Source organism: Cyprinodon tularosa, unplaced genomic scaffold, assembly GCF_016077235.1.
Source record: "Cyprinodon tularosa strain WSP-4 unplaced genomic scaffold, ASM1607723v1 ctg132, whole genome shotgun sequence".
Taxonomy (NCBI): Eukaryota; Metazoa; Chordata; class Actinopteri; order Cyprinodontiformes; family Cyprinodontidae; genus Cyprinodon; species Cyprinodon tularosa.
The window spans coordinates 282,746-340,594 of record NW_024038137.1 but is presented as its reverse complement, the minus strand read 5'-3'; the positions used below and the strand labels follow the sequence as shown (position 1 = coordinate 340,594).

The 57,849-nt window shown below is 39.0% G+C and overlaps 1 protein-coding gene across 1 annotated transcript; it reads right to left on the bottom strand.

Moving 5' to 3' along the window:
• Positions 1-25,519: 25,519 nt before the first annotated feature.
• nudt14 (nudix (nucleoside diphosphate linked moiety X)-type motif 14) lies at positions 25,520-57,631 on the bottom strand. The gene is made up of 5 exons (XM_038277528.1): positions 57,459-57,631; positions 43,469-43,512; positions 32,859-32,923; positions 32,314-32,596; positions 25,520-27,121 (listed from the first exon to the last, which is right to left on the bottom strand). The coding sequence occupies exons 1-5, from the start codon at positions 57,537-57,539 to the stop codon at positions 26,872-26,874; spliced, it is 723 nt and encodes a 240-aa protein (XP_038133456.1). The 5' UTR covers positions 57,540-57,631; the 3' UTR covers positions 25,520-26,871.
• Positions 57,632-57,849: the final 218 nt, after the last annotated feature.

The window sequence follows — 57,849 nt, the reverse complement described above, 5'->3', positions numbered from 1 at the left end:
GTGGATTTCTTCTCTCATCCATTTTTCATGGCTCTTCTCCTTTCAGATCTGCAGCCTCTGTACATACGGCTGACGGGTCGATTCTCTTTTATCTTTAAGCATCTTTTGGGGACTTCTCTGCATGTGTCTGCTGCTGTGATAGTGGGGCTGGTGAAGGCGGGGATGGGTCAAGGTTGAAGCACGCTGTTTTTAATCAAGCTCTAATGGCGATCTCACAGCGCTGCCCACAAAGACCTCACTCCTTTGCTGATGTTTTCACAATTTTAATTGGAATCGGGAAGCTTCATCAGCTTGCTCTGATGGTCACAGGATACCAAGTTCTAAATATTTTAGTGAAATCTATGTTTTCCACACGGCAGATGGTTGAAACTCAAAGGGATATTATGGCGGGCATGTATAAACAGTACTGTTTAACAGCAGTTTCTGTCCCCAGTGAGTTAATTCACACACAAAGACCCTTTAAAAGGGACTGAATTATTAACAATCTCTGGTTGTGACCTCTAGAGTTCATTCACCAAAGTTGGTTCCTGTCAAATATTCTTCCCTTGAAGCTACAGACACCTTAAAAGGGACAGCCACAACTGAGAAACAGATATATCAAAGTTATAGGTTAAGGTGGTAACATGGATGTGTTGCATAAAGTAGAATAAATATTACAGATAGGTATAACAGCAGTTACTGTCACGGTTTGGTTGTGGTAGAGGACCCAAATGCAGAGGCAGAGAGGCTGAGGAGATTTCTTAGGAGTTTAAGTGGGCAAAAACAGTAACAAAGGCAGGAATGCAAAAATCCAACTAATAATCAAAGCAAACCAGAACTATGGAGACATCTGGGGGAAACCAAACACGAGGAGCCAGGGAGAGACGAGGAACGTGGACAACAGCACAGGAGGACAGCAAAGACAAGGAACCAACAAAGAGTGAGAGCAGAGGGAGAGCATATATAGGAGAGAGAGACAAAGGGAGGGCTAACGAGCAGACAAGGAACAGGTGTGAGAGGAGACAACGAGGGAGCCAAGGGGAAAGGAACATACACACACACAAGAGGGCAAAAGAGGACAAAAGAAAAACTTGAGAATATAAATCTAGAAATACAACAAAACTGGAATTAGGCTAATAAATCTAGAAAACAAGGAGCAAAGAAAACAGCAGAACCAAGACCATGACAGTGCCCCCCACTTAAGGGCGGATACCAGACGCCCAAAACGTCCAGAAACAAAAATAACCCACCCTGGGCGGGCGGAGGGGGAACCAGGAAGGAGGGCACTAATACAAAACCAAACGCAGAGTCCAAACAAAACCAAAACAACCCACCCAAGGTGGGCGAGGGCAAACAAAGTCTCTGGAGGGCGGCCGCGTGACCGGAGGCCAGGAAGAGTCTCTGGAGGGCGGCCGCGAGGCCCGAGGCAAGGAAGAGTCTCTGGAGGGCGGCCGCGAGGCCTGAGGCCAGGAAGAGTCTCTGGAGGGCGGCCGCGAGGCCCGAGGCCAGGAAGAGTCTCTGGAGGGCGGCCGCGAGGCCCGAGGCCAGGAAGAGTCTCTGGAGGGCGGCCGCGAGGCCCGAGGCCAGGAAGAGTCTCTGGAGGGCGGCCGCGAGGCCCGAGGCCAGGAAGAGTCTCTGGAGGGCGGCCGCGAGGCCCGAGGCCAGGAAGAGTCTCTGGAGGGCGGCCGCGAGGCCCGAGGCCAGGAAGAGTCTCTGGAGGGCGGCCGCGAGGCCCGAGGCCAGGAAGAGTCTCTGGAGGGCGGCCGCGAGGCCCGAGGCCAGGAAGAGTCTCTGGAGGACGGCGACGGTGGCGCCGTCTTTGACGAAGGAGAACCTTGGGGGACGACGTCTCCGTTTCGACGGCTCAGGAACTGGCTCTGAGGTGGCCGCCGACTGCGGCTCAGGAACTGGCTCTGAGGTGGCCGCCGACTGCGGCTCAGGAACTGGCCCTGAGGTGGCCGCCGACTGCGGCTCAGGAACTGGCTCTGAGGTGGCCGCCGACTGCGGCTCAGGAACTGGCTCTGAGGTGGCCGCCGACTGCGGCTCAGGAACTGGCTCTGAGGTGGCCGCCGACTGCGGCTCAGGAACTGGCTCTGAGGTGGCCGCCGACTGCGGCTCAGGAACACCCCCAGAGGCTACCGCCGACTGCGGCTCAGGAACACCCCCAGAGGCTACCGCCGACTGCGGCTCAGGAACACCCCCAGAGGCTACCGCCGACTGCGGCTCAGGAACACCCCCAGAGGCTACCGCCGACTGCGGCTCAGGAACACCCCCAGAGGCTACCGACGATTGCTGCCCCTGGACAGGAACAGAGGGGCCCGCCGATTGCGGCCCCTGGACAGGAACAGAGGGGCCCGCCGATTGCGGCCCCTGGACAGGAACAGAGGGGCCCGCCGATTGCGGCCCCTGGACAGGAACAGAGGGGCCCGCCGATTGCGGCCCCTGGACAGGAACAGAGGGGCCCGCCGATTGCGGCCCCTGGACAGGAACAGAGGGGCCCGCCGATTGCGGCCCCTGGACAGGAACAGAGGAGCCCACCGACTGCGGCTCCACCTCAGGAACAGGGGAGCCCGCCGACTGCGGCTCCACCTCAGGAACTGAGGAGACTGCCGACTGTGGCTCCACACCAGGAACGGAGGAGACTGCCGACTGTGGCTCCACATCCAGCATGGAGGAAACTGCCCATGGCGGCACAGGTTCAGTCTCTGAGGTGGCTTGAAGTGCCCGCAGAGGGCTCTTGGCGGTTTGGGGCACCCGGTGATGCGTATCTTCACTAACCCCGATCTCTGAAGCCTTTCGAAAAGTATGCAGAGCAGGCTCAGGGGTCTCTGGACGGCACAGAGCTGGCTCAGGGGTCTCTGGACGGCACAGAGCTGGCTCAGGGGTCTCTGGACGGCACAGAGCTGGCTCAGGGGTCTCTGGACGGCACAGAGCTGGCTCAGGGGTCTCTGGACGGCACAGAGCTGGCTCAGGGGTCTCTGGACGGCACAGAGCTGGCTCAGGGGTCTCTGGACGGCACAGAGCAGGCTCAGGGGTCTCTGGACGGCACAGAGCAGGCTCAGGGGTCTCTGGACGGCTCAAAGCTAACTCAGGGGTCTCTGGACGGCACAAGGCTAACCCAGGGGTCTCTGGACGGCACAAGGCTAACCCAGGGGTCTCTGGACGGCACAAGGCTAACCTAGGGGTCTCTGGACGGCACAAAGCTAACCCAGGGGTCTCTGGACGGCACAAAGCTAACCCAGGGGTCTCTGGACGGCACCAAACTAACTCAGGGGTCTCTAAACGGTACAGAGCTGACTCAGGGGTTTCTAAAAGGCACAGAGCTGACTCAAGACGGCTCAGGGCTGGCTCAGGGGTCTCAGGCGCTAGGCTAAACGGCCCGCTAATGGGCTCAGGTACTGGGGAAACCGCCCCGCTACTGGGCACTGGAGCTAGGGGATCTGGCCCTCTACTGGGCACTGGAGCTAGGGGATCTGGCCCTCTACTGGGCACTGGAGCTAGGGGATCTGGCCCTCTACTGGGCACTGGAGCTAGGGGATCTGGCCCTCTACTGGGCACTGGAGCTGGGGAAACTGGCCTGTTAATGGGTTCTGAAGCTGATGGAGGTGGCAGGAAAAGGAAAAGATCTTCCCTCTCCCCATAAAAGAAGGTCCATAATTGAGACTCCTCAATATGGGGAGCACTGACTGTAGGGGGTGTAATAATGAGTTTCTTTAAGGATGGGGCTAGCTGTTGGTCATGGAGGTGATGACTGAGATTTAGGGAGAAACTGACCTGGTTATGAGGGGAGCTAAGGCTGGCAGCTGGCTGACCCATGGGAGTGGAGGCGTCAGGCTGACCCGCCGTAGAGGGAGTGGAGGCGTGAGGCTGACCCGCCGGAGAGGGAGTGGAGGCGTCAGGCTGACCCGCCGGAGAGGGAGTGGATTTCTTCCCCCGGCGGCGCATATGCCTGGAGGAGGCAGACGGCATGGGGGGACCAACAGCTGGTGAAGGTGACGGAACTGGACCGGAGGCGATTGACAGCAGGGTAGGGAGGAGATGAAGAGATGGTTTGGGTGGTGGAGGTCTGTTGAAGAGTTGGGCGCTGGCTGCTTGGTGGTTCCACTCCAACTCTTCAAACAGTTCAGACAGCACTGGGGGAGAAATGAGTTTGGAGTTTGTGAGGAGAATTTGTCTTAGTTGGCCAGCTGCACTCACCCTCTCCTCAGGCGGGCTGAGACTGGCAATAGTGTCCAGAGCCTTTCCCAGCTTCAGGAAAAAATCCCTCAGGGTGTCCAGACTGGGCTCTGCTGGGTCCATTGTGGTTGGTTCCTAATGTCACGGTTTGGTTGTGGTAGAGGACCCAAATGCAGAGGCAGAGAGGCTGAGGAGATTTCTTGGGAGTTTAATTGGGCAAAAACAGTAACAAAGGCAGGAATGCAAAAATCCAACTAATAATCAAAGCAAACCAGAACTATGGAGACATCTGGGGGAAACCAAACACGAGGAGCCAGGGAGAGACGAGGAACGTGGACAACAGCACAGGAGGACAGCAAAGACAAGGAACCAACAAAGAGTGAGAGCAGAGGGAGAGCATATATAGGAGAGAGAGACAAAGGGAGGGCTAACGAGCAGACAAGGAACAGGTGTGAGAGGAGACAACGAGGGAGCCAAGGGGAAAGGAACATACACACACACAAGAGGGCAAAAGAGGACAACAGAAAAACTTGAGAATATAAATCTAGAAATACAACAAAACTGGAATTAGGCTAATAAATCTAGAAAACAAGGAGCAAAGAAAACAGCAGAACCAAGACCATGACAGTTACACTGTAAAACAATAGTATATATTGCAAATGTATTTGATTTTGCTTTAAAATGACGCCACCCTTCAAATAAAGAAGTCAATAGGATGGTAACCGAGATTATAAACAGTGAGTTTGATGTCAAACAATGACTCATATCCATGCTAAGTTTGATAGAGGGTCTATGATGCTGTGGGCTGGTTTAACTTTTAAGTTTAATGCCGAGGAATATTTGGCACAATGTCTGGCAGCATGAACATTTGGAAACTTAAAATCTGAAGGCCTCTACAGGAAAATTATTTATATAGAGATCTAAAACATATGACCAGATCAATATATAAAATAGTTTTTTTTAAACAAATTAGGAAAGAACCCAGACCATTCAGAGAGACTGTGCAAAGAAGATATATTTATATGCTTAAAGGTTTGAAAATGCAACAAGAGAAGAGACTTACCGGTAAGTTCCAGTGGCAAAAGGATGGTTGATAAGTGTTATTCACTGGTAAGCAAGTTATCGGCCATTTTCTAGATTTCTTCCACACAAACTAAACATATTTACATTGAAGGTTGGATATTTCTATTCTACTGCAAAAAAGATTAATTTATTTCACACATATATTTACCAAGGATGCAGACGACGGTGGGGGGCGTTGTGCTAACACACCCTGCCTTATGCAGGATGATTTCTCACTTACAAATATTTATCATGTTGCTTAACTTAAACTGCTAAAAATAGTATCAGATAAAGGTTCTTGGTTGAATGCCAAAGCCAGTCAGATTTGTCCAGACTTTGCCTCTGTAAAAGTCATTCTGTATTAAAACAATGTTCTATTCAGTACTGTTGCATCGTTACGTTTCATTTGCATTGCTATACTTTGATCTATTCTATTCCCCTTCATATTTTTCTTAACTTGCTATTTATAACCGTTCTTGACCGTTTTAAAAGAGAAACAAGAGAAGATGTTTCATTCGAAATATCTATCGATACTGCTAAAAACATAACTATTTTTATCTGTCAGTGCAGATAACCCTTACCTTTAACAATTGCTTGTTTACACTGCAAAAAATGGAAATCTAAGTAAGTATTTTTTTCTTAAAATAAGTGCATTTTTTCTCCAATTGAGGATGAAAGTGAGACACTTTGCCAATGGAACAAGACAATTTACTTCTTATTTTAAGTTCATATTATCTAATTATCTTATTTTAAGTGTAAAGATACTAATTTCATTGGCAAGTCATCATATTTACCTACTCAAATTAAGGGTAAATACACTTAATTTAAGAAATTTATACTTTTTTCTAGATCGTTTTTGCAGTGTAAGTTCGAAGAAACTTCCACCTTGGTTTAAGCATTGGATAAAAGCTAAGGTGCGCACAGTACCTGACAGCTAAGGGATGTAGCTCTTCCAGCACAGTAATGGATAAACTGTCAGCGCCAAGTTTCTTGGTCGGTTTCAGCGCAGCAGCTACGATTTAGTCTGCTATGGAAACAGAACAGCACAACGTTTTCTGGTGTAGCATCAGAACAGTATAGCAGCAAAAGAATAAATAAATAGATGACATATTTTTATTTATTTATCTATTAGGGACAGTGCATATTAATGGATGTCTACAACGTAAAAATGCCAGATTGAAGCACTAATGCTAATTCATATCTGCAGTACCTGGGCCAAGAAAAATGAAGTGAAATCTTGCAATGAAAAGGATTTTATTGAATATTGCGATGAGTTTCAGTTAACCCATATTTCATGAGGGTTTACATCTTAGCCATTATATCTGTATTATATGTGGGCTACAGAAGCAGAATAAATCAATCCAACTGATCAAAATGTTATTGACATATTTTGCATTTAAATAGTTGATATCTGAATGAAAAATATATAAATGTTACACACTAATATTACACACTAATTGGATATACTGTTGATCAGCAGTAAAAGAACTAAAACCAGATAATAAGAGGAGAAAAGGAGATATATAAACTGATAATATGTGGCTATGTATACAGGTAATGAATAAGGGGAGAAATAGAAACCAAATAACACCAGAGTAAGTTGACTTAAGGTTGTCAGCCAATTAGCATTGCTCAGTCCCTGCACCAGGCTGTGACAATATTTTGCAGTATGTGATCAAAGAAAGGGTTAAGAATGGGGTTAGGGTTAGGGGTAAAATTAGCAAATAGGAAATGATTTGTTCACTTAAACTCATGATTTCAGGCAACAAGAGAAAAAAAAATCCATTGCTGAGAACCCAGTGGTGCGCCACCCTTTATGAGTATTAAAAGCTGTTTGTGGTTCAAATTGGTGCCAAAGAAACAACATGTTGATTGTAAAGCTGAACAAAGTCAGCTGTCATTAAATGGTTCAGGTTAAATACCTCAGGATCTAGATTAAAGTGCATTTCCGCCGTATGTGTGAAACGTGCAGTCAACACAAACTTCGAGGCGCATCCCTGTTATACCCTTATGTTCTGCTCTGCTGAAATCACCCCATGTTTTCATCTCCTCTCATGCAGACACCTAAGACTTCACCAAGTACATGCTGGTCTGTGCTGCATGCTGCTGCTGAGACAAGAGGGAAAAACTGACGGACATTTCTAAACCAACTGGAAATGCATAGTTGGGCTTTAGAAAGCATGAGCAAACAGGAAAAGTGTGGACCTGATCCTAACCACGCACACAACTATTTCTAAGCAGGGAAGGACAGGAGTAAAAGCACAGTTCAAGTACCGGTATTAACCGGTAGGACAAGTTATTGACATTTCAAACTGATTGCCAGGGCCGTCACTAGGTTTGAGAGACATGGGTGGCTTAGCCCCTAGGTAAGATATTGCGCGCGCGTAGCGCGCGCCGAAATTTTTTCAGTGCACTTTCTAAGGCGCTGTCTATAAATTCATTATTTTAAGAGCAACATACCTGGGAAACACTTCCCTCACTAATGCTACTTCACCAACTAAACTACACCAGTTAAAATGTGCTAAATTACAAAGAGTAAATGGTAGGTGCCATGCATTACTGCATAAATGGAAGAAGGCAAGTGGTTCGCCACTCATCATAATGTAAACCTTCTACAGAAGACAGTTGTCTAACCAACAGACTCCCAACATCTTCATAAACCCTTAACCTGGCCATTCATCTTTCCCCATCTCCCCTGCACCCACAACCTGTCAGGAACCCCTGTCGGCTTTGCAATAACCCTGTTTCTGTGTGTGTGCTTGGTGTGTGTGTGTGACCTGGACTTTGGCATGTCTTTCTCTACACCTGGCACAGAGAGAAACACATATATGTGAGGAACTTAACAATAAATGCAGCATTATCTTTGATAGATTTCTGCTTAATCTAAAGTTTAACCACAAAATACAAGTTGCATAAATGGACAGTAGGCAATAGGCAATAGCATCATTGCAAAGAAGGATATCCTTGAGACTTTTTCACATCAGTCTGACAAAGTTTTAATGCAAATAAAGGAAGTATTTTTAAGTACAATGTATTAATGAAAACACAAAATCAACAGTATATGAAACGTACAACTTAGAACTATAGTCAACCCAAGGAAGCACTACCATATCACACAGTGTCGCCCTATCAGACTGGTGGCACATAGATATGGGAGAATTATCCTGCCATAATGCAAGAGCACATAACTTCAATTAGAGAAAAGAATTTCATCTTCTTGCACTCAAAACTTATAATGCTCACACTCAAAACATGCGCTCTCTCTCAAATATTTTCTCTTCTCTCAAAAATCTTTGTTTCTTCTCTCAGATTTAAACAGATATTTTCTATATTATCACGGATATTTTTTCCTCTCGCTTGCCTCCATCTCCGCTCTGCACGGGTCTCAGTTACGCTCTGCTTGCGGATTTGTTTTGCTCTCTCAGACTGCAGTTGGATCGTTGCCTAGCAACCTTTCCAGCCAATAGAACGACAGCCTCGGAAAAGGTGCGCTTGTTTAACCCTACGGAGTGTGCCTGTGCTACTACGCCACTTATAAAGCGTCAGCTGAAACTGCTATTTACAGTAGTTTTGTGGCTGATTGTTGTTTAGAAATAGAAAACCTGGTTTCATTTCTTAGTTTTGCCCTGGATTTTGTAGCGTTTGTGGACGCTACGTCGCTACTTGATCAAAACAATAACGTCGCTACAGGAAAGTTACTTGATAAATAAAGCAGCGACACTACGGTCAAGCTACTTGAAAATGTAGTTAAACTAATAGCTTCGCTACATGTAGCGGCGCTACTGCCCATCACTGCTCCTGTGACAAAACTATTATAATGATGCTAGTAGGCTACAACAACATCGTGTTTTCCCACACCACTGACTTTGTTCACCATGGTAACGTAATTCCTACTGAATCAGACAAGCTATTAGGCCTATATTGTCTCTTTCCTCACTCCAGGTAAAGTGAAGAAAATGTAAACCGCTGACATCAAATGGCAAACTCACCGTATGTATCTGCACGCAACCATAACTTTCCTAATCAAGCTCGATGACTGTGTGGAGATTCAAAGGGCGCGCTGTTGCTGCACTGCACAGCTGCTATGGTCCAGTTGATGGCCGTGTACCACGTGACGTGACGCTGGACGCGGAGCCAATGAAGGAAATGAATATCCTAACGATATTAATAATTGTATAAATAATTGTGTTTGTAAATAAACTAACAGGAACTTATCTTCAGATTAACTTGCCTTCTTGGTGGCTCGTTTTCAGTGCTTTACTGCAATTGTTTGGGGTTATATGGAAAAAAATCAATAAATAAAAAAATAACAATAAAAATCGCAAAATAATTATGGGGTGGCTAATACCAACGAAGGGATGACTTCAGCCACCCTAAAATAGGTCTAGCCACGTCCCTGCTGATTGCCTCGCTTTTCCTGTTCAGGATAAACAGGGCTGCTCTTTGAAAAGTGAAAATAACTTGAACATTTGCCTATCCATGTAACATACATAATATACATTTAGCTGACATTATGGTCTCATCCTTTCATTTGCTCTCACAAGGCTCATTAGCAGAATAAATTGATTTCCTTACTGCTTGTGGGTGAACTGAGGTCGAAAGTGATGCGTTTTACCCTGAGGCTTTAATTTAGCACATTCTGTTAGATTTAGAAAAGAGCTCTAAGATAGAACGTCAATGAAAAAAAATCCAATATAAATGTCCAATATTTTCTTTTTTTTTTAATGAAATCTTGCCAAAAATAAGTTTGTTCATAGACAACAGGAATAACAGGCATCTATAAATTCATCTAAATGGCCATTAAATGGTTAACAAATATTGATCAATTGCAGAAATATCATATGCATTTTGGGTTTTTAATTTAACATATTAATTACTCTATTTCCAGGCTGATAGAAAACCTATCTTCAAGAAAGTTTAATAAAATCCTTATAAAACAGTAGCCAGATGCAGAGTTTGACTTTATTTTAAAATCTCTCTTATCCACATGTAATCAAAATGAATCAAATATGTAGAGATATTCACTTAAACAAGCTTAAAATTATGACTAGGTTATTTTCTCACAGAACACCCATAATCTGCTGTAGGATTTGTATATTCCATGTGGGCAGGGAATGCCTTAGGACATCCTAGAAGGAGCTGGAGGATATCATCAGGGAAAGAGGTATGTAGAGTTCCCTTCTCTACCCGTTGCCAACCCAATCCCACATAATCAGAAGACACTGTATGGATAGAGGGTTGCTTTTTAAATTTTACTTAGAGTTACAGTGTACTTAAGGGGAAGGATGTCATGATCTTGGAGCTGATGACTGGCATAATTGCTCATTTAATTCACCTGTCCAATTCTGACCGATTTTCTCATCACTGCTCATCTGATTCACCTGCTCCTGCCTCTATTTAAGGTGCTTTCTCCCAGTGGTCAGTGCCAGATTATTCACGAGCCCTTGTTGAGAGTTTTTCTAGCATTACTTATAGTGTTCTGATTGCCTGATCCTGATGTGTTTCTGTCTTCGGATTCTGTTGGATTCTACTGTGCACTGAACCTGGGTCTGACTCTTGACTCCACCCTCTGGATTATCCTACCTTGCTCGGATCTGATCTCCTGTCAGCTCTGTGTCCTTCAAGGCTTCGGCGTCTGGAAATCTCTGTGTGGCAACCGTTGGATTTAGTCAGCTGACCGGCTGGTATCACCTCTTTCTCTGGGCTGAACTCTACACCAGGTTAGTGACTTATGTGATCATATCATTCTCTGTTAAGTTTTTGTGGTCACTAACCTGTTTTTCCTCTCTCCAAAGTTACCTGCCTCAGAAGCCCTAGCTGCTGCAACTCTGATTCATTGTTGCTCTAATAAACACTTCTGAAGTTTTCCCAGTGTCTGTATTGCCTGAATACTGGTTCCCTCTGTTCTTAGTCAATATACAGGGCTGGTAACTATTTTGGATCATGGTCTTCTTTCATTGTCGTTTTTTTCAATGGCAATGTGAAACTGGCTCCTCTGTGGATAGATCCACCGTTGTTTCAGACATTCAAATTAATAGTTGCCTTCATTTTATTCCTTGCCAGGTTTCCTTTATTAGTGTGACTGTTTGGATTTAATAGAAAAAACATTAAAACGCGGATTCACAGCTTTTTTTGAAAATGTTTTGAATTATGGATTATAGACAGAAAATCCACCAGTTTAACAGAACTGGATTAAATACACAACCACAGTTATGCTCTCCTTACAACTATTTATGGTAGCCTTACACAAAACTGCTTGCATTGTAAAGGACGATAACTTCTGACTGGCATCATAGTATGAGTGGTGAATATTACAAATGTGTTACAGAGGATAGCCTGATTTAGTGGGGATAAAAATCAGAGTCCCGTTTCGTGTGAAGAATATTTCCTTGTGAAGAAATTCTGGGTTTAAAAAGCAAACCTTCCCATTTCTTCAGGATTCCTCTGATTTGCATACAGATGGAGTGTGCCTGTTGTAATCATTCTGGCTTTGTGCTTCTCAGAGTGTCCTCTAACTGCAAAGGTAGTTATTGGATCTTGACTTTAGCTTCAAAGGGGCAGGTTTTAGGCCCCACCTGTGAATAGGCTGCATTCAGAAAGAGAGGGGTGGGTAATCCATCTGCTGCAGAGACACACTCACACACATCCAGATGGTCTCTGGAGAACACAGGCATCCCATGTGTCCAGTTACAACATGAAAGCAGTGGAGAGGCAATTTAAGGAAAGACCTATCCGCCCATGTCCACCACCCATACAAGAAGGACTCACACTGTTGATCACTTCAAGGATGAGCCTCATTAGGGATGTAACAGAGTAAATGAGCCTTCAAGCTGACTGCATCCCCTCGCAGATTCACAAGTTTTCTAATTTTGTTGTTTATTTTTTCTCTCTAATGTTCAAGTTAAATCTTCCTGTTGCACTGAATGTGTTTTATGAAAGCCACCGCATTTCGCACTTTCATTCAGCTCCAAGGAGCATATTAGTTTCAGCTCATTGATCACCAGCTGCCTGCAGCAACAAGAAGCAGAATGGTAGAGTTAGTAACTAGCCTGAGAGCAGAGTGCAGTGTCTCCCATTCATCAGACAGATAGAGCCTTACAGTGAAGGACCCACACTTTCATACATATTTCATACATTCAGAAATGATTTAACTTATATGAAAATATTAAGCCAGCTTTAAGAACAGAAGAAACTGGAATCTTATTAAAGCTTGTGGAATGAGATCAATGGCACCTTCCTAGGAGCATAACAGAAGTCATAAAAGCAAAGTCTCTTTTTGCCTAATAAAAAAAAAACAATAATAAAATACTTGCAATTAAAGATACATTGAGATTTCACCTTTTTACACCAATTGGATATCACACATCATCTTAATTTCAAAGCCTTTCTTTTAAAACATTGACTGAGTGAGTTTATCTTTCGGTAATTTAAACTCTCGATATCTGTATCAGATGAAAAATGAATAACTCTCCTGCTTTTGCACAACCTGTTGTTCTTGTTGATCTTCTTGTATCTCATTTGAGCTGTTAAGAAGCTCAAAAGCTTCACATGAACATTGGGGGGAAAAAAACGCTCATCTTGTCGGTTTGTCAAACGCTGCATTATCAGCAAAACAAGTTTGGAAGTAGGAGAAAGTTTACCCATGACTTTTTATTTTCACTGTCACTCTATTGGGACTACATTTAGCAATAAAAGCAGGAAATAGGATTACAATAAATTTGAAGATGTGGATAAAAGCTCAGAAAACCTTTTGGCTGGGAGAATAAAATAAGTTAGTATCTATAGACCACATGCATTACTCCAGATGTGAGAGTCCATAAATCATCTTTTTTTTAATAAGGAACAAAGGAGGTTTGCAACAAAAGAGCTTAGCAATGAAAAAAGGACCATAAAAAAGATATGAATCTACAGAGTGGAGCTGTGCAATGCAATCATCATTGCAGTATTAATGTGAGCAGCATCAAAGACGTTCATGCTAGGTATATATTTCTGTTAATTTTTCAGTTTTGAGTACTTCAACATAAGAGGTGCAACTGCAGAAAATAAAAAATCAAGATAACTTGTACAGCCAGCACCATTATGGTGTCGATGTGAGAGTGAATAATTGTGTTCCCACAAATGTAGAGCATGCTTAGGAAGTGGGTGGACGTGGATTTGCACGCACAAGGAGGCAAGAACATTTTGACAATAGCCTTTAAATAAGTATGGCTGCTAAGAAAGCACCTTTAGTCAAGATAACTCCACAAAATATACACAAACCGGAAAAGGACAAAGTAAGAAATAGTGAAGTTTAGCACCCATGGTAGGAGCCTCCGAATGTAAGAACTTGGAACCAGTTCTCTAAACCCATGTGAATGAGCAGAACCGGACACATTTTGGTTGACTATATGCACCAGTAAGGTAACAACGTGCCACAATGGGTTTGGCCTTGACGTGTGCCTGTAGCTCATCAGACACTGTCAAGTTTTGTGAGGAGGTTTTAGAGGACCCAAATGCAAAAATGAGGAGACAAGTTTTGCTGATTTAATTAAAATCCCAACAGGTAAACAGAAGCCGAGTCAAAAAAAAAGAAGAAAAATACAGAAAATCAGAAAAACCAGGAAATGCCAGGGAGAAACACACGCAGGGAGCCAAGTAACAACAAAGCGACTGAACAAAACGAAACCAGCATTGAGGAGCTGCAGAGGTGGTGTATATATAGGGAGCAGAACAAAGAATGGACTAATGAGTTGATATGGAGCAGGTGTGAATAGAACTGACTAGAAGGGAGCCAAGGGGAAAGGAAACAGGCACAACGGGGCAACAGAGAGTAACTAAAAAACAAAACACAGCCAGAAAACAACTACAAAGACACAAAATTACAAAGAAACTAAAAATAAAACTAAGCAGAGGGCAGAACCCTGGCAGACATCATGTCATTGTTAGTCTGAAGAAGCTGTAGAAAGACACAGCTGAGGAGAAAGAATCTGTTTACCGAACAAATATTAGGCATCGACTTTACAAAGCTTCAGTTAGAATAAGGATGTTAAGAAGAAAGTGAAAGAAGCTATCAAAAGTCCAAATTGCAGTTGAGAAGCCATTTAAGGGGAGAAAAAATGATGAAAGAACGAGCCTTTCATCCTTTTTTGAGCAGAAATGAGGCAACTCTCTAGGGCAGGGGTCTTCAACGTTTTCAAAGCCAAGGACCCCCAAACTGATTGCGAGATGAAGCGGGGACCCCTAATTATATATATTGTATGAAATTGTGTAATATATACCTGGTCCTATAGTCACTCTATTACAGATGGAGTAATGTAACTAAAGTAATTTCTCCCTGGGATTATTAAAGTATTTCTGAATCTGATTCCTGGTTGATGGGACAGGTGTTGTGAATGAAACGGTGCCCAGCTTCAAAGAGCTCCTGTGTGTTGCTGAATGTGTGCATTGATGACTGAAAGACATCTTAAGCCTACATTTATCTGTTTACTTCAGTGTTTTGAATTCATGTTAATGTGTATTTAAAGACATTTTAATTAGTGCAAAAAATTGCAGGAGGGAATATAAAAAAAAAGTAATCAACCAAGACTTTCGCGACCCCCATGCAGTACCTCCGCAGACCCCCTAGGGGTCGCGGACCCCCTGTTGAAGACCTCTGCTCTAGGGTTTCCATGTTTCTGCTGTAGAGCAAAGAGGCACTACAAACTAAGGAGCTCTGGTCAGACCTTCTAGCAAAATGCTACACATCAACCTGAATGTATCGTCCCTATAGTAAAACATAGTGTTGTACCTCACAGTCCTCAGAACGTGGATGGAAAATGTAACATTTTTAGACAAGGATGCTGGACTAGGAAAACAACGTTTTCATACTGGTAACTTTAGGGCACTGCTCTCAGAAGAGCCTCCCCAGCAGATCCTCCATATATAACCATTGTTATTTCACACAAAAGCTAAATTTTCACTACAAATCCGACTGGTTTGCTTGGTCGTTCATATTTCCAAATATATGAGACTTGTGTATGATCTCCTGTGTAAACTCCATTCAAACAACTTAAATGTTCCTCATGTGCAGTAAAGATGTAATGATGTCAAAGCAGCAAGCATGTTCGGAAACATGGATGTAGTGAGAAAGACCTTTGTTGAGTATTAATAACGTTCAGGTTATATATGCATCAAATTTAGGACCACATAGCCAATTGGCCTGGATGGCATTTGAAAAAGTTGGTCATGAAAAGTTCCAGGTTGCATATGGTCAAAAAATCCACTCTAAAATCTCTCTTTGATCCATGGATCTTTCCACATAAAGAAGATTCTCTGAGTATCGGATCTGGTGGAAAGGGACAGTATTCTTAATTCTTGACTTAAAGGTTGATTGTTGCCTGCTTCCAATCGACCAGATAGCTCAGATTAGGCTATCTGTCCCTTGTTCTCTCTCTAGGTTACGCAGGAGCAACTTACCCTACAGACTAGGCCTAAAGACTGGTCAGCATTAATCGTAGTGATTTCTATGTCCTAGTCCAATATGAGTTGATAATTCTCTCCATGTAGGGTTCTAGAGCATTACCGTTATTCAGCTAATTATTCAGCCATTCTTAACTTGCAGATGTTTTTGCTATTTGGAGCATTTTCTCTTAGCATGTCTTGTTTGTTTGCATCATTTATGTGATTGCACAATTTCCCCTTGCAAGTGTTTTTTTTAATCTTGTGTCTTAGTCCAATTTTTGTGTTTGCTATTCTAATTTCTGTGCTTGCAGGACCTGTTGAATTCATTGTAAAATCATGTACTTACCCTCCTCTGCCACCGCAGTGCAGAGTTAAATGTTTGGCCTTGATTTGAGCTTGAATCATACTTTCATCTGTTGTCCTAATAACATAAAACCATTTAGGCATGCGTTCCAAGGAAAACAAATTACAATCCTTAATTTATCAAATTGAATATTAAATTAAATAAATGCACACAAAGGCACAACAATGGTGATGGCAGCATTATGTGGAGGTGTGTATCTGTTCTGCAGGGACAGAGATGCTGGTCAGAGTTGGAGATAAATACAAGGCAAGTGTAAAGAAAACCTATGAGAAGCAACAAAAGACTGGGACAGAGGTTCATTCTTCAAAAGCACGATTACCCAAAGCATTCAGCCAGAGATCAGAGCATTGTCATTGTGGAATATGACTACCTTCGGTTTAGACACCTCCAATCCAAACTGTCTGACATGCTTAGCAAACAGCTATGGGCAAAATTTCAAGTCTCCAGATGTTCGCAGGGGGAGACAAAGATCAAAGGGCCTGGCAGCTGTGATTATGGCAAAAGATGGTGCTACAAATAATTGACTTGGAATGTCTGAATACAAACACAACATTTCATTCATAAAAACTTGAAACCCCATTATAAGGTTTGAAAGTAGCAGGATGTTTCATACTAACTTAGCAGCTAAGATTCAAATTTGCTTTCCTTCCATTTCAAACTGGAACTCATGTTTTACACTTAATAGAAGCCAGAGCAGAAGCTGAACAAAACAAAAACTGTCACTTTTATGCGATAAACTCTCAAATCTCAATGTAATTCTCTGTTTGCTACAATGACAGGACAGATAAAGGTCTTTCCATGTTTCCACACTCTTCTTTTGAGTCATCTCAGATTAAATCTTTCCTGCTCAACAGAGGCTTTGATTTATCCCTCCAGTCATATGTGAAAATCCCACTTTCCTCACTGACAAAGCTATCAAGATGCCCATCAAGATCACGTTCTGCAGAACTCTTCACTCTACACTTGCACTAGCTTATCTTTGCGGTGTAATTCTTTGCACGAATGTGTCATCCCATTTCCTGAAACAAGTCTTGCTTTTATCTGATCATATTGTTTTTTTAAGACACATTCTCTGTATCATAGAGACGGCTGATCGGTGCACGTCAAAAGCAGTAAGAGCTGTTGATGCAAGTTAACCACATTAAACTCTCATTTTCTTGTTATGTAAGATGTTCATCTTTTTTATTCTCATATATGTCTATACATGGTTACCATTACTCAAAATGTACAGTCATTCATTGCAAAGCATCTTTAAACTGCATGTGCTTCAAATTTTTATTTCTAATTGTGTTTTAAAATGAAAGTTTTTTAAAAATGGAAGAGTAATTAAAGTTACATTTTTGGTAATTACCATTAGATAATGCATATAAGTCCTAATGCATAATCTAAAGTTAGAGGTTTCTTTAAGCAAGAAGAATTTAAATAAATTAAAGGAATAGTACACCCAAAACATGATTAGCCTTCATATTCTACTCACCCCCATGCTGAACAACACTCTGGAGTACTTTTTTGATATCTCAAATGCATCTGGAGATCTGGGAGGCTTCTTGCTGTCTGCTGACATTCAAATAATGGAGGTCTATGGTGACCGAGACAGAAAGGTCCATAAAAGTCCACAAAAAACGTGTCAATATTCCTCCATACTGCTCGTCCAATGTATTCCAAGTGTCCTGAGTGGGTAGCATCCAGATTTTATGGACCTTTCTGTCTCGGTCACCATAGACCTCCATTATTTGAATGTCAGCAGACAGCAAGAAGCCTCCCAGATCTCAAGATGCATTTGAGATATCAAAAAAGTACTCCAGAGTGTTGTTCAGCATGGGGGTGAGTAGAAAATGAAGGCTAATCATGTTTTGGGTGTACTATTCCTTTAAGTGAATATCGGTTCTTTTGCATTTACTTAAAAAAGCCACATTCAGTATTGAGAGATGTCTTAAGCTGTTGGAGACTGATTTTCTTTTTGAAATGGTTAAATATATCTAGAAATCTTGAAAACAAAAGTAAAATGCTGTTCAGATTTTTGCCAATAGGTTCCTATGGGACATGTAAAGTGACTTTAATGTACTCAACTTTAATTACTCAACAGCACCAATTCATGACCAAGTTAATCTTAAAATGAACAGCTCACTTTCTGATTCACCTATAATATAGAAACCATTTAATCCCCTCCAGTCCAATCATGTGTGATTCATAGCTAAGTACTATCATAATGTAATGCTGTGATTTCAGCTGATCAACTAACGGTAAAAGGTCAACTGCCCATTAGGAAGTCCAGACCATTGCTCTAAATCATTGAATTTGCACCAATTTCTCTCCCTAAGCAAACAGTGGAAAGGACCAAAATCAATTCCTATTCGGAGGAAACCTCCAGGAGAAGGAGCTGATCACCTGATTCAGGACTGAAGGTTTTTACGCTGGGCTCCACATGAAAATAAGTGAAAGCCCTTTGGGAAACTCCTCCAACTCCCATTGTCATTGTGACACAGCACACACAAGTGAACACTGCACACCATGAAATTGCATTTATGCCTCACCCGTGCAAGGGGGCAGCCCTCAATGGCGCCCCAAGGGAGCAGTGTGGCGGGACGGTACCATGCTCAGGGTACCTCAGTCATGGAGGAGGATGGGGGAGAGCGCTGGTTAATTACTCCCCCCACCAACCTGGCGGGTCAGGAGTCGAACCGGTAACCTTTGGGATCCAAGTCTGACACCCTAACCGCTCACCCACGACTCCCCAAATAAGACTCGCAAACAACCGTCTGCAGCTTCAACATGTAGGAGGAACGGAAACACTGGGCCAGAGGCACGCTTCATAGGAAGGAAGGAAAAAGTACCCAAAGCTAATGGCAAGGACAGCTTTTATGAAGGCATGTTTATTTGTATAGTACAATTGAGTACACGGACAATTCAAAGTGCTTCACATGAATTAGATAACAAAATAGAAGAAAAATAAAAGTAGAATAAAAGCAAGCAAAGATAAAAATGTGTAAAACAAATAAAAAGATTGGAGATCAACCTTATAATAATACCTCAACAGTCAAAGACAGTTCTAAACAAATGGGTTTTTAACTTTGACTAAAAACTAAGGCTTTAAGCACTGTTACAGCCTTCTGAGAGTTTGCTTCAGAACAGTAGAACATAGGAACTAAAAGTTATTTCTCCATGTTTTAAATCTGTCTCTACAGAGTAGACTCTAACTAGAAGACCTAAGTGGACTGGGAGGTTGATACACCAACAATAAATCTGTTATGTATTGCGGTGCTGATCTATTTAGTGATTTATAGACTGATAGGAGGATTTTAAAGTCTATTCTCTGAGCTACAGAGAGCCTGTGGAAGGACGTCAGGACTTCATGAGCAGCAGCGTTTTGGATCAGCTGCAGCTGTCTAATGGACTTTTTAGGCAAACCTGTGAAGACACTATTGCAGTGATCAGTTCTACTAAAGAGAAATGCAAGTTTTTCTAGATCCTTCTTTGAAAAACTCAGTATCAGCCAATTTTAGTACCTTCTATTGAAAGGACATGATGATAACACCTTCATCAGCTTGATCACTGTCAGAAATGGCTAAACATCGGCACAAAGCCAGGAGTACCTTTGATAAGAAAGAAAATAACAGTTTAAGGTAGAAATAGGTTAATCAATACCTTGAGTAATGAAACAACGAAGCACAAAAAATGTCACATAAATACAGTTTTCAACAAAAGAAAAGGTTATATTTAATAATATTAAAAGCAGCAATAGTGCAAAATAGAGAAAGGTCTAAAAAGGAGATACATAAAAAAAACAGATGTGTTAATGTCAATCATACATAAAACAAGTACACAGCAACAGCTTAGATAATGGTTCTGTTCAGGGAAAAGAAACAAAAGTACTAATTATTAAATGTTTTCTACAGCAAAGAAAGGCAAAGAATAAACATAATTAGTGGTAAAAAGATCTGCTCATGGATTACAGTGCAAGGCAAAATAATAGTCAAACACTTAACAGGGGAAGGGAAAAACAAATCAAGTCAAGTTTATAGAGGCAATAACTCCAATGGTTCCCACCAAGCCAGGGTAGCACAGGCTAACGCTGCTTACCTCCAAAAAACACGAGAGCGTCATGTAACTCTTCTGTAAACAGAATCTGACCTCAGAGGAAACGTTTATAAGTGGTTCCTTAGATTCACTGTGCTTCTAATACAACAAACAAATCAAAAACCCACAGTGATGTTCAGTGGGTAATGTAAACATGACAGGGAAAAGCTGCGTGAAGCTATTCATTACATTTCATTCAGAGCTGCTATCCTTTCATCCTCAAAGGTTTACACTCAGGGTGTCATTATTGTAAGACTTTAAATTCTAAATAATGACAGGACACAGAGCTTTTGGGCATCAAACACATTTTATTTGAACTTAATGCAGTTTAATCCAACACGGCTAGTGTACATGCAATGTTTAAATGATCAATGTACTATGTTTGTACAAAGTTTTTCATATTTGAAATGCAAATATCTGAACATTTAGGTAATAAATTAACAAAACATAAGCATTACTAGTAACACTGCCCACAATGTGGATACTCATAAACATAGCTGAAAATACAGAAATGCAAATCAGCAATCTTTGTATTCATAGATTTTTTTTTTTTTAAGAAATTGTTTTCATAAAAACACAATTTCAGTGAGACACATGAAATGAAAGAAAAAAGTCCCACGTTTGTCTCATATTTACGATAAGAAAAATCTCGCATTTAAAGGTATTGTGTGTAGGATTTTCACTGAACTTTACCAAATAGATCGAGTGCAACAAGTCTCAATGAGTCACTTATGAGTCTTTTTTCTTAAAATTTGCCTTCCAAATGCAAGAAAAGAGGCAAAAGTGACCGACCTGCACACAATCAAAGTGCATTTTTCAAGATTCCTTAGCAAAGCAAGAACCGTTGTGTGTCGAATGACAAGAGGTAATCAAGCACTGTTCAGCCCAGAACAGTGGCCTGGTTTGAGAGTAAATCACCTTCTCTTTCAGGATTCTACACAAAGCACCTTTAAAAAAATGTTCTAACTTGAAACATTAGGAATACAGCAGAAACGGTGAAAGATATGCACAAATCCTTAAAAAGAAAACAATAATGCATCACATTTGAAGAAGCAAAATCCTTGTACTGATGATTTTATTCTGTGACTACTGAAATCCATTTTGTGCTGACTTATTATAAGTGTTGTTGAGCATTAAGACATACAAAGTGCCTTAGAAGACAGCAAATAAAAAAAGAAAACCTTTGCTGTGAGCCTGAGTGATGGAGGTAGAAATGCAGGGACTAAAATCAAGCTCATACATGATTTATCTTAAAAATTAGAATACTGTTTGTTTACGTAAGATACATATGGCTTATCTGTGGCTCAGTCTGTAACCTCACTCTAAACTAGCCAAAGTGCATCTACAGCTGTCATAAAGCACAAAACTCTGGCTTATATAAATAACTTTACACCTCAGGAAGATGTTTAGGAAAGAGATTTGTTTCCTTGCCAAATGTGTGAAAGCATGAATCATAGACTTCCTAGTGGATCTAAAATTGTAGCCAACCATTAGCTGCGCTGATGAAGATATAAATTACCACTTAGCGTACGGTATTATTTATAATAATCTGGACCGGAAAAAAAAAGAAGCTACTAAATTTCTTAAAACTTAAACTTCCACATTTTAGATGATTAATTCAGTGCTATGACTGAAGACCAAAAAAGTCAAAAGTTTCCTTAAAAATCCGGAAATTCATCGCTTTCATTAAACTGAAAGAAAGTAAAAGGAAATTTGGTTTAAATTTTTCTTTTGGTACTTATCATGTTTAGGATCTTAACCCCATTTCCACACAACTGGGAGGCCTACTTTTATGAAAACAAAACTTCTACTGGCTCTCCAGAAATATAGCAAAACATAACTTCATGTTTCCTTCAGGTGCATAACTGCCTTTTTAGCAAACAGGCTAAGCCAGCTGAACCTGTAGTGCCTCCATGCCAATCGTTTACCTTTTTGTAATAAAAATTCTTGCAAACAATCGACTCTAAGTTACATGACCTTTGCACTTTGCAGATAATTTTCCTTTGATGAGTAAACTACCTTTTAAATCTGCAAGCACGTCCAAAAGAGGTTTAAACAGACAGGCGTGTATTAGCAATTATTAATCCAGAACATGCAAAGAAAATCCCCATTTTCTAGTTTGCGATTATTAGAATTTCTCCTATTTTCTTTTGTCTCAAATAATCACTCCTGAGAGCTTTTTACTGACTATGACTGTCATTCAACTTAAGTTTCCAATCCAACTTTAGAGCCTCAAAACAGCTTTGGAAAAACACACTCAAAATATGATAAGTGCAGTAAGCTCACACATGTTACTGTATGTCAACGCTGCCCACATCTGATAGGCACATGTAGTTACAGACTGGCCTTTGAGTTAAAATGGCTTGTTTTTTTGTTCCATTAACTACTATGAAAATATATTTTTCCTCTTGTGGTTCATGGTGTAGACTTTTTATGGTTTTTAATGAGCTGCATCAGTATTCTAAAGCAAAGGAGCTATTTTGTAATTTTTCTTTAAGTACAGTTGCTGGTTATAATGTAAAGTAATAACTTGTATTTAAAAATCCACAGCTGCCTTTAGATTGTAATCTTTCACCTTAAACTAAAACATCATGTTGAGATTTCTGATAGCAAAATTGTGTTGAATCCAGAGTTTCTACAAAATGGATGGGAAAAACTGACACAATAAGTTTATTAATTGAATGATTTGGCATTGATTTTTGATTTTAAAAAGGTTTTTGTTTTTTAAGAACATTAATGCAAGAAGTAAATCTATGCAACACAACATGATGGAAGCTCATTGAATTATAATGTATGGCTCTAAAAATATATGCATATATGAAAACAGCTTGAGAGAGAAACAAATCTATAATGGTGTTTCAAATGAACCAAAATGTTATGGGGTTTTTTTGAACAAAAATATTTGTTTGTGCAAGTGGTAAGACCTCAAGGTGGGAAAGCACTGTGTTGTCTGCTATAAGGCTGCCAAGATTGTAGAATCTGAGAAATAGATATTTACCTGACAAATGATACACAAAGATAAAGAAAATCTCAAAATCTGATTGTCTTTTTTAACTATCCCAGAAACAAAATTAGGAGTAAACTGGTCCTCAAAGGCATTTCTTCAAATAAAAAAGAAGGTGATCTGTTGCCTTAAAACTTGAGACTGCTCTGCCTTCCTAACGTGAATGCTACTTAGGCCCTCTTCACAACTAAGACTGCAGCAGGATGTTCTGCAGAAAGGAAATATGCCTGAATCTGGTTATTGTCTGTAGGGTACTTTATAGGATGTCAAAAATAGTATTAGATAGTTCTTTAAGCTTGCACAAACAGCATGGAGGTGGCAGTATGTTTAGCCCCTGGATCCCGTAGCACATCTACATGGCTTGATCATAAGAGCAGCTCATGCTTGCTTCACGTCAAGAGCTTAACTTAGCTTAACTTTTAGTTTAACTACACCCACACTAAGCTGGCAGCACTCCAAGTAGCCAATTTTATCATAAAGCTCCCATCCAGGGTTAAGAGCACACACCCCCAAATTGTGCATAGAGGTTAGCGGAAGAAAAGGACAGGTATCCGTTTCTTTTTTTTTTCAGTTGTTTAACCTATGCCATGTTAAGACAGTTAAGAGCGAATAAAAGCATAATTATACACACTGGTTCAGGGGCTCTGTGATTGGCTCAAATTGATCAGTAAAAAAAATGTTTTAGGTGCATGATCACTTTGGACTGCACTGAGATATGTGCTGCACAGGGTTAAAATTATTGCACAAAATCCCGGACAGTAGTGTGCTTTGCTCTGTAGAGAATAACGTTTACCTGAATTCTCCAGTGCTGCTGATAAGCTGCTGAAAATATTGAATTTTATTTTTTGCCATCCTGTGTGGAACTTAAAACCAACGGTGAAGGTATGTAGCAAATATATGATCCTCAGGTTAGTAGCAAAGAGTTTACCCCCTGCACTGAAATAATTTTTTCCAAAATTTGTTTATAATCCAGCAATATATTAACTATACCAAAGCTGTTGGGTCATTTTATTAAGGTGCAAAGGGTCCCTTAGGACACCAGAGCTACATTAACAGCTCTCCTTCAACATATCTTATAGTAAACAAGTGTAGAATCACCCGTTAATGGTTGAATTAAGAAAATGTAATATCCTTTTTTACAAAACTACATGAAATTCTTTATTTTCAGAGAGAGCTTTTTATAGGATCTGTAGTAGCTATTGCCAAGAGGCTGGAAACTCACTGTACAACCCTGTTTTTAAAACTCAGCACCTATTTAAACAAAAAAATAACCTAAAGATTAAAAAAAGACATTACACCGTTTAGTTAAATCAGCACTAAGTTTAAACACCAAGCCAAATTTAACATTTTATATTATTTACTACTTAAAAACACAATGGCCGTGTCACTCATTTCAGTGCTTTTCCCACATTGCGTCTCACACTCCTCCAAATAATAGCCTTATATGTCCCAAGGCATTCTTGTGGTGACAGATTACCGGCCCAGTCCGCAGGCGGCGCAGTTAACAACATATCAGTTACATTTTGGTTGCTTCTCATTGTGAGACGTGTTATCTGCTTCACACGAAAATCAATGTGTGGCACAACCACTATGGCCTTTGTTCTAGAGCTTGCATATTATTTAAACACTTCGATGTGGGAGTTTGTTTTTTTATGAAATCCTTAATGAAATACCAGCCCTTCTTTAATGAAAATTTATGTGGGAACAGAGGAGTCTAGGATGTCTTCAGCTAGAATGTGGATGTTTTAGGATTATAATGACATGCTGGTCATTGTCACATTCAAAGATTAGTTGATTTATAAGGTTTAAGTAATTGGACCTGAGATCTGGCAACTTGCGGATGAGCTGTGTCTTAATGAGAGGTTGAAGTTTTTCTTCATGGCAACTAGAAAGAATTTATTTCTGTATGGTTTTCCTAAAGTTCCTATGATGAAAATTTAAAATGTTAAAAAAATAGGTCTAATTCTTTTTCCTACTGATTGACAAGGTTCACACCGGAAAAAATAAAAATCTTGATAAGTCAGTTTTTTCTTAAAGTAAGTGCATTTGTTCTTAAATTGAGGAGATAAAAGAGACTCTTTGCCAATGCAACAAGACAATTTACCCTTAAAATAAGAAAACACAATTGCATTGTCTAATTTCAAGTGCAATTTATCTAATTATCTTATTTTAAAAGTAAATATCTTCATTCCATTGGCAAGCTGTCTCGTTTATCTACTCAAATTAAGGATATATACACTTAATCTCAGTAATTTTTACTTATTTCTAGATGGTTTTTCCAGTGCACCAGAACTTTTTAAATACGTCTGCCGGCAAACCAAATCTTAAATACCGGTAAGATTCAGCCATATCTGCTCGGTAAAAGGATTTCCACAACAGGTACAACAAACATGGCTATTGCTCTGCTTCTTAAATAAACCTATAAGCTAAGTTTAATTGTAATGAAATGCAAGATGTTATTTGAAAAAAAAAAAGCAAATTTCCCCCATTTCTCAAAGATAGTCCTCATCTTAGAGCTAGATTTTATTAATGCCCCTTCACCAGAAGGTTTACGTCTGATTGTGCTTCAGTACCCTCAGAGTTAAGGTAGGTGTGTCATGTCCCTGTGTGGTGATCAAGGGTTGATTTTAAGTTGACTGGCATTAACATGAGCCATAACAAGTGATTGTTCAATAATGAGTATTAGAACAACTATTGCTTAAAGGATGGGGACCAGAGAAAAGACATATGGCTTGCCTGAACATCGTATTTGCCCAACAATATTTTTGCATAACTGGATTATTTTTGTTTTCCAATTCAGATTCGAAATTGATGTAAAGTACGGTCTGCATGTTCTCACACACGCATGCAGCCAGACTTGCAAAATGGGGTATATTGTAGGTTGACATCATAGTTAAAAAGTTAAGAAAGGGCTTAGGTGTTTCTGAACGGTTAGTGCTTGTACTAAGATAGCTGCTAACTGGATTGAGCTATTATATTATACTGCAGTTATATTAAGTGCAAAGGTAGGGGCATTATATATATATATATATTTTTTTCCAACAGAGAAGTCTGTTAGCTTCAAATCAGAAATTTTAACAACATAGGGAACACTGGAGTCAACATAATGTTCTGCATCCATATGGAGCAGCAGTTTCGCTCCAAGGAAAGATGCTGCACACTGCCAGTCAGCTGGCTGCTGGAAAGCAGTTTCTCCTAAGCGTCAGAAAAGTTCATTTAAAAATTAACTTGATAACATTTTAGCTGACAATCTAATCTGAGCAGCTTTAAAAATATTTGTGTCAAATAAAAGCAATTAGATCTTTTCATACATTTTTAGTTTTTAATTTTTTGTGTGTGAATACGGTTATGATAGCATGGAAATCTCAGGCCGGCCCATGCCTAACCTAAAGAGGGATTAAAATAAATAAAGGATGGCCACTTTGAAGGTAAAAAGAACAAAAAATAAAACATTCAAGAACTCCATTAAAGCGAAGGGGGATTTCTTTCTGCAGGCAAAAAGAATTGGTGATATGAAGCCATTTAAAAGAGATGGCACATTAGAAAAAGATAAAGTTTCTAAATTTAAGAAGATTAAAAGAGCCAGTGGCAACCAGCTATGGCAAACTGATGTATGAAGGATTATCAAAATACAAAAAAAAGCTAAAAGTGATAAGGACCCTCGTTTGTGTACCAATAAGCTAAAAGGCAACAACAGGATATGAGCTGTGAGGGGTAGCAGAAATGTGCTGAACCAGTGTTTGACTTTAATATGCAGTAAATGACAGAAAGAGTGTTAAACTAATGGCAGTTACACATTGGTAGAAATCTTGTACTTGGGAGACATGTTATTATGGAACCAGATGAAACTAAAAATGACGCCCATGGTTTTGGGTATACGTTCGTCGTAGGCAAACGTCATGGCCTCGTGCAGTGGGACTTTGACGACCTCGATGAGCTCCCCCTCGCGGGGCTCGCCTCCACCGGCACTCACGCAGTTGTCGTCGGACACCTCCACGTAAAACATTGTCTGCTTAGAACCCGTTACACCCACGCCTGACCTGTGGAAGAGAAGAGGAATGAAAATCTGTATTTTTATCTTTTCATGTTTAAATCAATTAAAACTGTTCAAGTTTTGTTGATTTCTTTTAACTTAAAGATGAAAAAGGCTCATTCTAACCCTTTGTATGCAATATTTAACAACAATTTCACAATCGAAACACAAAAAAGGAACAATAGAGGTTTTTAAACATTAAAAAAAAATTCTATAATCGGTAGAATCACACTTCTTAAGCTGTTTTTCTTTTTCAAAGTGGGATTTTGGATAGGGAGAACATAAACCAGAGAAGCAACCAAAGGACACAGAGTAACTCTGCAGGAGCTACAGAGATCAGGTAGCAGAATTTACGAACATTTACCAGCTTAATCGAAGATTGGCAAAAAGTAAATCAGTCTTAAAAGAAACCCAGAAGGAGTCATTCTACAAGTATGTTAAAGGACATAGAAAGCATTTTAAAGAAGGTCCTCTAAGAAGAAAAGAATAAGATAATATTTTTTGGCTGATATGCAGAACGATATAATGCAAATGGGCCTAAAAACACAAAATTCCCATTTTGAGACACAGTGATGGCAGCGTCATGCTCTGAAGAATAATGGGCTAAAATATCCTTTAATAATTGTGCCAAGCTGTTAGAGACTTAATGCAAAGATTAGAGAAAAAGTGATTGAACCCATCCTAACCACCTTCTACAGAAGCGCCATAGAGAGCATTCTGTTTCCACACCCCCAACATGCACTGTTCTCCCTACTGCCCTCTGGGAATAGGCTTTGCAGCATCCGCTGCAGGTTCAGCAGATTCTGCAACAGCTTTTACCCCACTGCCATCAGACTGTTGAATGTTTATTTTGCACTGCACTGAACCTTTTCATATTAATGCCCTTTCACACCATTATTTTTAAACTGTATTTTTATTCTTCTGCACTGTTTAGATCAGGGGTCGCCAACGTGGTGCCCGTGGGCACCAAGGGGCTCTCAAGGACCACATGGGGTGCCCTCAACACCTTCTGAAAACAGCAAGTCAGCAGTGGGCTAAGTTTGAAATTTTATTTTATTCTGTGACTCTTCTTTTTAATCATTTATAGAGCATTTCATCATAGTAATCATATAGGGCATTTTAGCATTTATAGAGATTTTAAAATTATAATGTTTAAAGGAAAATTAGAAATTAAAAGTTAACAATAAAAATGTGTTTAATTTGGATGAAGTTTAGGTGAACGCTGACCCCTCTTGTTCATAGGTCAGTATTGGTAGCCCTTCCTATGATTCGATAGCCATGAAGTAGCCCTCAGCCTTGAAATGGTTGGTGACCCCTGGTTTAGATTCTCACTGCTGCACTTTATATTGCTCATGTTTATCTTACTCCAACTGAAATATTATTACACTGTTGTAAGCTCTATGCAACCGGATTTCGTTCACTTTGTGCATAAAAAAATGATAATAAAGTTCGTCTTAGTCTAGTGACTCTAGGAAGTTGAAAGCGAAGATTTTGCACAAGGTTCAGATCTTTATTAAAAAAATAAAAAAAAAGATAAACATCTATGATTATTTTTCAACTTCACAATTATTACCTACTTGGTTTTATATGCTTCAGTCTGTGATTTATTAAAAGATGTGGACATTTTCTAGAGGTTTCAATACTTTTCCGTAGCATTGTAGAGTAAAACACCATTATGTCCTGTTTGGGTTTTTTACTTCCTGAGTCATTTAGCTTTCCATGCCTGTAAATCTAAAGGTTAGACCGCTTTTTGCTACATGGATGACTTCTGACAGTAAAAAAAAAAAAATAATAAAATAAAAAAAAACGCCCTCATAGGTTTTATGTGGGTTAAGATGATACCACTCTACACAATGGAAGCAGCCCGCACATAACAATGGTCACAGACAACGCCAACGGAGCTGGAGGAGGTTTTCAAGTCAAATCAAAAACAGATTTTTGTTAGCTTTCAGTCACGCCTGTCCAGCTTTTACTGTCAGATGTGGGACTGTTCGCATCCTGGCAGCTCCAGGCAGCCAACATGTTGACAGTGATGAATGGTTTCCTTCTAACTCACTCTCACAGCTTATTATTTTAAGAAGTTCCCGAAGTTAAAAGTTGGGTATCATTACAGAGGTTTCCCTCACACAAATGGCTTCATTATTTTATCTCGTTGTACTGCGCTTCCTCCTTTAACAATATGCTTTATACTTTCCTAAGAAAAATCTGATATCAAATAATAAAACAGTTGCTTGCACCAAGAAAAATTCTTAACGCTAAAAAAAAAATGATGGTGCTCTGAATGACATGCTGGTCATTTCGCTTTCAGCGGATCTCAGGATAACAGACAGCTCGTTAAAATCATCCAGCACCATGCTGTAGCTAAACTGTGTAAGCAGACGTGTTTAAAAAATATTTAAATCTCTGATATGAACTTGCTTTGCTTGGCAATTCCTATTTCTACCCGTTTATAACAAAGGCTGATGTGGTCAATTCTGCTATTGAGGTTTTAGGTACAAAATCTAGAATTTACCAGCTGATTATGACAAAAGACCAGGTATTGCATTAGCTGTCAAACATGATGAAAACTAATACTTTGATCAGGGCTGAAACAATTATCTGGATTAAATGTGATTAATCGAATACTGAAATAATTGTCACCTAATTTAATAAATGATTAATCGTTAACTGGAGTAAAGAGACTGTAAAACTCCTTTAGCTGACAGAACAACCCCACTTAGAGCAGAAACTATACCAAGATTGTTTTATAAATACCAACATTTTGCATTTAAGATTCATCTGTCAAAGTGCTCCATCTTCTCAAGTGGAAAAGTTTGAGTCGTTTAATTACGTTAAAAAAACTAAGGAATCTTTGGCTATCTGATTATTAATCAATTAATCAAACAACAGATTAATCTGCTGGTGAAGATTCTTAGTCATCCAGGGTTATTCCAAAAAAAAATCCACTGGACTTTGTTTCCAAGTTTGAAGACGTTTTGCTTCCCATCCAGGAAGCTTTTTGAAATTCAAAATGTCAGATTTAGCATTGAGTTAAAGCTTTATATAGTAGCCCAAAAACTTGTTTTGGCTTAAAAAATATGTAAATTGAACCAGAAGAACGCATCTACCCCTTAGGAATTGGGGAGTCGTTAGTGTTCCTTGTTAGCCTGCAATACAAGATACCTGTCCATGTCTCTGAAAGGGGGTCGTTAGGGGCAATTGTTGGTCTGGCTGACCAGGAGAGAGGTTTTTTTCCCCTGCATGGGGGTGGGCGTTGAGATGATAGCGGGAAGGAATCAACTCTATCGTTGCGTTGTACGTTTTTGAGAGCTGAAACCAGAGTCCACCCCTCCCCTCCCGTTTAAGGTTGTTTTTTCTCTAGTAACATAGATGGCTTCCTTCACACCCCTTTCAAACCACCTGTCTTCTTTGTCCAAAATGTGAATATTCTGGTCCTCCAAAGAATGTCCTTTGTCCATGAGGTGTAGATGTTCCACAGAGTCTGTCCCGAGGAGGTCGCTCTTCTGTGTTGGGCCATGCGTCTGTGGAGAGGTTGTTTGGTTTCTCCATTATAAAGATCAGAGCATTCCTCACTGCATTGAACTGCATACTCCACTCTGTTCATCTTAGGAATGGGGGGTTTTGTCTTTAGGATGCACTAGTCTCGGTTTTAGGGTCTTGTTTAGTTTGAAATGTACTGGAATTTTGTTTTTAGAGAAAATTCTCTTGAGTTTTTCAGTGACTCCAGCAACATATGGGATGTTTTGCATTTAATCTTCTCACTTTTATGTTCTACTGAATGTCTTTTGGATATCCATCCAAGATGCTATCCAAACCTGTCGATACCCAAACTGGGCACTTGTCAAATCTGCAAGGAAATTCAAAACTCTCAAAAACCTAAAACTTAGCGATAGAGTTGATTTCTTCCCGCTATCATCTCAACCCCCACCCCCATGCAGGGGAAAAAAAAACTCCCTCCGGGTAAATCAGACCAACAATTGCCCCTAACGACCCCCCTTTCAGAGGCACAGACCTGCATCGGGTATTGCAGGTTAACAAAGAACACAAACGACTCCCCATTCCTTAGGGGTGGATATGTGATTCTTCTGGTTCAATTTGCATATTTTCTAAGCCAAAAGAAGTTTTTGGGCTACTATATAAAGCCTAGAAATCAATGCTAAATCTGACATTTTAATAGAAAAAGCTTCCAGGATGGGAAGCGAAACATCTTTAAACTTGGAAACAGATGTATCGATTTGCAAAATAATCGTTACTTGCAGCCCTAATTTTGATAAAAATTCATAAAAGAATATTAAATGCAAGACAGGAAAAGAAGAAAATGAAAAAGATAAATGGCCTGAATAGCTTTTTGTTTAAGTAGTTTTAGCATATTGGTAAATTTAAACATTGGTCCAACTTAACATCTGGTACTTAAAGTGCAACTCAACCCTTGTGAAAACATGACCCCACCCACAGAGAAATTTTTCTAAAAGAGAAAACTGATGGCGAGATGGAGCGGGGACCCCCTAGTTATATATATTGTGTGAAATTATGTTATATCAAACTGGCCCTATAGTCACTCTATTACAGATGGAGTAATGTAACGAAAGTAATTTCTCATTCTGATTCCTCGTTGATGGGACAGGTGTTGTGAATGAAACGGTGCCCAGGTTTGAAAGAGCTCTTGTGTGTCGCTGAACGTGTGCATTGATGACTGAAATACATCTTCTGCCTCCACAGATTTGTTTACTACAGGGTATTGAATTCATTTTAATGTGTATTTAAAGACATTTCAATTAATAAAAAAAAATAAATGGCAGGGGGCAATAATAAAAAAAAAAAAAGGCTTATCAACCAAAACTTTCGCAACCCCCATGCAGTTCCTCCGTGGACCCCCTAGGGGTCACGGACCCCCTGTTGAAGACCACCACTATAGAGAAACCCTATTTTTCCTTATGCCAGGAAATGATTCCCGCCGTGCTTCAGAACCATGAGTAAGGGAATCATTCTGCACTCATGGTTTATTCATATGCCCTCCAACTCCTGGGATGAATTTGTTAAGCTTCTCACCGTCTTTCAGTCTGACAAGCGTCTTTGATGGTCAGCCAATTAAAAGGGGGGATTCAGAGGGTTTAACAGATGATGTGCTTCTGTTTTTGTCTCCAACCTGGATCTTATGTCTTAGGGGGCGTCTATAAAATCGGTGCTGAAAGAGCTAACCTGTATGAAGTGATCCTCTTCAGCTTGGAAGCTGGTACATCATAGCCACACTCCTCCAGCACTTCCTGCCGGGCGATCTCCTCCAGCGACAGGTCTGGCTTGTCCACTAGGCCGGCGCAAAGCTCATAGGTGACCCCAGCTGAGGCTGGGGGCCACTGGGAAGAACTCTCTCCAGCTGAGGCCGACGGGCCCTCTTGAGATTCAGAAGCTTCTCCCTCTTCAGTTTTTTCAGCTTCCTGAGAGATCTTTGTCTTGGCCTTTTCCCACTCACACATGTAAACAGCTGAGGGTGCGAGAAAAAAGGGGAAATCTAATAATAACAACAGAGCGAGACAGTATAAAGATACATATAATTGAATCCTCTAAACGAGATAGAGGAAGTTGTCTATCGTGGTTCAGATTTCCCTGAATTTAAATCTCTACAGAGGTTCCTTTATTTCGTAGTGTTTGTATTTTTGAAAGTGCACACAGGATGCTTGAAAGTCCAAATTTAGTTCAGTGACGAAAGAGATAAATAAGATGGGAAGTAAAAATAAGAGAAGTACCTGGACGGAACTGCTTGACAAGGATAAAACAGTGTGAGGTTGTGTTGAAGATCAGCACAGATACGCTGTAGAAGACAGAGAGGAAGACACTGTTAAACATGCTAAAATTTCTATTAGAAACATGGATTCTTCCACAAAATAGATAAATGCCTTATTTTAATCCTACATGGAGAAATATATCCCTATAAATGTTTCCTTCCCAGAAGGACAAGCTGTTTACATCTTAGATTTTTTTAGCCTTGTAGTTCAAACAAACTTTTTCCTTCATGCAATTCTTAGAACTTGCTTTCAGTAGTTAATTTTAATCCATGAATTGAAAAGCTAAAGCTGACATGAACATTAAACCCCAAAACTTCTATCAAAAGTACATTGACGTAAACCAAACTTTATGACTTTATGAAGTTTTTTTGTGCATAAAAAAAAAAAGAGTGAAACCCCTTCTTTGTGTTTAAATTTAAATGTCTCTCTCAAGCCTCATCCCGTCACATAAGCACTGGATTCCAAATTTATCTTTCTATTGGACTTTTCCTGTTCTAAACTACTAAAAATAAAAAGGCTCTAAAATAAATCCTCTTGCTTAGACTAACAATACTTAAAAAAAGAACCCAAATCCGGAGAGCAGCAGGTCACGTCGCTGGGTTTTCGACTCATCGCGACCAGGATATGGAAATTAAAGTAGAGAGAGGGTCACAGTGAACCGTACTCTGCAGCTGTGAGGCCGCACCGCTGCAGATCTGTCTGCGTGATTGTGTTTGTGTGGCTGTCGGAGGAGACTTGAGGCCTGGAGTCAGTGTTAGGAAAGCGGATGCGTCTGAGGTGGCAGGAAACCCTGCCCCGTCTTTCCCATGCTCAAAGGGAAACCAGGAGATTGCTGTAACGGTTTCTAACAACAAACTCAGAGAAGATCATCGACTCGTTTCTGATTGCATCTTTTATTTCAGATGATAAAAATGTAGTCACCCTTACTGCATTTCACCCTTACTGAGACATTAGTTTCAGCATGATCTGGAAAAACTAATCCATGCGTTTATTTTTAGTCGAATTGATTACTGCAACAGTGTTTTCACAGGTCTGCCTAAAAAGTGGACAGACAGCAGCAGCTGATCCAGAACGCTGCTGCCCATGTCCTCACTAAGACTAAGAAAGTAGAGCACATCACCCCAGTGCTAAAGTCCTTACACTGGCTCCCTGTATCTCAGAGAATAGACTTTAAAATACTTCTGTTAGTCTCTAAATCTCTGAATGGCTTAGCACCTAAATACATCACAGACTTGCTATCAGTGTATCAACCCTCCAGACCAGGGGTCTTCAACGTTTTCCAGGCCAAGGACCCCCAAACTGATGACAAGATGGAGCGGGGACCCTCTAATTATATACATTGTATGAAATAGTGTTCTATCAACCTGGTCCTATAGTCACTTTATTACAGATGGAGTAATGTAAGGAAAGTAATTTCTCCCTGGGATTATTAAAGTATTTCTGATTCTGATTCCTGGTTGATGGGACAGGTGTTGTAAATGAAACGGTGCCCAGCTTGAAAGAGCTCCTGTGTGTCTCTGAATGTGTGCATTGATGGCTTAAAGACATCTTCTGCCTCCATTTATCTGTTTACTGCAGTCTGTTGAATTCATTTTAATGTGGATTTAAAGACATTTCAATTCAGGAGGGAATTTAAAAAAAAAATCAACCAAAAGTTTTGCGACCCCTATGCAGTGCCTCCGCAGACCCCCTAGGGGTCACGGACCCCCTGTTGAAGACCTCTGCTCCAGACCACTCAGGTCTTCTGGCTCCAGCCTGCTCTGCATACCTAGAACCAGAACTAAACATGGAGAAGCAGCATTTAGTTCCTATGCTCCACCTATCTGGAACAAACTTCCAGAAAACTGTAAAAGTGCGGAAAGCCTCAGTTCCTTTAAATCAAGACTAAAAACACATTTGTTTAGGATTGCCTTCGACTGTTCTAGTTAAACAGTTCAACTAAAACATATTTTCTTTAGTCCAACTGTTTTTAATATTCTTTTTTGTTTCTGCATTTTTTATTTTATTTCATTTATCTTCCTGTATTTTAATAATGTAAAGCACTTTGCATTGTCTTTGTACTGAATTGTGCTATACAAATAAATTTGCCTTGCCTTGCCTTGCCGAAACATACTTACCTCCAAAAGAAAAAAAAATGTGTGCAAGGTTTAACCCCGTTTTTTGTTTAATTAAATGCTAAAAAAAGACTTAATGAATGGATGATCGCTGTGAATGAATAGAAACCCCAAAACAGTGGGGATATAATCTTTATTTTTATCTATACTAACTCCAACATGTGGAGACACATTCCAAGATAATAGTATTGCTGCGCCTTGAAGCAGAAAGCCGTTTTCCCTCCAAATACAGGTCTATTTACATCATGTCTAATTGCTTGTTTTCGTTGTTCATTAAATCAAGTTTTAGGTTTGCTGTTGTGTTTCACATATCCTGATAATTAAAGCAAAGAACTGAACACCGGAAAACAAAGCAAACCATAACGGGAATAGAATATTCTATATAATTTCAGATCATTGTGGATTTAAGAAAAGAAGTCAGATAATACTAGACACAATATTCTTGTGTGGCCCTGTCAACACAGAAAGAAAGGGTCAACTTTGTCTCTACTGATAATTGCAAAGCTTTTGATCCTTTTTAAAGAGGGTCTCATACCAGCAGCTACAGAAACTAAGCTACTTGCTGCTTCACTTCCTTTTTCAATCACTTCTTTCCTTTCTGCCACTTTGCTGAAAGAGCAGAAACAAAAACAAACCTGCTTTACTTTCTGGTTCCCAGAAAAACATAAGTGCTACACTTCCGACCAGCACCACAGATTTTTCTTCTTTTTTTATTATCATTATTGCTTTTCTCAAATAATGTTGCTCGCTGATGGGAAAAAGCCGGAAACCAACTGTCAAAGGAAAAATTTAATACAGAACAAAAACATTTATTTTATACCCTTTCTTTTTTTTTTTTTTACAAAAACAAGTTTCAATGCATTTTATTGTGGATTTTTATAAATATATGCAGTCATAACACTATTAAACTAAATGAAAAGGATGTAGTTTTATACAAAAATCCAGCAGTTGCATGCATTTATTCTCAGTCTGTTGAGTCAGTAAAATGTTGAAAAAGCTTCACGCCAGTTAAGGCTGCAAGTCTCTGGAGATTTGTTTCTTCCAGCTTTGTACCTCTATACTGAAAGAAGATGGATGATGAGTTTCTACAGACATCAGTTTTCAAGTCTTTCCACTGACTCCTAGTTATATTTAAGTGTGGGCTTTGACTAAGGCGTTTAAAAACACGAGTTCGCTCTGTTTAAAAGAAACTCAAACTATGGACTATGTCAGAGTAAGTAGGGATTAATAACATCAACCCTAGTCTATAATCTGTTGCAGCCACATGAACACTAACTAGTTGGTGCCAATGCAAGATAGATTTTCATTTAGCATTGCACTTATTAGCCACAGAATTCACTTTTGGCCTCAGCTAACCCAGAACCCCCCCTTTTTCATGTTTTCTCTACACGGCTTGTGGAATACTAAAAATTTCCTTATTTCTACTACGGCTTTTTTTGCCAATCTTTCCAGAGCAGATTTGTTTAGAGTGCAGTTATATTACTCTGGTCAACAGATTCCCAACCTGAGCAGTGGATTTCTGCAGCTCCTCCAGAGTTACTATGAGACCCTCTTCTCTGATAGCAGGGCTCGTTGTCTGGCCTATATTTTTTTTTTTTTTTTTTTTTTTACTTATTGGTCTTTGATAGGGATGGATGCAATAATCATAATAAATAATCGGATGCCTGAATAAATCTTTTTAGCCATGGTTGATTTGCAACAGCTCTCCCAAGAAAGTGGTTTGGAAAAAGAAATGAGAAGCTGGATGTTTCCTTTCAAAGATCATTAAAAACAGGGGGACTCAAGTCCAGTCCTCAATAGAGCTGGGTACCAAACTTCGGTTCTTTTATGGTACCGACCGAAAAGTTTCGGTTCTACCGAGTATCGAAACATGCCTCGTCTTTCGGTACCAAGTTTCGGTGATTGGCTGTAACACTTAACGTGATTGCGTCATCCAAGAAAAATACACAGGTGGTCAGGCCTACAGCCAGGGTTGATGTGTATCTGTTGTGAACTGGTTGTGAGCGTCGCGGAACTCCTTTAAAATGCCCCCCAGGTCAAAAGTGCGGCTTCACTTTATTAAGACTGATGCTAATAGTGCGCAATGCAATACATCGCGCACGTAAACAATTTAAGAGCAGAAAGTTGCTCGGTGTTTGGCTGCAAGAAGAGCGGACCGCAACCGGCGCCACCATTCTCCTCTCAGCAGCCCGTGGGCAGAGCAAAGCCAGAGGGGAGTAATGCTGTAATAATGTAATAATGCTGCAATTTCAAACTGGACGCAGCAGGAGAAGCAAAATCACGCCTGCTGCTTCCTTTTTGCTGCTTGTACCAGCTTCTGACACGCGGCTGAAGAAGCTTTTGCTGCTCTGGCTGCGCGGTCGAAAAGTAGCTCTGACGCGCGTTGGGCGGAGCTACTCTATCCTGTCTCTGCCTTACAGCTATATTTGCTGTGATCAGTGGGAATAAAGTAGTTTTATTATGTTTTTAAGTGGGAAAATCCACCTGAAAACTTAATCAGTGCAGTCAGTTCATCCTGCCTTCCAATATTCTTTCTGTCGGAGCCGCTCAGACCCCCACATACCAGCGGTGCGCTGTTAGTAGGATCCCATTCAACGGGCTTGTTTGTCAGACATGGTAATTTTTCTAAAGGAAAACTGCTAAGTAAAAAGGTCCTCACAATGTAACAGTGAATATTAGACACTAATTTTTTTTTTTTTATGTAAGAGGAAAAATGTAAATGGAAAAATCAGAGCTTAAAATAAAACTCAAGATTTTTACTGTTTTATGTTGAGTAATTTTCTTTTTCTTCGAATTTATATTATAAAACTGGTATCGAAAAAAGTATCGTTCAGGAACCGGTATCGAAGTGAAGGTATCGGTATTGGTACCGGTACCGAACATTTTTGAACAATACCCAGCCCTAGTCCTCAAGAGCTACCATCCTGTAACTTTTAGATGTATTTCTTCTCTAGAAAACCTGAATCTAAAGCTTAAATGCCCTCATTTAGCTCAGCAGAGGCGTGGTAATGAGGCACTAATTTGATTCAGGTGTGTTAAAAATGGTTGCTTAAAAAAGTTGCAGGATAGTAGATCTTGAGGACCACCCCTGTTTTAAAGGGTCCACCAATGTTACCATCTAGCACTTAGGAGATATATGGATTCCCACAATCCTTAGCATGACAAGAGGTATGACAGCCCACCTCACAGAGTTAAACTAGTGTTTTTTGTAGTTCTTTTCTGGAAAGCTGTAGTCCCAATTGGGGTTTCTGCAGCAAAATGACATAAAGAAGAGGAAAGGGGTGTCAGGATTAGGCGTAGCAGTCTGAAGTTCCATTGCTAGCCACTATAGTGTACTTATTCTGGACTCCAGAAATGTAGGAACTATTCAGATTGACAGGCTGAATGCTAGTGTAGCATCTTAACCATTTGATTCAGGTGTGAAGCGCAAGGAAAACATCATAAAAGTGCAGAACACAGGCCGTCAGGAATTCAGTTTGAGACAACTGTTTTAAAAGGAACTTTAAGAGGTAAATAAAATGTAAACATTAGGATTAAAGACACTAAAATGTCCAGAAAGTCATTTAGAGCTAGATTAGATCCATTTGATTTTTTTGACAGGGATGGACACGTCTCCACAGCTTTATCCTTGACTTGTCTGATGTGTTGTGTGGTCTTTTTGATGCAGTCTGTTCACAGACATTTTGTTTTTTAATGTCTAACAAACCTCTAAGCCTTCATAAACCACCCGTATTTAACTGCAAACTAATTTACACTCAGGTAGACCAAATGTCTTTTGAAGGCATTTGGTCACCTCACATTTCTGTTGGGGACACCAAAGCAAAGACTTCTAACGGGAAAGACCCTCCATACTTTTTTCAGGCTTTTAAAAACAACAACAAAAAAAACGTTGCGATCAGTACACTTGCAAGGCACTCGGTGTAGAAATGTTAGACATAAGAAAAAACTGGTGGACAGCAGGTATGGATAATGTGGAATATCCGCTACTGATGTAAAACACAAGTCTGAAAGGAAGGAGACTGACCCAACATTTCTAATCCTCTACGGCTGCTTGAGGCGGAAAAAAACCCTTTTGACTTATTGCATGTTTGAACCTTAAGAAATATGGTTCCTTCAAAATTAAAAAATAAATGAATACTACTATTGATAAACTGTCAAATATTCTATCAAATAAATGCATACCCCTATCAAATAAAACAAAGTAAATATGTACAAGTATTTTTATCTTATTTAATTACATTTTAATATTTTTATTTATTCAAAGTTTTATTAATTATGTAAAGAATCAATTTATTTATTTCAAAATAAAGTATTATTGTAACACTTTTATTTTGTAAAGCTTTTTTACATATTCAGTGATGTTTATTTCATAACTCTTGTTTTTATTTTAACCTCTTTATTTCATTTTCTCATATTTAAATAAGGAGGCAAAGTTTTATCTGTCAGGTGGTCACAAGTTAGGATTGGCCGAGTGCATCTTCTTTGCAGACACTGAAGTACTCTGATCATGATGACAATCCAACCACCGTATTCCCTCCTTCCTCCGTTTGGTGCTGTCGCTACACATCATTTCTATCCTTGAATCACAAAAGAAAGTTTAAATACATATTAAAATACAAGATTTAATAACTTTTCTGAGCCAATTGGATACTACTGGATGTCATCATTGGGCAAGCTCAGAACAGTCCAGTAAAATATAATCACACGTTTGTATCTGCATTTTAGTTGTTTCTTTATTTAGATTACGCTTTACATACCATACATTTAAAACGAAATGAAATAAATGAAACTTGAAAAGACTATATCTATATATAAGTCCAAACCCGAAAAAGTTAGCGAAGAAGAAATAAGGGGGAGTTGTAGGGTAGGATCCCATTTCCAGGACACATCATGCACAGATATTCTGTCAATAAGTCTGAGATGCTTCTGTTTTCAGACATTGTAAATTAGTTGAATAAATCTAGAAAGATCAGAAGCATTCTGCCAAAAAAATAAAAAAAATCTACATCAATTATTTTCTTCTTCTCCTGTTTGATATTTTGCAAGCTTACCTGCGCCGCCTGAAACAAAACTTCGCCCCCTCATTTAAATATAAGAACATGATGCTATGGTTCTCCCCTTTTCAGCTTTAAGTTTTTAGTTATCTAACTCATTCTGTTTTGTTGATGTTTGGTTTATTTTCCATTTTGTGTTATATTTAAGCAGTCTTTAGTTTCTCTCTGCTGCCTGCCTCCTTTCCCCTAGCTCCATTCTAGTCACTTCTATTAACACATGCTTCATATTAGCCGATTACCTGAGTCTTTGCTCTGTCTCAGTGCAGTTCTTCAGTGCAGTTTCTTGTTGTTACTGGGCTTCCCATGTGTGTTTTTTCCTGACGTCTCCTGGCTTTTTGTTTTGATTCTTGGGTTTTGTTGCTGTTATCTTTTGATTTTATTAAACCTTTTACAAACCTGAGTTAAAAAATAAGTCACAGGATACATAAAGTAGCTTTACAAAATACAAATGTCACAAAATAATACTCCATTATTAAAAAAATTTATTACATAAATAACACATTTTTGAATACATAAAAAAATCATATAATAAAATAATATATTATAACATATTTATTTTGTTTCGTTTTATGGGGATTATACCCTTAGAAACAAGAAGCTGCAAGAGTGATAAAACTCAAGTTGTGTTGAGAAAACAGTATGACAGTTGGAATAAACTAAAGCTCGGGAAAAATGTTGATGTCGCTGCAAAGTTGATAAACAAGCAAGTACATGTCTTTGCTAATAGTCCTACTGATATTAGCAATGCTTAGGAGCCCTATTCACGAGGAATCACAGCAGTACTTTCAGTAGAGGGCGCCACATCTTTCTGTCAGCTCATCGTACTTGGTGCTGAAGTTTTATTTAGGCTAAAAAAAGAGACTAAACACTTTCAGGACAGATGCTTGGAGTATATAGCCTTTTTTTCTTTTTCCCATACTCCACTGAATGTTGGTCTTTTTGGTATAGGCATAATATGACCTGACTGTGTACTTTTAAAGTTTCGTTTTTTAGAGGTGGAACGGTTCACAAAATCCACGGTTCGGTTCACGGTTTCGTGGTCACGGTTTTCGGTTCGGTATATGTTGATTTTTAGCCTGACATATTGGTCGTGTTGCTGTTAGCATAAACAAAACGTGTTGCACAATGCTTGCACACTGCTTGCACACTGTTGCACTTTTATCCACAACTTTCTTTCCACCGTCATCGTAGGTCACTCTAAATGCAAAGTGGCGCGTCTTCCAACTCCTCTTCTTTCCCACTCGCCATACCCACACAATTCTCCACAACAACTGATTTTTTTCTGCTACACCCGCTACGCTGATTCGCTTCTTCTTCTTGTTTACTACTGGTGGTTGGCTTTGGTCGCAGTACCGCCACCTTCTGCTCTGGAGTGTAATCGCTTCGCCTACGAGAAAAAGGAGCAGCGCATGAACCAAACGCAACACACGCGAATCGAAGCGAGACAGTCGAACCGAACGGTTTGGACGGTTTTCATAAACCGTTCCATCCCTATTTTTATACTACATAAAAGAGAATACCAAGGTTTATCTTGGTAATGTCTCCTCCCTTACTGGGTTTTGATACGATTTCTCAGATTAATCTTGCCTCATTGATTTATTTGATGACCCAATAGACAGATAGCCCATCATTTAAACTGTGGCGGCAGAAATATGAAGAATAAGAAAGGAAGAGAGACATGTTGGGTTTCACCAGACACAATTGAAAGTTGTGAAAAATTCAAAATAAATGAAAAAAATTGTTTGACCAAAGCAGCATCTAAAATAGGTAAATGAGCATCGTAAAAAATAGAAATTAAAATAAAACCTTTATTCACCTATTTGGAAAATAATGTCACAAACTTATCATAATCTAGATCTTTGAAAAATAATATGCTATCCTCCAAACATAAAAAACCCCTAAGGTTACACTCAATTTAACAAAAAGGCAAAACAATCATGGATTCTTTTAGGCGACCCTGTAACAACTTAACAGGATTTCCTCTTTGTGAATAGCTACCTGTCACCAAGGGAAATCTTTTGTTGGAAATACAGGTTTGACGTTTAATGCCTTTCTCTTGGAGGGGGGCTGTTTTTTTAACAGGAATCCCTGTTTGGGGTCAGTAGTGCAGGAAAGAGGCTTGAAATGACCTGAGACTCACCTCGGGGTATTGCTAAGAGGAAGACAAGGAGCTTTGGCACTAAAGTGTGATATTTCTGTTAGAGAGCCTTTCAATGGAGCCCAGAGTTTTATAGCCATGTAAAAAAAAAAACAGGGTGCAACTTCCCTTTAAACCAGCCCTCTTTAAGTCAACCACCATCCAAATACAATGACTCATAACAGGGGCTGATTATAAAGGCATAGAAATGCCAGGATGTTTTCCAAACAATGACCCAGAAGAGAAGGCAGAACACAATACCAGCAAATGTCTATGACATGAAATATGCATATTTAAGGGAACATGCATACAATACATCTTGTAACAAAAACAGGGAAATGATGACATTCTGACAGAGATATCCAAGCTCATCCTCGTTTCCTGATCCCAGAGATATGCATAGTATTCAAGCAAAGCTCTTCAGATTTAAAACATGTCTTGAGGCATTAGCATGCATGTTTTAGAGATTTACATGCAGTGAGGCTTTTTTTCAAAGAAGTCCACCCAAACAGAGCTCAGTTTTAGGCCTAGTGTTTGTTGACTGATTTTCATTTCAAGCCAGACACATTTGGGCCACTGCACACATCTGACAGTAAAATTAAAAAGGTAAGTAAATGACCTAGTGCCACCTGCTGGGTTTCCTTAGACAGAAAACTTTTAACCAGTCTGTCATTCCAAAAATAAAATAAATAAAAAATCCACTGGACTTTGTTTCCAAGTTTGAAGACATTTTACTTCCCATCCAGGAAGCGTTTTCTATTCAAAATGTCAGGAATAGCGTTGAATTTGAGGTTTTACACAGTGAACTCAACGCTATTCCTGACATTTTGAATTGAAAAAGCTCTTCAAACTTGGAAACAAAGTCCAGTGGATCGTTTTTCATTTTCTTTTTTGGAATGACTATGACCTGGATGATAGAGAACCTCCACCAGCATAACCAATCTGTCTGTATGGTTTTACTGAACTGACTCTGTAGTGCAGGGATGTCAAACTGGTTCCAGAAAGGGCCGTGTGGCTGCAGGTTTTCTTTCCATCCTAGCAGCAGTGCACCAGACTCCAATCATCTCATCAAGTCATAATGTTAAGACTGGACTCACTTGATGAGGTGACTGGAGTCTGGTGTGCTTTTGCGTGGTTGGAAAGAAAACCTGCAGCCACATGGCCCTTTCTGGAACCAGTTTGACACCCCTGCTGTAGTGTGTTGTGGGATGACATATGTGGTGAACTGTGAAAAGAAACTGAATGGAAAAGTAGGAAAACTTTTACCTGTCGTGGGTGCGCATGAAGTCCCAGGATTTTTTTGTGCCATTCTGGGAAAAAAAAAAAAAAAAAAAAGTTATTAAAGCTTTACTATTAGCACATAAGTATTGATAATTTCAAGTGGTGCAACTGTTGCAGAAAAGAATTGAAAAAAGGATAATAAAGGATGTAAAGGGCTGGCAATAAACACATTTCGATTGAAATTTGTTCAAAAGTACTTTGTTGACATCAAACGGAAAATAAATGTCAAATTGAATATTAATCTCTGTAATCCCATTGCTGATGCAGAACCAATGGAACAAAGACACCCAAAAAAAAAAAACTTTGGAGAAATTAACAGTACACGATGAAAATTGGTATCGTATAATGTGTCATTTTCCTTGTTTCAGTTCTCTAAAGTTAAGATTTTTTTTTTATGTAAAACATCCTCCCTTTTTTTGTCAGCTGCTGGGGAGAGGAGGTTCCTAATGACTCAAAGCCAAAGCATCTTTTCTAATCATGCAGCTTTGTTGACATCATCTATTGTAATTCTTCAATAGTTTATAGTCACATAATCACATCATAAAGCTGAGAAGGTAAACACTCCCTTCTGTAGATTTCAAGAGAACAAAGAAGCTCACACTGCCAGGGTGATGTGTGACCTAATATCTGACTGATTGTTTGCCGTATTTATTTTTTATTTTTTAAGTAAAGCTCATCACAGTATAAATATATCTTAAGTTATTTCAATTTACAGTTCCTGTCATTTTTAAGGCAAATTCAGACAATTCTCATCTATTAATGAGTGTCTGCAAAACAGTATTGGTCTGTATCCACTTTTTATATCATTAGAGCTGCTATAAAAGTAATAATTGGGTTTATGGTGTTAAAATCTGCTGAGACATGTTTCAGAATTTGCTAATTTACAGCATTTGAAGGCTTTCTAACTGATACAAGTGCAGGCTTGATAAGTACACATAATAAGGTATTAAAAAAAGGCTCAATTCAAAGGTGATCCTTACACAAAAAACAAACCAAAATGACTCCCTCTTTGTTTTTCTCAGGAACGGAATGGAGGTTTTAATGACGCATAATATTATGCACTTTAACTATGTTAATTCCAAGTAAAATAAATATTAAACTAGAGAAGATCATTTTTTTATATTGTTAAAACACTTTACAGTACAGTGTTTAATTGTTTATCTTTTGACTCTTCATTATTATGTTATTCTTAGATTTTTAAAAGGTCCATATTTATGTGACTACTAAAGGTATTTCCTATTCTATTCCATCAAATGCACTATAGAGTAATAACTAAAAGCAGTGGAATACCACTTAAGTTTAGAAACCATAGGAAGCCATGAAGTAGATATGAATATCTCTCTCTCTCTCTCTCTATATATATATATATATATATATATATATATATATATATATATATATATATATATATATATATATATATATATATATATATATATATATATATATATATATATAAAATACTTTCTTTAAATGGTTTTTAGACTATATTCAAAATGCAAACCTGCTGTAAAGGACAATCACAGCCTACAGGAAGAAATTACCATAAACAAAAAACAAAAAAAGTTTTCCTTTACATGTCTGATGCACTAAAATAAGCCTACACAAACCCCATGTGTTCAGTTATTTAACCTATATTGCTCTCTACATATTATGTGCCATTTAAAAAAAAAAAGTTAGCCTACATTTACAATGCCTAAGGAAATCTGACCATGATTCATATTTAGGTTACATCTCCTCTCCTACCACAAGCTTTGCTGGATGCAGAGAAGACTGCTATTCCATAGCCGGCTTGTTTCAGAAACGTGACCTGGAGTCAGAGTTTGGCTCAGGCTGCCTGGGAACCCTACCATCTCCAGTTGATTAGCACAGAAAATATGATGGAGAAACAAAAAAACAAAAAACTGAAAATCAACAGGGCTGTTGTTAAACAAGCATAAATCAAGTCCTTGTTCATTTTTAAAAAACAAATTTTCTGACTACCCATTTATATAAATCCAGTCCTTTTTTTTTTTTTTTTTGCAATACAGTGAACTGAAAATAAGTTTACATTATGCCTATACGAAATACATTTTATATCCAAATGGCTGAATACTTGTCTACTTATTCATGGTTTTGAACTGGTTAATTAATAACATTATAATTTGCTTTTTAAGAAAGAAACCAATGCCTTATAAAAAAAACAAAAATATTAAAATATCAAATTTGACTTGGTTTAGAGTCTTAACTTTTAGAATGGAAAATTAAGATGCAAGTTATTGATTATTAAGTTAATGATCAATTGATCAATAATTTCTTCTTAAAAAACAAAGTTTTCTTTTGTATCAATAGGATATTTCCAAAAAATTAAGGCCATTTTTTTTTTTTACAATATGCTGAATAAAAAAGCACATCAGGACATGCTGTATATCTCGGGATATGATCAAATACCCTTGAAAAACAAATGTTTTTAGCCGCATAGTGCCTAAAGTTGCATTGGTATATGTCAAATTAACAAAAGGAAAGTCAATGAAAAATCTGACACATAATTAACCTGAAATAAAAATTCTTCATTTGGTTTTGGTACTGCTACTTTTTATGGCAATGATTTTTCGACATGTTTTGCAAATTACTGCATTACGTTTGACATCCTTCTTGTCAAATCCAAACCACTGCCATATTATTGATCCAGTGCTGTTTTCTCCTCTGAACCAGCTCATCCTCTTCAGACTCAGTTTATTTATTAGCTGAGAAAATCCCGCTGTCGCCATAGTTCTCACTGTCTCTTCGACGTGAGTAAATGCACGTGCTCATTGTGTGCGCCAGAATGCCTTCTGGTTTGGAGGAGAAGCGAGTGATGGGTATGTGGGAGAAACTACAGTGACAGTGAATGAAATACAGTGGCTCAATCTTGCCATGAAAAATTGCACTCGGTCGCAATAAAGTCATTCTAACAATTACGCAGGGAAAACTTGCATTTCATCGAGTATAATATATATATATATATATATATATATATATTTATATATTAGGGGTGGAACGGTTCACAAAATCCAAGGTTTGGTTCGGTTCAGGGTTTCGTGGTCACGGTTTTCGGTTCGGTTTGGTATATGTTGATTGTTAGCCTGACATGTTGGAAGTGTTGCTGTTAGCATAAACAAAACGTGTTGCACAATGCTTTCACACTGTTGTACTTTTATCCACAACTTTCTTTCCGCCGTCATCGTAGGTCACTCTAAATGCAAAGTGGTCCCATACAGCAGACCTATAAAGTGCTGCTGGCGCGTCTTCCAACTCCTGTTCTTTCCCACTCGCCATACCCACACAATTTTTTTCTGCTACACCCGGCTACGCTGCTTCGCTTCTTCTTCTTCTTGTTTATTACTGGTGATAGGCTTTGGTAGCAATACTGCCACCTTCTGCTCTGGAGTGTAAACGCTTCGCTTATGAGAAAAAGGAGCCGAGTATGAACCGAACGCAAAACACGCGAACCGAACCGAGACAGTTAAACCGAATGATTAGGACAGTTTTCATAAACCGTTCCATCCCTAATATATATATATATATATATATATATATATATATATATATATATATATATATATATATCGCCCACCCCTATGGGCAATATGAATATTCGCCCACATTTTCATATCGGTGGATCACTGCTGAAGACAGAACAGGGAAGAATGTCTTGTTTCTGTGTAATGGAACCATCAGGGTTGTGAGATTCTTCCAATGTTAAGGTTTAAATACTCAATATCTAGACAAAAAATTGCACAATTACAAAACATTTTGAATATATTCAGGTCTGTTCAGAATAAATTCACCCACTGGTCATCACTTAAATAACAATTAGTATTCAAACTGTACAAAATGATGTCTATTCCCACACACTACATAAGGTAAAACTAACCTATTTTGTTCTCTGATTTGCTGTTGCATACACAGATGGTGGGGCTTCCCTCATTACTTGGGCCACTTGCTGAGAGAGGCGGAGAGGGAACAGCGTGAACGACCCAGGGGAGACCGAGAACCATGGCCGACATGGATTATGACAGAGCGATTAGCCCGTGGGGAGAGACGGCGTCAGAGAGGAAGGGAAGAGGAGGCAGGCTACACGAGAACCTGGAGATAATGCATTCCCTCTGGCTTTTGGCATCAGAAGAGCCGGGCCCCTGTAAGAGCGCTACTAGAGGGAAGGATGTACAGTCCCGATTTTTTAGGTGCTTAGTGTACCAACTATCTCCATCCCATAAGCTCAAACAGATGCCAGCAGGGCAGTGAAGTGCATCAACTGCCATCCGTGATTACAATAGCACTTTTATTTACAGTTTTTCTCCATGTTTTACCTTCAGTCTTACGACACTGTAGCTTTAACTGTATAGCACGGAAAACTCAAAGAACTGCTTACCTTTACTTTCCCAATTACAAAGCATCTGCAAATACCTGCATGTAATTCATAGTAAATATATAGTGGAGGATCTTCACGTTTTTTTTTTTAAAGACCCACTCTCTCCACTTTAAAAACACATGCACAACCCTGTACCTGCCTATTAAATGCTTGCGAAAGCAAGCACGCTCCTTGTGCACAGTTGCTGTTTGCATCGCTCATACAAGCTTACTTTCCAAAAGAAGATTTTCAATTTTTCCACTATGTCAGACTCACCGCCGGTAAGTAAAAATCGGGATGAGCACGAAGGACGGCCTTACGTAAACATATCACCAGAATGATTGACAATTAGGAGGACCACTTATTTTGATGATCCACCTGGAAAAAGAACATCCTTCACAACACCTTTAAAAGTAAATCCTATACTGTATGTTTACTCCCCAATGCCGCATCTTTTATATGTTCTTCAAGCAGCAACCAAATGAAAAATAAATTCACTCTTATAGGGTACTTTGCACTTTTAGTGTTGCTTCCAGTGATTCCTTTAATGCCATAGTTACAATAGTTAATGCAATAATGTTTTATGTATTGTTTGCAGAGTATCTATGGCTGTTTAATCGATTACGGTATATGTAATTTATCTTTTCGTTTTTCTTTTTTTTTTTTTTTCAAGAAATGATTTATGCTAACAACCATGACTTTTTGGTCATTTTATAATTATTTTTTGTGTAAAAAAACAAATGAATAAATACCGTAAGCAGATTCAAACAGCAGTTATGAGAGGAAAATCTTTACTCCTGGTGATCCACCATTTAAGTGCAATCAGTAACTTGTTTATTCAAACCTTTTTAGCAATAATTTTCTTATAAATGTGACTATATTCCAATTAAAGTAATTAAATAACGAGTAGGATTTTCCCATGTTCAAACAATTAGACCCGCCTTATATTGCAGTTTTACAGATTTCTTAGCTCATTTGTAGCAGTAAATACCATGCAAATCAATGCTAACGTTTATAGAAGGAAGATTTTGATATAGGATGTTACTTATATTTTTTTTTTCTTCATAATTACTTTGGAATACATATATTCATCAAAAAAAAAGTATGACAAGAATAAATAAAAAAAAACAAATGTTTCATATACTTTTCTCAAAACTCTGACATTTTTTTAGATTTTTTTTCCAGGCCGGAACCTCGAGCCAGGAATCAATGGATCACTGTTGATTCCTTTCAATACTGAACTGACATTTTCGACAATATTTATGCAACTTAAAATCCTTTTGTCATTAACCTTCTGTTCTCTAACTATTGTAGCTTTTGTTTCCATGTTTTTTTTTTCATACAATAGATGAAGAAAAACACCTTAAATTGCATAAAACATAGTAGGAACTCTAAAATACAGTATGTGTTTGAAATAAAATTCCAACAAAACATTTCTTTCCCACTGCTGGCAATCATTATTTTAACTAAACAACCAAGTCTCATATAGATTATTGTTCATCATTTAACTGCTGCAATTTACTCTTAAAATAATTTAGAACCACTGATGTATTTCAAGATCCTTGTGAATGGAGAAGGGTCAGCTGGCTGAAAGCAGTGCTTAGGTAAATAGTTCCAGATGAATAATTCAAATTGGACTGATGAACAAACTCAAGGCAATTATGCAGCTCTAAAGTAGCAACTTGTGATTCTGTGCCGCTGCCGGACAAGACGATAAGAGGGGTTTCCCAGAGTCAACGAGGGACAATCACCTGCTTTATGGAGAAGGCTGAGACAAAACACCACTAGACATCAATGAGTCGCAGAGCCTCTTACACATGACATTACCTACTTCCAGAGTTTATGTGGATTTGGTTAGTGACCAGTCACTCAGCTGCAGCTGTACGGGTGAGAATAAAAAAAGATTGTGGGGGAGACGCTCCCTCTGTGAGACAGAAAAGCCTTTGTGGGGGAGTCTCTGAACAGCTCTTCCAGAGCTCTGAAGGGTACACAATGAGGATGAAAGCAGTGGGGAAGAACAAGAGAGCCCAACAATATTTCTTTCTATTATCCAGCTTTAGATCAATCCTCAACATATTTAACCAATATCCTCTGCTTTCAGGTGTAAAACCCACTTAGGCTGAACTTGCTGTTCTGCATGCAAGAAGCAAGCATTTTCAGCCACAATATTACCAATCTGCTCTCACTCTATTTCTTCTGTGCATCAATGACACAGAAAGGATGCGTGAAAAGATCCATTTTGAAAGAGCATCTCTGCTGAAGGCTGTAAACTGAAACTGTTGCTGCTCTAATGTATAATTTTGATTTCCTTTGCATTGAGCTTGGAAATAAGTGACACATTCAGCCAGAAATGTGTAAAATGTTTGAAGCCGATATTACTTTTTCTTCCTTTATTATATAAAACTTGATCAATCCTTTAACATTCTACAGTATAAAATAAGCAATAAAAGCTAGTATAACAGATGCTAATATTGTATTGGGTCAACATCGTTATCGGCCAATTCTTAAAGCTGTGTTATCGTAATAGTAGTGGAAATGAAACAGTTATATAGGGACACTCCTACAACATGTCTGTGTGGATTTTCAGGCAGTCACTTCCTATTTGATTCTTGGTTGGCCTTTATAGAGTTACACCTTAAGTCTGTAAATGTTTAATTAATGAAAAAAAAAAAGATTTTAAAAAATGCAAACCAACAAATTACAAAAATAAACTCACAACATATGACCAGCTATTACTTTACTGTTACTGCTCTATAATATTGGACCGTACATCCACATTCAGGCTGTGTCTGAACGCCACCCTTATCACTATTTAGGGCACTATATAGTGATTACTAGGGGTGTAAATCACACCCATTGTGGTGATTCGATTCAGTATCGATTTCCTGACCCAACGATTTGATTATTTTCGATACTCAAGAATACACCACGATGCGATTCGATTAATCGATTAATTTTTATTTATTTATTTATTTTTTTTTTTTTAAGACCTTACAGGCTAAACAGAGTTTCAAGTTTGAAATAAATCAATGAAAATTGTAATATCGTTATGCATTTTTTTTTTTTAGAAACAACAGCAAATAACAGAAGTAGAAAAGTTGCATCAAAAAATACTGCAAAAATACTGCACATAATCAGTGCAATGAGTGCCATGCAATGCCCCGGCTCCGGACGTCCCCGACCCCTCCACAGACGCTCTGCTGCTCCTCTCCCAAATTGTAGCTGACCGCAGACAGTGCAGCAGACAGGAGGCTGGCTTGTTTTGTTTTTATGACCGAAATTGTGGAAAACAACCCGTGAAGTTTGACCCGCTAGAAGAGCGAGGTGCAAGAGAACGCTGGGACCCTTTTTCAGCCTGGATCTCCGCTCTTTTTGGCCCTCATGTCCCTCCGTCGTCGGACTAAACTCGCCCCAACTTCCTCGCCGCTTCGGCTGCATCTAGACACACAGCGTTTAGCACAGACCACGCTTCAATATTGAGCATAATTTAAAAATGTCTGTGTCAAGCTTGCGGCAACACACTGCTGTAAGAGTATAACCAGGAAGCGCGGTAGGAGGGCAAAATAGGTTTAGCGCCACCGCAGCACAGGAGGGAGAATTACGCCCAGGAGCAAATGGATAAAAATAGACTGCTATTAGAAGAGCTGCTGTCAGCTGGATAAAGTTTGAATAGATTCTAAGAAAAGATTGGTTGTTTTTCCAACCAATCTAGTTGCCTAAAACTAATTTGGTTAGAACAAACAATGTAATGATCAAAATTTAAACAAACCACTGGACAAAGTCAGTGTTAACACGTTGCTGATAACTAGTATTTTCTCCCTATTATGGTAATCTACATAGGTGGCGTCATCTGTAAGAGACAGGCTCTCACTCTAGAGGTTGATGGTTCAAGGCTTGTCTTTGTCTTTTGAAAGTCGTAATTAAACTTTATTATTTTGGCTGATGAGACTAATTTGCATTGTTTTGCCCGAGTAAATATATAGATTGGGTAAATTAGGTCGGTTTAGTCAAAAGATTGGTTGAACACAACTTCCAACCTGATTAAAACCAAAAAAATGTGGAAAAACTATCAAGTTTGAATAAAAATGACTAACACCTTTCATTTTGCTCATCAATACTCAAAGTAATTTTCCCTCTGGGATTATTAAAGTATTGATTCTGATTGCCCAATTTGCCCAAACACTTTCACTGTCTACTTCAGTTTATTTCACTAAAACGGCAGAAAAACTGTGAACCTTAAATGATTGTTCTAAGAAATTTTACACTTCAAAAAAAAATTACAAAAGATTTTATTATACACACCAACCATTAACAATTTCAATGGAACATGAAAGAGGAAAAAAAGATTTTCAAAAAAAAAAAAACAGATTTTATTACAAACTGCAGTTCTGCTGTTCACCAGTAGGTGGTGACATGTTCACATGAATCCTCATGAACTGTGGGGATCGTTGAAGCAATTTGGCCAAACGGTTCAATGCCTTGTGAGGCTTCCTCACACCATCACTAGTTATTATGCCATTTTAGATAAGTGTCCGATAGTCTAGTGGAAGAAAAAATTAGTGGATTTGAACATTCACACAATGTACCTAGAAAAGTATTAATCAGCAATGACCACTAGAGGAGCAGATATATCCCAGATTGGTTTGGGAGGCGGAGTTACATGGCCAACGGTTAGCAAAAAGCAGTGATTCTCATCTGAAAGAATGGTAGGGATGGATATTGGAATGTGTGTTGTGATACAATACGTGTGTCACGATAATTGGTTTATGATACAATGTTATAGTATAACGATATTGCTATATCACTATATATTGCAATATTTCACCCAGTTATCAAAATAAAATGTATAGATAAAAAAGCAGGTGCTGTAATTTTTCACCAGAATCCATGTTGTTTAGTGTTTAAGTTAGTCCCAGTCTTCCACTGTGACTGACTCAACTACAGAAACGGTGCTGCGCCGCACAGCAAAAGGGCTCCACGGTGCCATCTACCAGAATGGGGGTGCAGAGTAAGGGTGTGCAAAATAATCGTCAAATCGATGCATCGTGATTCTAATTTTTGTGATCTACTGAATCGATTCTTGAAGGCAAGAATCGATTATTAAAAAAAAAAATGAACAAATAAAATACATTAATGGTTGGCGCACATCAATCAAACCAAGTGGAATACAACTTCCAGTCCAGCAGATGTCGCTGTGGATGTGTTGACGCCTGCTGCTTTGTGTCATAAGCATGTCCGGACTGATTATCCTCATTTTGTTATTTTAAGTTTGATGAATCCTAAGATCTTTTTGTCAGTGTGTCCACGCCAGTAATAGTAATATTTCTGTCCAGTATTTGTTTTCATGGCAACACCTCCAAAAGTAATTTCAATAAATACAGCTATGTATAAATTCAGTTGCTTTCAGTTATGTATCAATTGAAGACACTATCCAGATCACACCCAGCCAGTCAGCCACTGGTAAGGGTTGTATCTTTTTCTTACAGTGTTCAGTGAAAATATCCCAATGCATCGCAATATTTCAAGTATCGTGATGCATCGTGATAGAATCGCATCGTGGCATGTGAATCGTGATTCGAATCGAATCGTGACTTCTTTGCCAATACCCACCCCTAGTGCAGAGGTAGCACATTTTCACTCTTTGATTTAGATTTTTTTTTTTTTATTGTTTTTTTTTTAAATAGATACCTGCGATGGACTGGCGACCTTTCCAGGGTGTACCCCGCCTCTCGCCCGTAGACAGCTGGAGATAGGCACCAACACCCCTCAATATCGTATTAGGCAGCCGAAAATCACGATATATTGCCAAATCGATTTTTCCCCACACACCTACCTTAACAGAGTTCACTATAAAGTCCAATATATAGTCCCCGCTCTATGTAGTAATCGAGGGATTTAGGGGTTAGTGCGGACGTTCGGACACGGCCTCAGTCATAAAGCAACAGTCAGGAATAAAGTGAATCTCATCGATAGTTGGTGCACTTTTAGTTTCCCCACCACGGCTGTCCTCTTATTCACACAAGCATAATGGTGGGAGCACCTCCACCATACAAACCTGACACCAAAGAGCAGAAAGCCCTGGAGAACTCAATGGCAAAGTGGATTGGCGTTCTGGCCTGCCTGCAAGGACTATTGAGGATGAAGACTATGTGGATATGATGAAACAAGCAGACAAAAGGTTCAATGTATGCAGTGGGATATATGTTATAAAGAGAATCAGTGTGTAAAGTTCTATTCTGCACAGTGTTATATAAATAAAATAGAGAAAAAGAGAAGCAGTGTGTGAAGAATTTTTATTCTGTATAGAGTTATATATATGTTTAAAAAAGCAGTGTGTGGAGAAGTTCTATTATTTACAGTGTTGACTGAAATGACAAAACTGACTAAATTTGATTTTCGTCATTTAGACTAAGACTAAATCGGGAAGGCAATGACTAAATATGACCAAGACTAAAATTGATTTTTGTCATTGTGACTAAGACTAAGACTAAATTTGAAAAAGCTGACCAAATTAACACTGTTCACAAGGAGATTGATTAAAAAAAAATTGCATCTGAGGAAGGCATTCCATCAGTACATTGAGCAGTAATGGGTGGAGAGATAACAGGGTTCCTACAGCATAAGGCAAGTTAAATTCCAGAATTTCAAAGACTTTTTAATGCCACTTAAAACAAAAATTTAAGATCAACTTTACAATAAACACAAGAAAAACCTGGTAGCAACAAATTTACCTCAAATGTTTACATAAGCCATTACTTTCTGGCCCAGTAGATATTTCAAATTTGGAAAAACTTTCCATATAGGAAGAAAGTTAAAAACACACCAATAACAAATATATTTTTAACTAATGTTGCGCCGATGCCATTTTTTGGACCCGATACCTGGCTGTGCAGTATCAGCCGATACCGATACCATCTGTTTGAAATTGATGTGAGTGTATATATATGAAGAACTGCATACTATTTGGATGTAAAATAATTGCCATCATGGCTTTGTTAAGCTGCGGCCTACCTTTGTGAAGCAGGAAAAAGACTAATCCAAAGTGAATCCAGTAGAACTTTTTATTGCCCATCTGGAATGGATGACAATAGTTTAACTTTTGGCTCTCAAAATGGTATCGGAGCCCTATTTGTTAGTACTCGCCGATACCGATGCCACCATTTTTGTGCTGGATTGAGGCCCTGCTGTATACTGATATCAGTGCAACACTATTTGTAACAACTACTGAACTGAATTCGCAAAATTTTTTTGTTCCCTTCTCAAACCCTCTACTTTCATTCATTGCCGGTGTAGCATCAAACATTATCTGGAGATTTGGTTTTACTGGCGCTGTTGTTGATGTGAGAGATGCTGTGGAGGCATTGCAGAGACAAGGATGGAACAGAATGGAGAAATACCTGCTGCTTCACCATAACTTAATTTTGACGCTTTGAGTTTCACGCTTCGCACATGTGTCTCCACTGCCTTGATTCCCATTGTGCTTCATCTACATTCCCTGGAACTGGTTTTAGACAGGCAGAAAACTCTTGGCAGATAGCCCATTTTTCATTGAATTTAAACTTGCACCATGTTGTCCAGATAAAAACTTAGTGGCACATCACAACGAGGTCCAGCCACAACATCGTTTTTATTGGTTCAGCTTTTTGAACGGAACTAATAATCATTATGATATGGATTACAAAAATCCTTTAAAATCCTATTTATGATGTGGTAACCATTTTAATTCCTTTGAAAGACTGATTTAAGACATTTTAATACCAATTAGGCCTTTATTTTATATTGAAGAATTCAATGCCTTTTAAGACTTTTTAAGGATCTGCAAAACCCTGGATAAGAGCTCTGCTTTGAGCTTTGTTGTACTATGATCCATTTGCTGTGATGAAAATTATCAGTGGTTTTGAAAACATTAATTTTTAAAACCTTGGTATACCTTCACAAAAGATTGATATCTAATGTAATCAGCAGAGCTTTATTAAAATGACATCTTAACAAAAGTGAAAGCAGTGATTCACTTTTAATGTCATAAATAATTCTAGCCTAAATTCCAAGACTTTAAACTACAGAGGAAAAGGGAAATCCCATGGGCTCAATATTGGACATTTTTATTTCAAACCTTTAAATAGATCTATGCTGGATCTATTCTGATGATCTTACATTGAGATCATCAGGCTTTGAACTTGGCTGTCTTTCACTAGGACACCTTTTATTATACTGTACTTTCCTGTAATCTACATTTCATTGCAATAGACAGACCGGGGGGATTAAACTGACTCAACAAAAATGGTACATTACTTTACGTCATAAATGGGGTAAAGCAAGACGATCTTTAACACTCTCCAGGCAGATGTTGTAGATTTGCAACAGCTAAGTGCTACATAGCTATTTACTCCACATCCATATTTTAAGAGAATCTGTTACTCAGAATTACAACAGAAGGACTTAGTTGTGCATTTGCAACAAACAGTTTCTCTCCAGCTCACCAGATGACACTACTGACTCACTTTCAACATGGCTGAGTTCTTGGTGTCACTGAAACAGTTTTTCTAAGCACCAATTTCATGTAAGTATCACTACCAATTTCCATTATTTTGAAATCAATACTACATAAGATGAATCATGAATGTGTATAGATATGACACATGCCAATTAGTAGATTTTATCTCCTCTGGGTTTTTCACCAGAGGCATCTCGATTTCAATGTTGTGGGTTCGCAACGTGTGCCCAAACAGTTACCAATGGATACTACATGCTTTATCTACTAGTTTGCCTATATTTCGAGCAACAGTTTGACAGAAACTGCCTTTTTTATGAGGTTTTCAGATGTCGGTGAAGAAAAAGGTGGAGAAAAAGTTGTGAGAAAATTTATTTTTTGAATTTTGTTTTGTTAATTTTTTGTTTGTGACATTCTAATAAAGTTAACGTTCATATCAGATTCAGTCTTCGGTGTTAATTTACCACTCCTGGCCACTGTTGCAAATTTGCAACATCCCAGAATTTATTGCATGAGAAGATCTCTCTCTCTCAAAAAAAAAATCTGAATTGTATATTTCTACCCCATATGATAATTTTCTCCAAATATCAGATTTTTTCTGCAACTACAACTTAATTTGAGCCTGAGAGGGTTAAATATCTGAATACATTAAAAGCAAGTAAAAACATTGCAACCTTTAGTTAGTTTTACACCTGAGATCAACAAGTCTAACCTGCTTCAGAATCTAAACTTAAAACATAAAAAAATCCATCAGTGGCCATTTGTCAAACACTGAATGCCTCCGAACACCATCTAATATAAAGCATGCGCTGATGTTAACGTGATGCCTGCAAATTAAACAACCCTCTGTGAGCTACCATTAGCAACTAGCCTGTTAGCTTAGCAACCGCAAGTTTAAAATAATAACAAAGCGGACAGCTGAATCAGTGTGCGCACGAAACAGCATGGAATACGGCAGACTGTCCCTGCTTTTAACATTATGGAACTCACTGCTGATATTTAAGGTCAGTTTAGCCTTTTTTTCGTGCTAGCTTGCTGTAGCTGCTTAATGAATGGGGGGTTGGGCTAGCCTCCAGCATCCTCCATCCTCCACCAGACAATAGATAACTCACCTGATTATAGTGGACCCGGAACGGTTTCAGGTAGTTGGACTCTGTGCATGGGACGACTTCAATGTTGTTAATCTCTTCCATAATTTACAGCTAGAGCAGGATTTGGAGGTTTACCGATGCCACCGTCTCCTCACACTGACAGTGAAGGAATTCCTACGGAAGCCGGGGAAGGACATTCCAGTTTCGATTCGAGTAATGAAATCAAGTGATTTCTTTTCCGTTATACCATGAGTAATATCAAATAACTGCGAGGCAGTATTTCTTCACAATCGTTAGCAGTGAGGTTCAAGATATTAATAAAGGGATTAAACTGAAAAATATAGATAAAAATCATTACAATATTAAATAAAAAGAACAAATGTTAACACTAGTTCAAAACTAAAGCTCACAA

Excerpts from the sequence above, each read along its gene's own strand:
- nudt14 (XM_038277528.1), bottom strand. The coding sequence starts at position 57,539 with ATGGAAGAGATTAACAACATTGAAGTCGTCCCATGCACAGAGTCCAAC. Across the intron at positions 43,513-57,458 it reads TCCGGGTCCACTATAATCAG|AATGGCACAAAAAAATCCTG; the intron begins GTGAGTTATCTA and ends TTTTTTTCCCAG. Across the intron at positions 32,597-32,858 it reads TGTCAAGCAGTTCCGTCCAG|CTGTTTACATGTGTGAGTGG; the intron begins GTACTTCTCTTA and ends TCGCACCCTCAG.